Source organism: Oryzias latipes, chromosome 23, assembly GCF_002234675.1.
Source record: "Oryzias latipes chromosome 23, ASM223467v1".
In the NCBI taxonomy this organism is placed as follows: domain Eukaryota; kingdom Metazoa; phylum Chordata; class Actinopteri; order Beloniformes; family Adrianichthyidae; genus Oryzias; species Oryzias latipes.
The window spans coordinates 11429025-11501113 of record NC_019881.2 but is presented as its reverse complement, the minus strand read 5'-3'; the positions used below and the strand labels follow the sequence as shown (position 1 = coordinate 11501113).

Sequence of the window (72089 nt, the reverse complement as noted above, 5' to 3'; positions counted from 1 at the left end):
CAGAACGGTCAGTTAAGGTTCTTCTAAGCTGTTTCTTATTCACTGGGACAGAAAGATGTTCCAGTGTAAGCTGGAAGGTAATCAGAAAGTGATCAGAAATGATGGGGTTAAGAGGAAGGACACTCAGCTGGCTGATCTCTATACCATGGGTTAGAACAAGGTCCAGGGTGTGCTTATGACAGTGAGTGGGTTCATTCACACTTTGGGTGAAACCAACATCATCTAATAAAGCTGCAAAAGCCTTTCCTAGGCAGTCACTGGGGTCATCAACATGAATATTAAAATCCCCTAATATTATAGTTTGATCAGAATCTAAGACAATAGTCGATAGGAAGTCGGAAAACTCAGTTAAAAATTCTGAATATGGGCCGGGGGGGCGATAAATAATTATGAGTAAAACAGGTTTTGGAGTTTTCCTGTTTGGGTGACTTAAAGACAATATGATGTTTTCAAATGAATTATAAGCATTTTTAACTTTAGGGCTGAGAAGTAAGCTAGACTGTGATATTACTGCCAAACCACCTCCTTTACCTGAAATCCTGGATTTCTGATAGTTAGCATAAGTGGGGGGGGTTGCTTCATTCAATCTAACATAGTCATCCTGATGGAGCCAAGTTTCTGTTAAGGCTAAAAGACTAAGATTGTTATCAGTAATTAACTCGTTGACTAAGAGGGACTTGGAGGAAATGGATCTAATGTTTAATAAACCGCATTTAATTACATCATAATTCTGCTTGTGAGAACTGCTGTCTGTCACTTTAAGGTTTCTATGACGCGCTCCTTTCATTTGTCTTTCAGCACATAAGCTAAAGCTAGGACCTGCTTGACTTTCCCTGCATGGGTTTTGCACCGGCACTAACCCTAAGGGAGGCTCAGAGGAGCGTTTTACACTGCTGCTCTGCGCCCGGGTCTCGTCTCTGGATTGTCAGGTTAACAGACTAAGGCTAGCAGAAATGTTTCTAGAAAGAAGAGCGGCACCGTCCCGGGTGGGATGGACGCCGTCTCTCCGCATGAGACCGGGCTTCCCCCAAAACGCGCTCCAGTTATCCACAAAACCAACGCCGTTTTCTGGGCACCATCTAGAAAGCCAGCGGTTAAATGATGAAAAGCGGCTGTACATTTCATCACTGACTAAGTTCGGCAGGGGACCAGAGAAAATTACAGTGTCGGACATCGTCTTAGCCAGTTTACACACCGAAGTTACGTTTAACTTAACCACCTCTGACTGTCTCCGTCGGGCATCATTACCGCCTGCGTGAATCACGACTCGACGGAACCTGGACTTATTCTGAGCTAACATCCTAAGGTTCCCCTCGATGTCACCAACTCTGGCCCCCGGATAACACCTGACTGTAGCCGCTGGGAGCTCCACGTTTCTAACTTCAGAAGAGCCTATAACCAGAGTTGAGTGTTCAGCGGGTGTGTCGCCGAGGGGGGAGAACCTATTACTAAAGTGGAGTCTCGGGTGCTCTAAGTTTTTGCGTTTAGCACTATGTTTCCTCCCAACCGGTACAAACCCCTGACTGTCTCCCGGCTGTTGGGAGGGCGCTGGGGTGCTAGCTAAGTTAGCCCTGGTAGCGCGGCCCGCGCTACGAGTAACGACCTGGCTAGCCGGCTTAGCTTCCACTGTGCGGAGCCGCGCTTCTAACTGCTCCAGCCTGGCCTCCAAGTCTAACACAAGACTACACCTAACACACCTATCGCTATCTTCACTAAAGGAGGCAGGGTCATCACTAAACATATGGCACATGGGGCAGGAGAGAGGAGGAGAGACGGAAGGAGTGGTGGCCATGCCAGGTTTTAAGCTAAGGCTAGCGGTGTTTAGGTAAAGAGAAGTGGTCTATTTAGCAAAATGAGAAAGTGAACAGCAAGCGGTTTAACAGTGGTGAATTCGCTAATAAAAGGTACTAGATGTGAATATTAACCCAGATAACCCTTAGAGTAAGCAATAGTAGTAAGGCTAATGCCAAACAAGAGGACAGCAGTCACACACGACTAGCACTGGGAATAGCTCACCCGGAAATGACGTCACAGGAAAACCAAATCAATAATCAGCTGTGATCGTGGCTAACAACAACCCCCACTGATACTGCTGACCCACTGAGATCCGGTGGAAACTGGACTACTGTTGGTGGAAGAAGGAGAGGAAGGAAGGAAGTTGTGTTTGGAGACAGAATGGAAGTGTGACGTCAGAGTGAGAACTCTGAATGTTGAGACAGGAAACCTAGAGAGGTGTTTGATGTGATGGCAAAAAGAAAAGTGTGTTCAAGAGAAAGAAAGGTTTGGAAGCAGCTTCAAGATGTTTTATGTTGATGGATGAGAAGATCTAGAGTAGAGGAGAGGGGTAACTGGAGCAGACTTCAACCGGCATTTGGCTGAAGGAAACAGAAGATGAGGAAGTGATGGAGAAGTGATGGTGGTGGATTTGAATGAAAATGACGATGGTGGTGAATATATTTTTCCAGAGTGACAGGGTTGACCACATCTGTTGTAATCTGAAAGACATCAGTGACTCCAAAGTTATGGCTAATGGGAGTTTAGCCAAATAGCAGAGGATGGTGGTGGTAGAATGACTGTGGTGGGGAGGCAGATGAAAAGGAAAGGAACGGAGCAGAAAACCAAGCGGCGGAAGTTGAAAAAGGATAAGTGTGTGACTTTTAAGGAGAAGTTATAATAGACAAGATCAGGAGGTTTATCTACATGATTGGACAACTAGAAATAAATTGATGATGAAGACTGAGAGGAAGGGATTTGGTGTTTCATCTGGGATGAGGGAAGCAGATCAGGAGACTTGGAATGATGAAGTTCAGCAGTGTGATAAGAAAATGGCGTGCAGGGAGAGGCACTGCAAGGTGGAGGCAGTGAGGACTTTTTTGGAGGTGGAGCTACAGGTGAAGCAGAGAAACACAGACAGGGTTGCTGTGTGGTGGGGGGAAATTGAGCTGAGCTGGACTCCAGGACACAAGACAAAAAAAAAGAATGACTGAAACCCTAAAAATCAAAACTGACCTGCTCTGATTGTGTAATCCTCCACCCATAAACTCCTGAGACCCCTCCTCCCAAGGTCATGTCTTCACTGTTAAAATGGATGTCTTCGACTAACAGTATTGACAGTTGTAAGCACTTCCTGACGCCTCTTCCTTCCTTTCTGATTCCGTCTCATGCTCGCTGTCTGGCTCTCATCCCTAATTTGAAGCAGCTTTTAGTCTTTTAACAACACAGAAAGTGGCTTCATTGAAATGCAATGAAAACTGCACAGAGAAGGCAAAGTTAACTAATGGGCTCAAATTTTCAAACGAATGCAAGATTAAAGTCAATTGAATCTCCCATCGGGTTTTGACTGAAACCCTTTGAAAAGAAACCCCACAGTGGGTTTCAGAGATGAAAAATAGGGCTTGTTCTGAAATATTAATAACATTTTATACCCTCATTACAGAGTGCAATAACATTTGTTTGAAAACTTGGCTGTATCTTTTACCTTTAGGGTGTTTACGTGCTGCAGATTGTGGACCTTCACCTGTCAGGCCTGCAGGTCCAAATCTGGCCCACCTTCCCTTCACACTTTCAATTCAGCTATGACGCCCTCTAAATAAAGCACAGGCGATATTAGGGCATCCCGTCTGACAAAAGTCAGGCAGTTCAGTTCAGCGGCAAAGCAGAAGGAAGAAGGGGAAAAGGTGTCTGAGTCAAAACCACAGAGACGACCGCACATTCCTTAGAGAGCTCCTTTTTTTTACATCCTTTGCACCATTGTCTAAGGAGTGCACGCAGCATTTGAAGTAAGATGGCCTAGTTTTCTGACTTTACATATACCATGAATTAAATATGTTTCACTTTTAACACCAGGTTTTCTATAAATGAAGTGTTAAAGGAAAAACACAGAGCACATTAGGGAAAATCGGTTTCATTTTTCAGTGACAGATTCAGCATTTCTTTGTCTCCAGCTCGCACTGATGTGCACGCCTCCTCTCCCTGCGAACGTCTTTGGAGGATACAAAATGCGTCAAAACTCATATCCCAGCCTGAGACGAAGAGCAGTGGGCCCACAGGAGTGACAGGAGGAAGATCTGAAACTCTTCTGTCATCTGTAATGGGCAAGAAGTCATTAAAAACGTCACTGACGGCCTAATTAAGACGGGACATCTGGTCTTTCCTCACAGAATGGATCGCAGCAGAGTACAAATAACTCCTCCATGACAAGTTGAGGGGTGTCATACATCTCAGTGATCGTCAATCAACGTGGGACTTGTGGAGCTCTTTCATCATTAATGAGCGACTGCTTTGTTTTTTGCTGGATGAGAGAAACAGTTCCAGAAAATTTAAGAAATAAAGAAAACCCCCGTGCAGAGGCTGGTTTGTCAGTTTGTGCCGCTCCGTCTCCCTTTCATCTTTCTGCCAATTAGGTGCAAAAAAACCTTGAGGACACGACTCGGAAAGTGCTGCAGATGTTGGACGATGTCCTCTGAGCTGCAGTTGGACATTTTGGATTAAATGGGTCAAACACTGATTTGCAACATGAATTATATATTGGAGGATTGAAAAAAACAATTCCACAAAAATAAAACAAAGGAGAAAAACTTATGGATCATCTCTCACCAAATAAAAGCAATTCGTGATAGATGTGTGAGTCGCCCCAGCGCCACCTTCAGACCTTAAAGTCTCACTTCAATCATCTTTTGATCTATTTTCAAAGTGTTCCCAGTGGTCTTTTTCAACTATGATTATGCTGTTTTTAGCCAATTTTTTTTTTTCAACTAGTAGTTTTCTAGGACATAGTTTCTCCAGAGCGCCAGGAGTTCATTAGAAAATTCACCTCTGAGTTGTGGACGAGAACGTTGGCGCGGAGCAACCCCAACCCTCTTGGAGCATGGAGCTTGTGGCTCTCCTGTTGTATTTTCTACGTCACAAATAGCATCTTTTTCAAAAGGAAATTTTTTGTCTGCTTCTGATTCACAACGGTTTGAATAAAGAAATGCTCAGAAATGCAATTTTAAGCATACTTTTTATCATGTATGTTCTCTATCAACAGAAAAGTGCCACAAGATCATATTAAAAACACCAAAAACAAAGTTTTCATGCGGGTGGGTCTTTAAAATTTCATAAATGTTTGTATTGGCCCCCAAAAGGTTTAGCAGCGGCCTTAACTATCCTGTACAACACAAAAATTGACAAAAGGACCCAGCAGGAGAAAAGTTCTGCACGTCTCCTGCAGCCTCAACCCATCTGCCCTGAAGGGTGGGCGGGGTTTGCCAGTCTACCTGCCTGTTGGGGGGGGGGGTCTTCAAGCCTTCACCTAGCCTCACCCTGTCCTATCTAGAATGGAGTCTTGGGTTGAGACTTTCTGAATCATCTTACAGACACTCCCATCCTTGGATGGTAGTCACTACCAACTTTTACAAACAGCTTAAAGGTTTTTTTTTTTTTTTTTTTTTATCAATAGAAAGAAACACTGCAGCGTTTTAGAGCTCACACGTGACTAAAGATCTCTTTGGTCATTGGTCAGGATTATGAGGGCGGGGCAAAGCAACTAGAGGCCAAAATTATGGAAGTCCTACTCTTTGCAATCCTTGTCGGGATAGTTCATTGATTAAAACTTCATTTTTTCGCTTTAGATCATCTAGGAAAATCATCAGGAACAACACTGTTTACGTTGTTGCGGTGGAGGCATGCTGCAAGGCGGCTACTGAGGAGGCAAAGAATAAGAAGTTACTCTGGTAAGTGTTTATGAAATATAGATTGTCGGGAAAACAGTGAGATGCAATGTGGATCACGTTAAAAGTTGTTTTAGCGGACCTGCATTCACGGGTTGCTGTGTTTCATTATCATGGTTGCTTTCTTTCTACTGTGTTTACATCCCATAATGCCTGGCTACGGTGGCCGTTTTGGTCCAGTTGTTCCGCTCCCAGCACTGAGCCTGTTCAGACTGGGTTTGGGTGTATTCAGACAGAAAATTTGTCCTAGATTGTTGGGGGGAAACAAACTCCGGTTCACTTTGAGTGGACCAAATGTGTCCAGTCTGAATACATCCTATGAAATCAGAAAATGAGAAGTCACTTTGATTGTGTGATCCACTTTACTACAAAGCAGCAAAGATGCAAAAACCTTTAGGCCAAATTCAGTTAGATGTATTCACCAATAAAGATGCATTATTTAACAGGAATGTAAATGGTGTATACAGCGCTTTAACCCTTGTGCTGTCTTAGATGACCCCCCCCTACATTGACGTGTTCTCCCTACCATGACAAAGGTGGATAAAGGTGGAAAGATTTCATGTAATCCATGGACACCAGTGAAGATCACAAATCATTGAAGAAAAAAGGTTCAGAGCACTGTCTAGTGGGTCTAGATGACCCACCTCCCAATGTTAAAGTGCCTAGGATAACACAAGGGTTAATGCCTTGCTTTAAGGCCCAAAGCACTTTACAGTCACAATCCATTCACACACTGATGGCGGCTCCCTTGCCAAACACTGCCATCAACCTAAAGCCACCAGGAGCAACATGGGGCTCAGTGTTTTGCCCAAGGATACTTCAACACACGGACGGGCAAGGCAGGAACCAATCTTCTGATCAGAGGTTGACCGCTCTACATCTGCACCAGATTGTCCCTAGAGGAAGTAATGCTATTTTCTTTCAAACGTTCCAGAAACAACCGACTTCAGATTAAGAAGTGATTTAGAAAAATTACAAAATACAGCAAAGACAGTAGTTCAGATAAAGGACAGACAACCGTGTGTAAATTAAAAAAAAAACTTCCAAAAGCTGTTATTTAAAAGAATGAATTATTCATCAGAATTGGTTAGTGTGGCTACAGTGATGAAATCAGACTTTGAGATGTTCTTCTCCTCCCTTGTTAATGCTTACGCCATAAACATCCAAATCAATTATTTAGAACTCGTGATAAAGACCTAATTGAACCAGAGTCATAAAAATGATGAGCTTTGATGGAATAAAAAAAGAGAAGCTGTTATTGTGACAGGCATTGGAGTAGATGTTGAGAAGTAAACCCAACAGAGCTAAAACTGATTTCAGAACCTGATCTTTTCTTGATGATTTCCCTTTTCTTATTCAGATAAATTCTACAGAATTCATCCCATTTTTTCACCAACTGTTCCTCTTTCTTCAGGTTTCAGACCTGGTTAAAACAGGAGCTCTTCTGCTGTCTCCTGTGGCTCACGTGTTTGCTTTTCCTGTATTTTCTGTTGTCCGGTGTCTATGTTTCAGTAAACTCCAGACCTAGATTAGACATTTCAGTTTGATGTCCTGCATGGAATCCACAGCCCTGCGGGCCAACCTCCTAATCACTCGCTCAGTGTTTGTTGTTCACACTCATGATTCCAGCAGAAACAGTTTTCTTTTCATCATTTAAAATCATGTATCTTACACTGAAGCAGCCAATGCATGAAAATAATTGGAACCCAAGGGTGATATTTGTTGTCCTGACATAATTATTTTGTGGTTCTTGTGTGCTAAAACTGATCCACAGAGGGACAGCACAGTCCCACTTTCCGTTCAATCACAGACAACCTGACGGTTCTCGCGCACGTTTCCAGACAGTTTCCACCACTCAGGGATTCATAGAGCAAACATAGACCATCTCTCTGATCTGACCAGAATTTTGTTCTGTCCATTTGAAATATCACACAACCAAACCATTTCCCTGCTTCTTTGGGATTAACCAAGTTTTTTTTATTAGTCTCAAACTTGGTTTTGTTCTGGAAGCTACTAGAGGTGAAGGTACATTCATATGACTGAACTGCCTCGCCTGTCCCATCATTGGTCACTTACTGCGCTGGCATCATAATACAGTTTAGGAAATCTGGTTTCATCAAAATAATCTGAACTAAATTCATGTTTGGAATAGAGAGGAACCTCTGTTTTATAAGACGTTTGTTTCTTTTTGGGTAACACCTTGTGAGTTGGCCGCCTTAGAGAGCCTATGTGTGAGTGAAAGACTTGTAATTTTAATTGAGGATGCACAAGAAATCTGGATTTATAATTTGATAATTCCTCTTGAATATAAGTATTTGGTCACCTGTTACCTCCTCCTAAAAGGGACCTGCCGACCCTTAACCCGATCAGTTTGAAACCGCGGATTCTGACGCAGACAAAAGCGGCTTTGAGAGCCTTGGGCAAGTCATAGGGATGTCTGTTTAGTTTTGCTTTTATTAAAATTTTTGTTTATTTAATGTTATTTTTCTTCTCCGCCCAATATAACCTTAAAAAAGCCCTACCATTCCCGGATTTCTGATTGTTTTGTTCTCTTGTTGTCTGTTGTTTCATGTTTGTTCCTTCTGGATGCAAATGTTCATTGGTTGTTTTGTTGATTTGCTGCGAGTGAAGCCAGGTGTTTTGTAGAGTTCAATCTTTCAATTAAAAAACATAAATTCAGCTGATTTACGTTGATTGCTGAAACAGTTGCAGAGTTACGGTAGTGAAAAGAGCTCTGGTGTTGAAGAGTTAAACAGTCACACTCCAACCACTTTGGCCAATGACAAAGATCTGTCAAAGGACACCAGGGACAAAACTGTAGACCTGAAGAAGACTGGGTAAACTGAATCTTAGGCTGCCTTTACACTGCATTGTTCAAGTGACCCAATTCCGATTTTTTCCTCTCATGTGGCACAGATCGAATATGACCGGTGCACGTGTAAGCAGGACAAAAGCGCATGGATTCCGTTTTTCTAAGATCGGATACAGGCCTCTCTCATATGTGGAAATAAATCGGAAATAAATCGGATACGTGCATTTGCGTGTGCCATGTAAGCAGACAAATCGGATATTTCCCAGTAAATGCGAGTCGTACGTCAGTGATGTCAATTCAGGATACCACCAACTGAGATCACATGACTTGTTAAGGTGCTTTTTGTGCGCTGATTTTGCTGTCAGCGTGTTACCTTTCAGCCTCAGGCTTCAGACCGTAGTTGGAAACCGATGTTATGTCCGGTCCGGTCCCGGTCGGGACGCAAACGGTAACTAATCAAGCGGGACACCGTTGCTATGGAACAAGCTAGAAGCTGTTTATTTTTTGTATGATGGGGACAGTGTGTGTGTGTGTGCGCGCGCGCGTGCTTGCATGTGTGTGCGTGTGACTTAAGGAGAGGAGAGCGGGTGTGAGCGCGGAGCGGGGGACTGTCGGAGAACCGTAAATTAAAAATAAGGTGTCTCGCCCAAAAGTTTTGGAGTCTTTCTTAGCCCACTGGAGGCTGAGGGTTCAGAACGGAAAAGAGAACCCCGAGGAATTCTCCCGTGTGTCATTGCTCAGGAAAGGTTCAACACTTGGATCAAACTGTACTGTTAGTACAGCACAACGTCTGCAAACACTTCCTCATTCAAAACTCAGAGAGAGCACATAAGACGGCCGACCAGCCCTCCTTCTTTTCCTCCCCCGTGCATCCCGTCTGGAGCACCCAAGGCAACGCCTCCTTCCGTCGCCGCCTTGCCTCCATGACAACCGCAGTCACAAAAGTCCAAAGGATGTCCGTGGAAGGCGGAAATGCTGCTACGTAGTCCTCAGAACGTCTACGTTTGACAGTTTCAGCATTGTATAGTGTAAAAGCAAAAATCAGATACGGGTCACTTTTAAAAGATGATGTAAGCGGGTCGTCAAAAAAATTGGATATAGTCAGAAAATCGGATATGGGCATCAAGACCTGCAGTGTAAAGCCGGCCTAAGTGGCTGTATGACTTAGTTGGCTGCATGTAGGACTGGTGCTTGGGAAATCAGGGTTCAATTCCCAAGGGGCGCAATGAGCTTCATCCACTGTGGCTCCTTGGGCAAGACCTTTTGCGCTACTGGCTAAACATGCAGCCACAAGTGGGCCCAAGTCTGAGCTCTCCTGTGCCAGTCCCCAGCCCAGATAAAATATAGGGTTGTGTCAAGAAGGGCATCTGGTGTAAAAATCTTTAGCAAACCACCTGTGTGAATCAGTGAAAGCTGATTCGCTGTGATGACCCCTGAAGGGATATGTTGACAACAGCAACACGACCTCAATTAAAACCTCACACTGTGAGGTCGAAATAATCACAGCAACCGTGAACAAACATCCCAGAAGGAGGAGCTGGTGAATGACCTGCAGAGAGCTCCCTTTCTGTACCTGGAGAACCCCCCCCCCTTCTTTAACAGTGAAACCACAATCTCCGTTGTAGCAGATCACTTGCTTTAATATGGTGCTGTTATGTCCTCTCCCCAACTACCTCTTTGAGATCCTCTTCCAGCACACTCCATGGACCACCTCCACCCTAGCTCATTGATCCTGCACAGATGGTCCATTGGCTTCTTTGTTTCCGCTGTGGGAGATGCGCACTGCTGAGAAGCTCCATCCTGGACCTCTCAATCCTTGATCTCAGACTTCAGTCACCCCCATGATAGTCAGCATGGTGAACTGGAATCTTGCTCCTTTTTGGCCCTGCTGTCGTATCGTCCATTGATGAAGCTCAGGATGAAGCTCATGCCTTTCCTGCTACATAATCTTGTATATTAGATAGAAATTAATAATTTACTCTCCTGAGTTCTTCTGGCTTATCCAATATTGTGAACACACAGAAAATGGATGGGAGAAGATTTTGCTGCTTCTTCTTTTTAGTGCCTAACAGATTCCAGAGGAAAAATAGATCCAAGCAGGAAAACCACTGGCAGCAGAGCTGGGTAAATGTGTTTTAGTTCCAGTTTATTAAATGGGAAGGCCTAATCTTAATGCTAAAAATGAAGCCACATGCACAGTGCACGTACAGAGCACTCAAGCAATATCCTTTCATGGACCTTGGAAAATGCAGTGTGATAAGTCAATGAAAGAGCTTCTTATTTAGTCCAAAATAAGGCAATTTCTATGTAAATCAGCTGTAGAGCAGGACTTTCTGGAATGCATCAAATTTTCAATTGTTAATATGAGGCACTGGAAAATAGTTTAGCTTCTTAATATCAGACATATTATCTCCACAAATATTTTGTTATATTTCTATAATATTAATATTCCCTGCAGTGTTATACCATTCTGCCTGGGGATATATATCTGCTCTGTGGCCATCACTGGTGTGATAACAGTCTTTTATAGTACTGGTTGATTTCCTCACAGATGCAGCAAAGCAGGGACTTGACAAACTGCAAGAATATCAGTTTCAGTTGAATTGTTTATCTTTACAAATGTACCATTACATGAAATGACATGAACATAAATGTAAAGTTGTTTGTTTTTCAATAAAGATTGTCTAACATGTGGAACAAACACACAAACTTGTGTGTCATAGGACAGACGTTTCCGGTTCCCTGGCTTTTGCTGGTCTGTCTGTCAAACAAAGCCCCACCAAGGGGTAGAATGTCAACTGCATCACATGGACACTGCTGACGAGGTCAAGCTGGTGGCGCCATCAAGTTACAGACTCACCGGGGATGTGTGAATGCACGTCACCTCCTGAACACTCATTTAGCCCGTGTGTTCACACTTGACAAGCAAGGGGGGGCTTCTTCTTGTTTTTCTTTTTCAATTGTTAACTAGCATGTCCGCCATCTACAGAAAAAAACAGGGTTAGAGTGAAATGTCAAAGCGATCCAAACCTGTTAAATCTTGCTCCAGGCTTTTTCTTTCCCTGCTCTATACCGATATGTAAAAGACTTGGTGTCATAGAATTTCGGCCAGGCACAAACCACAATTATTAATCAATGATCAATTTTCAAACGGTTGGCTTGCACTCTTTGTCCTCCGGTGCCTCCCCGCTCTCTGCCTATGGGGTCCTCGTGGCGGTCCTGCTGGCCCTACCATGGGTGGCAGATGTGATTGTCCGGCGGGTGGTTGTTCTCTATTTGCTGCCGTGCAGATTTTGAGGGGGAGGGATCCTGGCTGCCGCTGGTGCCACGGCGGGGGTCTCGGTGTGGGGATGGCTGGGTACTCTCCCTTCTTCTTTTTCACCCACATTAGAAGCACAAATAGTTTGCGTGACTAAATGAAATATTTCATGTGTTGGTCCGAATGCATAAGTATGCGTGTGTGAACATCAGTTGTATTGTGATGTGAACATGTTGATATGTTTTGTATTTGGGATTTTTTGGAACCCACAGGTATGTTTTTGGCATTTGGGTGTGTGTGTGGACAGGCCCCACTCCCTTTTTGGATTTATATTACTTATAAACCTGACAGTACGGTGGCCGACAGGGCTCACACTACATACAAATGGAAAAACGCAACGGCATTACCCGAAGCGCGACGAAATTACCCGCAGCACGACGACATAACCGCAGCATTAGCATTAAGCTCAGCACAACGGAAATGAGGACTTTTTTTTCCTACCAAAAAAAAAAAATCAGTTTCAAATTATTCAGCGCTCTTGGGAGCTACGTGATATTTGGACAAGATTAAGGTGTTTTCTTACTAGATTACTTACAAATATACGTTTGTCTAAAAAAATAAATTTACTCAGCTCTCCACAGTGACATCTGTATCTAAAGCTCTTTGTCTTTTTTTTATTAAGACTTTTAAGTCGTAAATGTACTAGGAAAAAAACTCGTAAATTTACAACTTTTTATCTCGTGAATTTACGATTTAAAATCTCGTAAATTTACAAGAAAAAAGTCATCGATTATGTGGAGCCTTTTCTGAAGTTTTTTTTTGGATAGGTTTAAAAAAAACAATGAGATTCTGAACCTTTTGGCGACTCAAAATCAGATAATTTTCAGTGTAAACCGGTTTTCCGGGGTTCGGTGTCAGTAAAGCGGAGTTTCATAGGTAAAATAAGGAGCTCAGAGACACATTTGGGTGTAGAGGACCGCTGCAGCCTTTATTTTCCGTTTCATTCACATATCCTGAAGTTTATCTGTCACCTTACGACATGAACCTGTCATCCGAACACCAATGCAGAAGTAAACAGTTTTACATACGCCCCCTCCTCCAGATGAAACGTCCCGTTATAACATATAACAAAAGAGGAATGAAAATAGTCTGTTATATTAGCATTAGAACGTTGAAAATGCCAGAAAGTGCTCCTCCTCAGACAGAAGTGTCAGACAGACGTAGAGATATGATCTTTAATGGAGGAAGAAAGGATTCAGGTGGACAGCTGCAGGGATACTGTTGAACCTGCGCGATGACTTCTCTTTTTTTCTTTCTTACTGTGGTTGGAAACGCAGGGGAGATTTTCTCCAGGGCCGAAGACGGATCCTCGTTTGGGGTTCACTTTCCCGTTCGGATCCTCAGCCTCCAGAGCGAGTTAATAAGACAAAATACTTCTTCTGTGGAGGGACACCATCTTTTTATTAAGGTTCTCAGTCCTCGATCACACAATATAGACGCAAACTCTCCCGCTCCGCGCTCTCACCCCCCTCTTTCGCCCGTGCTCTCACACATGCACGCGGGGTCTCCAACACACACACACGCACCCACGCACGCACACACACACAGCGCGCGCACACTCCATAACTGTCGCCGTCGCCTTCATCGCCTGCAGAGATCCTGCAAACCACCCATCAAAAAATAAAACATTAATAAATCATAAATCAAGCAAATAGACTTCCAGACATTTGGAACGTTATCAATAAACATTCAGCTCACCTGTTCAACTAAGTTTAGTCGGTCTGCTCTGCTGCTTTGCAGCGTTCACTTGTTGCTGCTGCTGCCCTGTATGCTCACTTCCACTTTAATCTCGTAAAAATACAATTTTTTTCTCATAAATTTACGGTTTAAAATTTCATAATTTTACTTTTTTTGGTGGCCCTAAAATTCTGTCGTACCGAATAGTTTGAATCTGCCAGGCTTTTATTTTCCCCCCGGAAAAAAAGTCATTACTTCCGTTGTGCTGAGCTTAATGTTAATGCTGCGGTTATGTCGTCGCGCTTCGGGTAATGCCGTTGCGCTGTCTCTTAATGCCGTTGCGCTGTCTCTCAATGCCGTTGTGCTTCGGGTAATGCCGTTGCGTTTTTCCATTTGTATGTAGTGTGAGCCCTGTCGGCCACCGTATGACAGTAATGATTGTAAACATCCAGCAACTTGTTGCCTTATGCTGCTTCACAGTTCTACCCCCCCCCTCCTTTTCAATCACCCTCCTACCACCCCCACCCACCCACACACCCACCGGGCATCCCTTTCTCCTCTTCCCTTCTTTTCTTTTCTGTCCGGTCCAACAAAAGACCGTTACAGGTGTGAGTAAGATCAATAAATTTTAGCCTAAATTACAAAAGCGGTTTATTTAAATATACACCTAGTCTATCAAATATTTCATAACCCCTATTGTAACAGTAACATCTGTCCAACAAAAGGGGCTTTCAGCTCTCATCTGTCTGCTCAGCTGGTGGACAGGACAAGTTAGAAAAAAATAAAAAATTCAAACGGTTGGTTCTTCCGTGAATGTAACCCTTGTGCTATCCTCGGCACTTTAACATTGGTAGTTGGGTCATCTAAACCCACTAGACAGTGCGCTGAGCTTTTTTTTCTTCAATGATTTGTGATCTTCACTGGTGTCCATGGATTACATGAAATCTTTCAACCTTTATCCACCTTTGTCATGGTAGGGAGAACACGTCAATGTAAGGGTGGGGTCATCTAAGATAGCACAACTGTTAAAGGAACGTCATCCATACGCCATTACCAAATCAGAGTCCCTGACTGGTCAAAGTTCAACCTGGTTAAACGTTTAACAGGTGTTCAATGGCTGCGCATTTTGTACAGAGAGACAGAAATAAGTTGTAAATTCTTGAATAGCTACCAATAAATAACTGTATCGGAGAACTGGACAGACTGGCCCCCATGTCAAATGTTTGATTGACAGATTTGGGTAAAGGGGTGTGGACTTCGAACAATCATACTCCTGATTTGCGACAGTAGTTGCCATAGAAACGTGGACTTAGACTGATTCGGACCAGTCACTTTCGTGGCACATGGTGACATCTGTATCACAGTAAAATGGTGACTGAATTGGTTTCATTTCACTGGAGCCATGGCGGATGTCACCGCTGCTTAGTCTATTTCTATATGCAGTCAATAATAGTTACGCATAAAAGCCAGAATTTTGAACCCGGAGGCCCAAAACACACTTTTACGCTTGTTTAAATAGACCTTCAATTGGAAGTGGTCGCTTAAACGTGCGTTGCTGAGGGTAGGGAGAACATAGCTTCACTCATGGGTGGCAGTTCCAGCTCAAACAGTACTCCAACCCTGTTGGTTGTTCTTCCAGTGCTGTTGTTCAGGTCTCTGTTGGACAAATGAGCCTTCACAAAAGTCCTAATGCTTTACAGCCAGCCTATGAAAATTAACCCTTAGCAAACAAAACCAACTTAGTCCAGGAGACAGGAGATGTCCAGAACCAAGGAACCAACACTTACGCTGTCTCCCTAGAATGAGCAGGTTAGGAGCCTCCAAAGTGACTCCATGGCAGACAAGTTGAAGAAGACCCTTCCAGGAACCAGCTAGTGGACAAGGATCTCCTGCTGGGTTCAGAGGTTCAAGTCCTTCTGTCAGGAAAGGTGGAACCCAACTGCAGAAAACAAAACAATGTTTAATAAACTCGAACTGGACCATGACAAAGCAAAAACCTGAACTGGACAGAGCGAGTTTGACGTCACCCATAGAAAATGGGTTACTTCCGGTAAAGTAAATTAATTCCCCATTTTTCAATTATATGTCCGTCGCCATGTTGGAACCAGATGTCCTCTGTAAACCGTAATTGGTCCATGTTGATCTTACTCTACCTGTCCATGGCAGCCACTCTCTCTAATCAGTAGTGAGTATGTTAGAAGGCCACACCCCTTCCACTGAAAGAGGGCTCAGAAGAATTTGTAAATCAAGCGCTTCGAACATTCACCGTGAGGCTGCCTACTTTTATTAAGGCATCTGCTTGGTCTGTTTATAACTTGAATAACTTTCACTACAAAAAAAATTATGAAAGAAAATTAGAATTATCATGAACATGTTAAAAAAGGAATCAGAGCAAAAATGACTGAGTAACAGCTGTTTATATCTCTATAGAAGTCTAAAGAATTTTGGCTTCTTGGAGCCAGCAGGTACTTCATGTTTGGACACCAGGGGGGAGGAGTCACTCAGTCCCGTTTACATATACAGTCAATGCCAAAAACCCAAGAACTATAGACAGTTTATGAAAGTTTTGTGATGAGCTGCATTTTCCAAAAGGACACTGGTTTTCTCTCAAACAAACACATTTTGAGTTGGAGGTGGGCATTAGGGATTTTGTCGCTGGTTCGCAAACTGAACTGGGATCAGTGAGTTTGTTTAATGGGGGCGAGGTTTATATATTCACAATAGGCTATAAGTCTGCAATTTTTTTGAACTGAAATGATCTATCAGGATGTCAGTGCAGTGAGGGGGTCACGTCTCACCTTGTTGCTGCCTCCTGAACCAGCATTTGATCAGCGCGGGACTAACTGCTCTTTTATCCATCCCATTTAGAGCTCATTTTAGACAATAGCAGTCTCAAATATGCAGCTGCTGGAACTCCTGAACCAATTTCAGTTACATTTGTCTTCATCAGCTTGTCATTTTGTATTTGAGGTTCTCCGTGTCTGCCTTCCATGAGTCCATCGGAGAGCATTCGTGTTGGCTGCAGGACCTCAGAGCCCTTGAAGACCAATTCAAAGAAGTTCAATTTCCACCTCATGCTGCCTACATTATTCTGCCTCTGTCCTCAATTGTGTGAATTTTTCCTCTTGCTCCACAGGTTTGTTGAGCCTTGGAAAGCTCTATTAGCTGCTGCCATATAAATCTGTCTTGTTGTCATGGTTACTAATCAAAGCAGCTGTCAAAAAGAGCCAGAATTAAATGGAGAAATCACTTAGCATCCAAACCAGAACCTTTTTCCTTTGTTTGATGGAGACATGAACTGGATGTTGTATGGGAAAGACAGACAGAAAACCCGCGTGAAGATGCCAAGCCACAAAACTTTCTGCGTTCTTGTGACTGGCTGTTGCTAATGAGAAGCCATTCAGATCCAGTTGGGGGGGCTGTGATGCTATATCGCTGCATTCGATTAAATCATGCCCACACAACTCATTAGAACCTGGCTGTATTGTGTTAACGATTGAAAGAGACCTTGATAATAGGCCTCCTTTAAAGTGCTTTCCAGGGTTTCATGGGGGTGAAATGAAGGAACTCTGCATTTCTGGGACTGGGAAAAGAACACTGTTACCTGCATGTGCAGAAAGCTTAAAGACCTGACCAAATAAATACATAGTTAGCAGATTAAAGTTTTTAATAAAGTCTCTTTAAAATAGAGCCAAAACATCTTCAGATTACGGCATATGGTCCTGTCGCCATGATGGCCTGGTTTTTTTGTCCCCTCCAGCTCGTCTGTTCGATAAATCCAGTTATAAAGCATTGATTCATTGTTGCTGTTTCCTTGCAAAACATACATGATGTTGATCCATGAAAAATTATATTTCTGCCAAAGCAACAGTTGAGGCAATGCAAGCTGAAAGACCAAAGGAATGCCTTTAGAAAACATTTCCCCCACAACTAGATCCACTGCCACCAGTTTCAGAGCATTGATACAAAACTGTTCCCTTCATGGCATTAGATGTTTTCCTACAGTCTCACTATCATGTGACCTTTTTTGCTTTCATTCACATCAAAAGATCAAACAGATAAGAAAAAGGGGTTCCAGCTTTTTTACTTCAGAAGAAGAAACCAGTCTAGAAACGGAAAGTCAACTCTGGGTGGTTGTGTCAACTCTGATTGTGGTTTGTGTTGCTGATGTACTTTTTACAGAATCTGAACATGGAGATGGATTCTGAGTATCCTCTGGTTCTTTTCCATCAAACCCCACTGATCTCTGCTAGATCACATTTGTCCTCCAAGTCTGACATTTTCCTTTCCAGACAAACCAACCACACTTTGGGTCAGTGACCAGATAGTGACACCTAAAAGTCTCCAGGTCAAGCAGAACAGGTACAGTCAGGACCATAAATATTTGGACAGAGACACATTCTTTCTAATTTCGTTTCTGTACATTACCACAGTGAATTTTAAATAAAACAACTCAGATGCCATTGAAGTGCAGACTTCCAGCTTTTATTCTATGGGTTGAACAAAAAGATTGCATGAAAATGTGAAAAACTAAAGCATTTTTTAACACAATCCCTTCATTTCATGGGCTCGTAAGTAATTGGACAAATTAAATAACTGAAAACAAAATGGGCATTACTAATATTTGGTTGAATACCTTTGTTGGCAGTGACAGCCTGAAGTCTTGAACTCATGGACGTCACCAAATGCTGGGTTTTCTCCTTCTGAATGCTCTGCCAGGCCTTTACTGCAGAGGCTTTCAGTTGCTGTTTGTTTGTTGGCCTTTCTGTCTGAAGTTTAGTCTTCAACAAGTGAAATGCATGCTCAATTGAGTTAAGATCAGGTGACTGACTTGGCCATTCAAGAATATTCCACTTCTTTGCTTTAATAAACTCCTGAGTTGCTTTGGTTGTATGTTTTGGGTCGTTGTCTATCTGTATTATGAAACGCCGTCCAATCAGTTTGGCTGCATTCACCTGGATCTGTGCAGACAGTATGTCTCTGAAAAGCTCAGAATTCATTGTGCTGCTTCTGTCCTGTGTCACGTCATCAATAAACACTAGTGTCCCAGTGCCACTAGCATCCATGCACGCCCAGACCATCACACTGCCTCCACCGTGTTTTACTGATGATGTACTGTGCTTTGGATCATGAGCTTCTCCACGCCTTCTCCATACTTTTCTCTTGCCATCATTCTGGTAGAGGTTGATTTTGGTTCCATCTGTCCAAAGAATGTTTTTCCAGAACTGTGCTGGCTTTTTTAGATGCTTTTAGCAAAGTCCAATCTGGCCTTCCTATTCTTGAAGCTTATGAGTGGCTTGCATCTTGCAGTGTACCCTCTGGATCTACTTTCATGCAGTCTTCTTTTTATGGTAGACTTGGATATTGATACACCTACCTCCTGGAGAGTGTTGTTCACTTGGTTGGCTGTTGTGAACGGGTTCCTCTTCACCATGGAAATGATTCTGCCATCATCCACCACTGTTGTCTTCCGTGGACATCCAGGTCTTTTTGCGTTGCTGAGTTCACCAGTTTTTTTTTCTTTCTCAGGAAGTACCACACTGTTGATTTTGCCACTCCTAATACTGTAGCAATTTCTGCCATGATTTTTTTCTGTTTTCTTAGCTTAATGATAGTTCCTTTCACCTGCATGGAGAGCTCCTTTGACCACATCTTGTCTGTTCACAGAAAAATCTTTAAAATGCAAGCACGAGTCCTCTAATCAAATCCAGACCTTTTATCTGCTTCACTCATAATCACAGAACAAGGGAATTGCCCACACCTGCCCATGCAATAGCATGGAAGTCAATTGTCCAATTACTTAGGAGCCCATGAAATGAAGGGAGTGTGATTAAAAAATGCTTTAGTTTTTTTTTTAGGTCCAGACCTGATCTGTCTGTCTGCTTCTGTTTTCTCAACACAGGAATTAAACCAAAAACTCTTCCATGCAATTTGCTGGTCACCTATAAAGGCTGGTAATCTGGTATTCTGGAATAATCTGAATTTTATGGAAATATAAAAATCACCATTATTCAAGCTTGAGGTTTTTGATGGTGTATAGAGCTTTGAGACGACATTTTCCACGTAAATACTGCTCTACGGGGGGGTGCTTTCATGTGTAGAATAATGTGGAATGAAGAGGGCCACCATTAAGCAGAGTAAAAAAAACAGTCATGTTTTCTAGAAGGGTTCCTTTTCCAGTCTGATGAAGTTATTTATGAAAGTGTTACTACTGAATTAGCACTTCAGAAGCTGAAATCCTTCCCTTTGTCTTTTGGAATCCAGCTCTGAGCCCCTGATGTTCTTATAAAGTTTAACCCTTGTGCTATCTTAGATGACCCCACCCTTACATTGACGTGTTCTCCCTACGATGACAACGCTGGATAAAGGTGGAAAGATTTCATGTAATCCATGGACACCAGTGAAGATAACAAATCATTGAAGAAAAAAGGTTCAGAGCACTGTCTAATGGCTCTAGAATACCCAACTCCCAATGTTAAAGTGCCTAGGATAGCACAAGGGTTAAGGTGTTCATGGCTGTAGTAAGACGTTCCAAAGTAGTTTTTGTCATAGGTCAACATTCCTGCAGGAAGTACTGGAAAGTCTGAAGCAAAAATACCAAAAGCAGTTCAGAGGAAACCTTGTGCGGCCAAGAGTTGGCTGCTAACTGATGAACTCGTGTTTATGTGAAAAAAGAGAAAGACAGAAAAAGAGATTCCTCCTCTCCTAGATTCGCAAAGTAATGCTCCTTCTCGTAATTATCAAATATGCATCTCGCAAAAACGATTTACATAACAATTGAGTGTAAACTGCGTAATTCTCAATCCCCCAAAAATTCTTAACAACTCCAAGCCAAATTTACATAAAGATCCATCAGCTGAAACCCTCGACAGACATCTGCACACATCGATGAACGACAAACGCAAGAAACACTCATGAATGACGCATATCACACATGGATCACGAAAGACAGAAATATCCTACGTGGAAAATGCACAAAATGTACGGAGTGGCTGTGTGACACAGACACAATGGTTGCAGATGGGACTTTCGGTTTAAAGGAGTTCCTGATACAGAGGAGGCGAGTAGAGAGGTTACTGATCTGTTCCAGAAGATTTCTGTTCCTGACAAAGAAAAAGGTTTGACTCAGAATTGTCCCAAGTTTCTGAAGAACTTTTTCTTTACTTCTGGCCATCTGGGAATCTATAACAAAAGGATCTTACCCCGCCACAATGCAAATCCGGAATGAACCTGGCATATTCTGTCTTTCAGTGTTTTCTCTGATTTCATGTGGGGTTTATCATTGCCTGGTAGCTGTAGCTGTGACATTGACAGAGTTCCTGTAAAACTATCCTCCTTTCATTGCCAGGCTTTCCTATTATGGTCACTAATTTAAAAACATTTTCTGTGCACATAATCATTTCATCTGGAACATCGAGGTCATGGTATTAAGCTCAAGTCTTTAGTTCTGGAAGATTGGTTTGATTATAACATAACACTTATAGATCAGCTATTCAACAAAAATGCTAATGTCCTTTTTCATGAGTTTATAAGCTAACATGAAATCTACTCCAAAGACAATAAAAACATTTAAAGCTGCGAACATCCTTGAATGGCCCATAGGCACTACTCGCCCTCGCCACCCCTGGCTCAAACCATTTTTAGGTTAGGGGTTGCTATAGCAACTGCAAAATTTGGCAAAGCAACCCCAAATATATTATAGCCCAAATCTAATGTTTTGTTTAAAAAAAATTTTCATTCTACAAACTTGTATTACATGTCATCCCTTTCTTAACATTGAATGTATTTCATGTTTGTCTTGTTTATTTTGTTTTTAAATGTGACTTAAATTCGCACTGAAAAGACAGGTACGCAGTAGCACTGTCTGAACAGAGAGGGCGCTCGTGAGTTCACGTTCGTTACACATTTGTTACTAATTAAGTTTATTTAAAAAGGAGCTCGTATTTTATGATTAGCTTTGACTGACTTGAAAAATGGCGGATCTAATGTCATTAAAAAGGATTCAAAGGTTCAATGGATGACCAATGCTGAAATGCTGAACAACACATCTTTATTGAGATTTCTATGAGTAAAAGAAGATAAGGAAAAGGTTTTGTGAGATGAGAGATGAATGGATTTCATTTACAGGGAAAGGTTTCATCAGTGTCTGTGTATGGAGTTTCTTTCTGGTTTTCTTCTACATCTTCTTCCACTTTCGGCTTCTCCCATCAGGGGTCGCCACAGCGAACAAGTCGCATGGTAAATTTTGGCAATGTTTTACGCCGGATGCCCTTCCTGACGCAACCTATATTCATCAATAATAGGATCAATGTCTAACTAAAAGCAAAGGTTGTGGTAACGGGGTTGGGTTTGTGTTGTGGGACACATGTTCTATGGATAATTATTTGAAACTTTTGTAAATTAAAACAAATGGTAATTTGAACTTTTATTTAAAATTCAACACAAACACAGCCACAACCTGCACCGCAAATCACCGCTCTAACCCTTGTGCTATCTTGTGGGGTCCAGATGACCCCCACTCCCAACATTAACGTGCCGTTAACGTCCAGATGACGTGGGGTCATCTGGACATATTAGGAATCACATTCCTAATATGTTCATATTGTATGTTATATAGTTTTGTTGAGCTTGACCCAACGCTTCCTGTATGAAATTTTCCCAATATTTTAGTAGAAAATGTGTGAGCAACAGTGGAACGCCACTTTTGTGAGCTTGCCACACTAATAACATTAAAGGGTCTATATCATGCCCTCTAAGTGAATTATGATCTTAATTCCTCACAAAAACACCTCACAAACCCCAAAACTGTACTTTGATCCATTCAGGCATTTCTGAGTCCTGCTCTAAAAACCTGTGTAGGTTCCGTAACCATTCGGCCTGCATTAACCAGGAGGATAACGTCACACTACGGTAGCCCCACTTGGACAAACTACATAGCACTGAGATCTACTCAGGCTCTACATATTTTCATTTTCATTTCACGTTACCTTTTGTAACCTAAAGTTCTTTTCCTTCATAAGTTTTGTCAGACATTATTCTTTGTAGTGTTTATTGACAGATTTTGCTACAACCCACTTTGTAAAAAGATCTGTGGCTGTTAAAATGAACCTGGTGCTCTACAGAGTGAACCGTGTCTCTGAACAGAGCAGCTGGAGTCTCGTAGTTTCGTGTTCGCAGGCAGAGAAGGTGCTTTGTTATAGTGTGCGGTTCAGAGAAGGGCTTGGACCGTTAGACGGCAAATGCTCTTAATAATCATCATAACAATAATGAAAGCTCGTTTAGAAGATAATCTCGCTCTATGTCGGAGCTCTGTTTGTTTACAACGGACCACATAAATATTCTTCTATGGTAGTACTGTAATTTGTCCAGACCAATCACTATCTGACACGTCATCGGACCAACGGACAGCCGATCACATAATATGACGTCAAATTTAGTCGAAGGATCCCGAACTGTTGTTGCAGGCCGAATGGTTATGGCACCTACCCCTGCTCTCTGAGCACCAGCCATTCCCAACCCGCAAACCGAGCGGGTTTTCACAACGGAATCTCAGAGATCGAGTTGACTTACATCCAAATGAACAGCCAAAATAACTACTTCGTAAAAATGTTGTTCTTTAGTCTGCCAAAGGTATCATATGTATGGATATAGTTTCCTCTGGAAGTCTTAAGAAAAGCAGAACATAGGCCCTTTGAAAATCTACAAGTTTTAATTCCTACATTTTTTTCCAAGTAACTTCCTGGTGATGCACAAGGAGTTAGGAGGCGATAAATCGACATCCTTATGGAGGAGTTTAAATTTGCTCAGGAGACGATTGGCAATGTAAACAAACCCCAGAGGAGTAGCTTCGTTTAGCGGGTTAAGTCCTGTTGTTGCTGCCACGTTGGTCGGTGAGGAGATCTTGGACGAGATGTCCTTTGCTTGAAAGAGAACGACTAGAAGAAGAAACATTACAATTATACTAGAAACGTTTTTGCTGCCACTCCGCCTTTGTCTGTATAGATTCACACCGTTCATGTCTGTTTGGGCTTTTCCTTTCCTTTTCTTTGAGGCTTTTTGAACCTTTTTGAGTTTTTTTTCATTGTTGTGAAAACAAAAATGGTCTTTGCAGTCAGTGACTGCTGTGTGCCATGATAAACATTACGAATGCAATAAAGAAGATTTTGCAGCCAGTTTGTGTGTATTTTCTTCGTGCTACACACTGTTTGTGTTTGTTTGGGCTTATTCCTTTCCTTTGAGGACTTTTTGGACCTTTTTCATTTTTGTTTTTCTTTTGCTGCGAAAAAATGTGGTCCTTGCAGTTGGTGACTGCTGCAGGCCAAAATATAATAATAATAATAATTAAAGTAATAATAATAATAATAATAATAATGTGCTGATTATGCTCCTCATGCAGGTTTTAGGACTGGATTTAACCATCAGAAGTATTTTAGTGGCAACACACTTTTTTATATTAATAAAAGTATTAAACTAAAATTGTCCATATTTAGTACCAAAACTGTTTTTGTTGTGTTTCTGTAATCTTTTCTAGGTTTAGCATTTATTTGGCTGCTGTTTGTATATTTCACGCTTCTTTGTAGTTTCCTTATATTATATGTTTCTGTAAAGGATGTTCTTAACTGCAAATTAAGCTTATTGCAACCGAAAAGAACGTTTTTTTTTCTAAGAAAAAGCTTTCCATGATGGAAGTCTTTCAGATGAAAGCTGTTAGCAAAGCAGAAAGCCGCCCTGGTGGATGTGATCACCTGTGGGATGCTCTGAGAGCCGGTCTTCTCCCCTCCTGTCTCTGTTTGGGTCCCCAAAGGCGCACAGAAGACTGAGCTCCGTCGGTCTGAGTGCTGCTCAGTCTGGCTGCACTACAAAGGTTAGCAGATCCGACTGTCAATAGTATGGTGTGGGTGGGAGGAGGGAGGAGACATGGAGGTGAGACGGTGGAGGTGTAGGGGGGGAGGGGTCGCTTTGAGAGAAAGAGATACTTTGATATTTCGGAATGTTAGAAGGGTGAATGTGGAGAACAGGAGGTTGGGGATCTAATTACCGGGCCATAATTGGGGGCTGGGGAATAGGTTGCCGTCCTCTCAACTCGCTGCAGATCAATTATGTTAAGAGAACATCTGTAAGTAGTGCTTAATGAGGTCCATTAGAGCAACATGCGCTGCCTTCCCTAACGGTGCTTGTCAGCTCCTTGGATGAGCTGGAGTGTGCTGCTGCTGCTGCTGCTGCTGCTGCTGCTGCTGACTGGGGACCTTCTGCGGGGTTTAAATACAGGAGGAGCCGCTTTCCTCTGTCAGAAAACCGAGGAGACCCACAGAGGACCGCGGGAGGTGCAGAGAGGCTGCGCGGCCAGAGCCGGATCCTCCTGCCTTTACCTGCTCTCCAACTTCCGCGCGGAACTTTCCCGCGTGGGATCAGGAAAAGTTGACCAAGTCCTGCGGAACCGCTGCAGATTCCGGCTCATCTGCGCCACCGAAAGGTAGGAGTCCTGTCCCCGCGCGCGCGCGCCGTGCCCCGGTCACTGGTCTGCGGGGAGCTGTCCTCCCCTGAGGCTGAGCGCACGCGCGCGGCGGCATCCCTCCACCCGCGGCCTCCGTTTACGGCGCGGGACTCAGACACGGAGCAAGAGACGAGCAGCCCCACGCGGACCCCCAACTCGCCAAACAGGGGTCCTAACATAAGTCATTGATCACCTCAGGTGAGCCTCCCGCAGGACTAATCCCGTGCGGGGGGGGGGGGGGGGGTATGAGCCAATTCCTCCAGCTTCAACCTCCTGCCCCCATCAACCAGTAATAAGTTGGCGTCAAAGTTAGGTGCAGGTCACGGGGGTGTGGGTGCCACATCCGTCCATCACCCGTGATTGAGATGCTGCAGAACGATAACGCTCCCTACAGGTGAGTCCACGCACGAGACCTGCAGGTGTCACGCGCATGTTGGGAGCGGAATCTTCATCCCCGCGGATGGGTCGGGTCCGAGTGAAGAGATGAACCTGCAGCCGCAAGTGATTTCTGCGGAGCTCCCGGAGCCGACTCACGACCATTAAACGGGGAATAAAGGCGCAAACCGGAACTTGTGGATCCGTGGGTAAACGTGGATCCGGAGCGGAGCGGCGGAGCCCGGTGTTCGGTCGGTGCGGCAGACGCCGCGGTGATTCTGCTGCCAGTCAGTCAGATCAGATGGCCTCTGCGTCGCGGGGGGGAGGGGGAGGGGGCATCTCTTTGTCATCTTGTCATTCGCTGCCAGCGTCTCTGCGCGCATAAATACGGCTGCAGCTCGGCGCGAGGCGCGCTCTCGCCCTCAGTGACGCTGACGCCAACAACTCCGCCGCTCCGCCCGCTGATGTTCGCCGCTTCCATTCATCCGCTGGATTGTCCCCCCCTCTAACAAAGCCCGACCCCCGCTCCGTGGCTGTCGGTTGCATGGTGCTTTGGCGGCTTCAGCGGCTCAGCAAATGCAGAAAAGGGAGCAAAGTTTCGGTAAGACGCCTCATCCTCGGTGTTTTTGTGACTTAGTTCCGGCGCATTTGCGCTCTGACGCGCCGCGGTCGCGGCTCCGTGGCCGGGATGACCCGCTATGAGACGCGGAGCATTCTCATCCAGCTCGAGGGTCAGCCCCGCGCGCGTGGCTCCGAACTGCCCGAATCGGAATCGGAATCTCTTAAACCGCCGCACATAGCCGCGCGTGCTGCCATGGCAACAGTAAGTAAAGCTGCGAAATGACAGCATGTCGTCGGCGATCATCTCTGACGGAAATAGAAATTTGTACCAGCTGCACGAGGGGGGGGGGGGGGGTCAGGGGCAGAACGGTTGCGGGTTCCACTGCCGTATAGTTCTTTAAGGAACTTTAAATCTGCACCCCCACTCCTTGCCCCCCTGCGGCGGGCAGGGAGCGGAGGCTTTCTTCTTCTGGGTCGGTAATAATGAGCCGCGGGGGGACTTTGCAATGCCTTCTGGGGATGCTGGGGTACAACAAACGGGACTGTCATTTGGAGGGGGGGGGTCCACGCCTGCGCGGAGGACCTCACAAATGCTGCTTCTGACCCCAAAGTTTCCCCCCGTGGAAACACAAGCACCAGACTCCGGAACAAGTTAACAGGCAAAGCTTTAACTACAGCAGCTCCTCCAGGACTGACGCGCGCGCGCGCGTGCATACGCCGACAGGGGACAAAGGGGCGCGCGGCTCCGCGGGGAATGGAAGGAGAATACTAATTTGGGCCCGCTGCGAGGCTTATTGTCAGGCGGCTCCTCTCACCCAGAGGGCCAACAAAGGCTGCGCACGAGGAGCGCAGGCCAAACAATGTGCGCGCCCAACATGTGAAAGTGTGTCTTTGTGTCTGATCCACTGAGGACAGAGTTTGCTGCTCAACTCTGAGGAGGACCGAGAAGGTTTTCAGTCAAATGAACTTCCGGTCAGGAGTGGAGCAACGACGCTGCTTTAGGAAAAACTCTCCTCAGAAAGTCTCATCTGATCTGCTCTGTTGTTCTGCAGAGTTCTGTTGGTTCCACAGGTTCTCAGGGAAATCTTTCACATCAGAACTCATTCATTTGTTTTTAAATATCTCTTTTTTTACTGTCAGCATTTTGTTCTTGATGGGTTTAATTTGAGCCAAAAACTGAAGAACCTTCTCAAATAGAAGGAGAAGCATCTTTTAGATCTGCCTTTAGCGCAGCTGCCCTGAAGAACAGAATCGCCTGAGTTCCAGATGAATTTCCGCAGACATATATTCAGCTAAAAAATGTAACTAACAACGGCTTGATTATATCCACATATATGGCTATATGTAGCATATCCAAATAAATCTCTGTACATGTCCAGCGTCTTCCATCGAAAAGCTGCTCACCATACAATGAAGTAATTGTAACTTTTTATACACATTTGGTGTGACTTTTGTTTCATTGTATTTCATATTGAAACATATCCAAAGCAGAAAAACTTTAGCCTATTAAGTCTTTATGAATGATGTTCTCCGAGTCCAAGTTTTACATGCGGACCTCAAAGGCATCTTTTTTCTTTTTTTTGGTAATTTTTATTTCTTTTGTTAATTTTGGATTTATGTGAGCTATCATGTTTGAGGGGGCAGTCACAGCATTTGGGTGTATTGCCCCCCCCCCTTTCCCATGCCTACAATATATCTGGCCTTAAGGAAGCGTTTTCAGACTTTTTTTGCAGCCATATTTATGCGTCATTCCATTGTCCAGCCAAAGGGCCAGGTCAGGGTTGGGAACAGAACCAGCAGCTTGTTGGTTTGCTTCCCCCCGCTCTGTCTTTGCAGCTGTTGATGAAGTCTGTCTTTGCCTGTTCCAGGTATACAAATGCTTTCCGTCCAGCCGGACACCAAGCCAAAAGGCTGTGCCGGCTGCAACCGGAAGATCAAGGACCGTTACCTCCTGAAGGCCCTTGATAAGTACTGGCACGAGGACTGCCTGAAGTGTGCGTGCTGCGACTGCAGGCTGGGCGAGGTGGGCTCCACGCTCTACACCAAAGCCAACCTGATCCTCTGCCGGAGAGACTACCTACGGTAAGACCGGCGCTGGGTCTGCGTGTGGGGACAGTTTTGTTGATATGGACTCCATCCTCTTCATGAAGCTTCTTCATTTGTTCCTCACTTTGTACAAATTAAGGGCTACATTTAAAAAAATAAAAAGATGTTTGCCCTTTTTATCCATTCCTGATGTTTGTAGAAGCTACAGTCTCTGTAAGGATGCCCAGACCTTTCAGTTATTGTTTTACATTCAAAAAGTTTTTTTTTTCTAATTGTTTAGACATTTTTATACCAGTTTCCCAAAGTCTTGATCTAATTCTCAGTTTTTCTGGTTTGGATCTTAGATTTTAAGAGTGCAGTTTCACTTCAACTGCATTTAGGCTGAAAGTCTGCAGCCTTTTAGCTCCTTTTCCAATCAGAATCATTGATTTTAGATTGATCCGTGACAAGGACCAGAAGAGATAGAGGATGCTGTGATTATTGAAGAAGAGCAGAAGCAACATTTTTAAGTTTAGAGCAGCCGTGGATCCAAACGACCTGCAGACACTGATGAAGACTCTGGATGAAGAAATCCTCTTTTCCTTTTCCGACTAAGACAAATAAAGATCCAGGCAGTCAGCATATGTTTCAGTGGTAGAGTGTCCCCCTGCTGGGAAACCGGAACCTGTTTGAAATAACAGATTGGACTTTAACTTAACCAGAACTCATAGATGCTAGTTAGCTATTTGCTGCTGAGTACTGCTGGGTCTTTGTTTTCATGGTTTTCTTCATACCTCTGTTGTTTAAGTTACAGTTTATAACTGTAACTAAAATAATTAACGTATTTCCATAAGCCGCGTTTAAAAGCCTGAACCTTTTTCACAACACAACAGTTTTCCACATAACACGGCGTGCCTCATAAATGGATTCATTCTGATTTTGCTTACTGATGTCGAAGCGATTTTGAGAGAAATGGTCGTTTGGGTGTTGATGTGAATAAGCTAACGCAGCTAGCCTTTAGCGGTGTCGGACTGTGTGTTATTTTTACGTGTTTCTAACAAGGTTGGGAGTCAGCGTAGTCACGGTGACGTTTGTTTTAGCGTATCAGTCTGGTTTTTATGTGTTGCAAGCAAGGTTAGAAGTTACTCATATTGTGAATAGGCAGCTAACGTGTAGCAGTGTTATAAATTAATAATAAACATAACTGTGTTTTTTACGTATTACTAACAAGGTTGAGTGTTAGCGTAGTAAAAGTGACGTTTGTTTTGGGGTACTAGTCTGTTTTTTTACATGTTTAAAGCAAGGTTGGTTATTACAGCTGTTGTACATGTCGAGCGCCTCTAATGTGGCTAACGTGTTTCAAACAAGTTCCAGAATTACTTCTATATGACATCAGTTCAAAAATGAACCTTCATTTGTGATGCACCTTATGATCCAGTGTGCCCTACAGAGCAGAAAATATGATATTAAAGGTCCAACTAAAAGCTAAGTCATGAAATCCTCATTAATAGCACCAGAGGATGCATCCATCCATTTTTTAACCTGCTGAATCCCTTTAGGGGTCTCAGGGTACTGCTGTTGGGTGAAGGCAGGGTAAACCCTGGACTGGTGGCTAGTTTGTTCAGGATCAAACACGCTCACAGACACACCTAGGGACAATTTAGAATCATCAATGAACCTCTGAGGGATGTCTTTGGACTGTGGGAGGAAGCTGGAGAAAACCCACACATTGATGTCACGATTGAAGGAATCAAAAATATGTTTTCTGTCCGTCAGAGCTCTGAATCCATCTCATGTCAGTGAACATGAATCTGAAAATGTTCCATGACTGTCAACAAACTTAATTTCAACTTTCCTCACTAAGTGAGTTTACAAAACAGTCTAGTAGAGATAAACACTGAAAAAGCGTTATCAAAGGAAATCGCAGCATTGCTCCAAAATGAAGAAGCTTCTCATGTTTTAATGGAAAAGAGATTTTCATAAACAGTTGTGTGGGTTTTTCTCGGTTTAGGTACGTGACGTATACACACGCCTGTTCTTCATCAGTAACGTATGAAGAAAGATAAGACTCAAAGAAGAGCAGAACATTTGAGAACGATGCACTTTCTTATTTCAACAGAAAGACAAAAGCAAATGGTTTCTAATCCTTTCGGGCTGTCGATGACAAATTTAACATTCAACCTGGAACGTATGAAGTCTTCTTCCTCAAAGCGACCTGAACAGCGTCTGTTCTTGGAAGGAAACCTGGACCTGCTGCTCCTTTTATCTTGTTTTATTTTTTATTTTTTAATCCAGATTTGGGTTTATATGCTAGACTAAATTTCAATATTTCCTCTGCTCATTTATCATTTTTCTGATGTGCTAACATCCTTTTTATCAGCAGGGATTCGGTCGGCTTCCTTTCATTTGAGTCCCGCGTCAGAAATGCACATCTGTCAGTTTAACAAGTCACTCTGCAGGAAACCTGCAGGAGAAATGCTGCTGTGTTAAAGCAACATGTTTAATTCCATATAATGAAAAAGCGGTTAATATTCAGTTTGAAAGTGATCAGCGTCGGGGCCGCCATGCTGCTAAAGTGTGTGTAATTATCTTTAGAACGGCAGGAGCCGTGGGATTTTTGTGCCTCCAACCAGGATTTGACCCTGCAGAAAGTTTCTGATGAAAAACCGTGTTTGGACAAATGATCGGCGTCCAAGTATCGACTCGCTGCCAGAAACGGGAAGAGGGCGTGACGGACGCTGAAATGTTCCTGCACGACTTCTCCATGTCTTCTGCTGTACTTTTGTCAGAGCAGATGGTGGTTTGATCCTGATGCCTCTCAGGTGTTTCTCTGATGAATGCTCGCTTAAGGAGTTCAGCTGAGTTTGTGTTCAGGAAGCCTGGCGGACAGTCTAGTTCTGCTGGAGTTTTTCCATCACCGGCGTTAATCTCTACTGTAACAGGATTTTTTGAATTTCGACTGAGCAGGACTTTCCTGTGGCTTCTTTAATCTTTTTTTTATTTTTTTTTGTTATCCTGTCCAACAGCTGAGCAAACACATCGGAGCTGAAGACCTCTTGTGTTGGACAGATTTTACTGTTACAAAAGAAGGTCATCAACCTTCTGACACACAAGATGTATATTTGTATAAACCCCTTTTGTATTTGAAGCTAAACTTTCTTTTTATTATTTATGTTTGTCTACTTTTTTTGTTGGACTAGGACTTATTTTATATTCTTGTGTACCAGATTATTTTCCACAGTATAAAGAACAATCAAAGCCCTAATTTTTATCAAAAAACATCAGTGCGCCTTATAATACGTTTTCAGAGAATTAGTCACTGTTGTTTAGTTAATTTAGTAGAGGTGTGACTTACATTCAGGTGCAACTTATATGTTCCTGATATCCTAATTAATCGATGTGATATAATATGATTACATTTTGTTTTGGACATTTATCTTTATAGGAATAAAAAGATGAAAACAACTAACATCCAAATTGATTCAATGTTCATGATATTTTTGTATTCAAATTGTTGACTATATTTAAAACAAACTCAGTTTTTCTTTAAACAGAACTTCAGCTTTTCTTTTTCCTTTTTTTAATCTATGTATAACACTTGCTACTTTTACTTTGAAAATGAGAAACTTCACTGACACTTTACTTCAAAAAATGTATTTACTTTCTGTTGCATTAGTGAATTTGGTTTGTTTAATTAATGTACTTTAAGTCCAACATTACTCTACAAATTTATAGCGATAAATACATTGCCTGAAGTGTACTTTTATCATAATATTTAAATATATATAAATATAAAGATCGCAAATCGGCGATCTTGGACTCCAAAAATAGTCCTGCTCGATTTTTCTGGAAAAGATCGCGGTTATCTTAGCATTTGGATACCTGCTACGGTCCTATCCAGTATTGTGTGCGTGTGCAGGTGTGTGTGTGTGGGTTAAGGTGTGGGAGTATTCAGCTTTGTGTAGGTTTCTGAAGTTCGAGCATAAAAGTGTGTTTCCAGGAGTGTGTGTTCAGGTGTGTGTGTGTGGGTTACGGTTGTGGGAGTATTTAACTTTCTGTAGGTTTCTGAAGTTTGAGCATAAAAGTGTGTGTTCAGGTGTGTGTGAGTTTATATTTGTGTTGGTGTGTTAGTGTTGAGGCGTGTACGTGTGTGCAAATGCTTCAGATTGTGCTGTTTTCTGTGACATCAGCTTGAAGGCACTCAGCTCATTACGCTGTAGACTCTGCTGCGGAGCAGCCTTCATCGGTGCTGATGATGAACAATACCGCCCCGCAGGAGGGATCAAAGATGGAGTACAGGCGGGGTCAGGGCTCTCTGCTGTCCCAGAGCAAAGGAGGCATGTTTGAGGGAGCAGGCTGAGCACCAATGACCTGCAGGAGGTAAAGATGTAGCATCAGAGAGAAGGGAAACATAGTAAGACATAATTAATGTCAGCTTTAGTTACAAACACTAGCTCCATGGCTGCGTTAACTCATTCCAAAGAATAACAGACACGTATCAAAAATCTTTGCCTGTGGTGTTCATGATCTCCACTACACCTTCTTTTGTGGTGTCTCCGTCTCCTAGAACCACAACTGCAGACTTCTGTGGATAAAGTTGTTCCTGTTTGCATTTGCCTTTTTAAGACGTGCAAACTGTAGACACTAAACAACCTTAGATCTCAGTGTTTGTTGATTTATTTGAATCTTCTCCTCCCAGTTTTTACACGTATTGCTAGAAGCGCCAAACCGTACGATTCTGTCTGTTTCAAATGTGCAATTTGATCAGTAAAAGACAAAGGCTGTCATTGTATGAGATCATAGCCTGAATCCGCCCATCAAAGAGCTTTTTCTCTAAAGAAAAATGATGCTGCAGTCACAGGGGTGTAACAGCGACTTGATTCATATCACAAGGTGTGGTTGACGGGACGATTGTCTGACCTAAAATGAATCCAGGTGAAGTGGAAGTTAGAAAATGGATCCAGGTGAAGTTTTCCCAGAATCCTTGGATTCCTTTAAGATAATCCAGTGTAAATGAAATATGCGTACAAACAAACGAGTAGGGCTGCACGATATGAGGAAAACTCGCGATATGCGATATTGGTGATTAATATTGCGATAACGATATAATTCGCGGTATATAAACAAATAGCAAAGCAACCAAAAACATCATTTCCATTTCACTGCAACAGTTTAAAAATTATACTCCAAATGACCCCTGGCGACATAGGAGGCAAACATCAAACATAAAAGGGCTCATCTGATTCATCAACAACGTAAACGGGTCCTTCCGATTGGTTAAATGCATAAGGGGATTTATTTCATTTGTTCAATATTTCAAGCTGCCATGAGATTGTTTTAGCACATTTATCATAACCATTTATTGTGATTTTCGCCGTCTTTTGCGGTATGCATATTGCACAGCTTGATGTCGCGATAACGATAAATTTGCGGTATATTGTGCAGGCCTACAAACGAGTAAAAAAGAATGAATCCATTCACATGTTAGTTGCATAAAGTTCAGCCCTTTGTTGTCTTTCCACTAAGGATGGGTGATAAAAATGAGTTGTCAATTGAGAATTGCATATTAGTTTGAATAATGACTCAAAAAAACGTCCATACTGCAGGATTTAGTTTGTAAATCTGACTGATGATGTCACTGCCTCACCTCTGACCACAGTTTAGTGGGTGTGTCTTTTGTTCTACATCAATTTCTAAACGACCTTAAACCTGAAGCAAACCGAGGCACAGCATCCCTGTCTTTGAGAGTCCATATCTTTGTAGCGGTCGATCAGTTTGGCAACATTTCAGACAGACTTTGGTTTCCAATTTTACATACTTGTAAGTTTAGTTACTTCTGACTGATTCTATTTTTCAAGTGCAGGTAAAGACATGATTGGTTTCTTGGTTTGTTTACTTGTTCTTTTAGGGTCTCCTTAACAGTTTCAGGCACCTTCATTGCTGCTCATCAGGACAGCCTTTCAAATCCAGCATTAACAGAAAATCTCTGGGTCTGCTGGGTCGTGATCCCGCACGAGAAAAAGCTCCGAATATGCGTGACAGGAGGAAGCATTAGTCTGCAGATCCCTCAAGAAACCTGCAGCTGCAAACATAATTACGGCTTTTCTTTTGTTTGTGCTCTGCTCTTTCTCAACACAGAGGAATGAAGTGTGAGCATTTCATCAATAAATGATCCCCTCGAAGCCCCCCAGTGATGATGCTAATAGAGCTGTTCCACAGTTTATGCTGATGTGAGCTTTTCAGTGCAGAGCCATAATGTCTGAAGACCTGCAGGAGGGCTGGGAGCAGCCAGACTGGTACACACACGCGCACGCACACTTGCACACACATGCAGCAGGGCCGGCCTCGAGGCCGAGGCGATGGAGACGGGACTCTTTTACAGGCAGAAGAGAAGAGCTTCGTTCTACATTCATCTTATGGTTAACAATGGTAAAGCTCAGGCATTGGCTCAGATGCCGACAGTAGCCAGGAGCCAAGTTTTAAAGTCACCTCCCCTGGGTTTTACAGTGTTGCACACACATCACAAAGTTATGCAGTTTTTATCGCAACTGGATGCTGACAGAAAAATACGACATAATTACTTTAAAGTCCCTCTCCGATTATCTTTTGATCTATTTTCAAAGCCTTCCCAGTGCTTCCAACCCGGAAGTAAGACGACTTGATCTCTGAGGCTCCGCCTCCTTTCACTCCTTGTGGGTGCCGCCCATTTCATGACATCAAGCTAGAGCCGGCCTCTGCATCTGTCTGCATCTCACCCACAAAAAAAACAACCAACATCCGGACAAAAATAGATGTGCAGATTGTACATATAACATAAAAGAGTTTAGCCGATCACAGCTAGCTCCACGGAGAAAGTGGGTTTGTCTATTTGCCTGGGGGCGGAGCTGGCAGTGCAGACTCTTCCTGGAAGGGGCTGTTCCTCACTTTGTGATGTCACAATGTGAGGACCCACTTGTTTTTGTGGATTGGCAGAAGCTTGTGCTCAGAGAGCCAGTTTTTAGAGGAAAACTCAAAAATGCGTTCAGGTTGTTTTACCAAATTGTTCAGCCGCTTTAACAGCTGATATGTGAATGAAAACAGCTGTGTGCACTCTCACGTGCACTCCTGCCCTCACACGTGTTTCTTCTCTGAACTTTGGATCTCAGCTCAGCAGATGTTGTCATGGTCTCTGTTTTACTGATGCTAGGTCTCTTCAGCAAACAAAGCAATCCTAATACTGTCATCCCCTCCTGTGAGGGAGAGGAGCAGTGATGTGGGGAGGAAAGGGGGAAGAAAACAACGATTCAAACTAACAACCAAAGTTATTCTGATTAAGCCTAGCTTTCCTAACATCAGAAGTTCATCCCTCCTCATCATTGGGGCGTGGAACCAGCACACATGCTCAGTGTGTGCACTGCTCCAGCTGGACTTGGAACATGCAGTCTTGACAATTGGCCCCAGTTCTTTCAGCGTTGACTCATCATGGATTTGGCAGCATTGGAAGAGCTTAAGGGCTGAAATGCTGCTGACCTGTGAGCCTCTGAGCAGCTTTCAGAGCTCCATCTCGCTCAGCTGTGGTCAGACTGCTCGGGTCCCGGTGCCGGTTCTGGTCAGGGACCACATGACCCACATTCTGTCTGATTTCTGAGTGCAGATTTTGGAATCATCTCTCTGCACTGTTTTGTTCTTAGCCTAGAATGCAGTTTTGATCCAACCATTTGATCCAGAAAGAGACTCTGTTTTTGTTCATTTATCATTTTCCTCTTTTTTAACGATCTTTTTCTTTTGCTGTTTTTTAATACTGAAACATAAAGTGAACAGAACTTTGTTTGTTAGTTTTGTGTAAACAAAAGTGAGTCTGAGCTTCAGGTAAAATCCCAGAGGTCTGACACCAATCCCCATAGCTTCAATTCTAAGAAACAGAGCCAGGAAGTATTTTGCATTCTGAAATTTGTCAGCGAGGCTCTCGGGGAACGGCGGTATCGGAGCCCCACATGCTCCTGTTTCTTTTAGATATGCCTCTGCAATTTCTTCCCTGTAACCTTTCATCGTTCAGGCCTTCCTGCGTGTGCATCAGCAATCCTGCTTTAAAATTCTCGGCGCCGCGGCACGAGTCACTCCTGCAATCTCCCAGAATGAAATTGGTTTTAGTGGGGTCATGGTTCACAGAGTGGCCCGTGTTATGATTTGATCTGATCTGTGGCGAGGAATCGAACAGGGTAATCCTCCCCGTGCAGACATCACTCCTACAGCTTCATATTTCCTGAGTCAGTTTGAAGGGCAGAAACGGCCGCCGCGCGTCTTTATTGGCTGTGGTGGGGACGTTGGAGGGGAGCTGAGGTGTAGCCGGTTATTCCCGCTGTGACGAGCGCCGGCTCAGAGACTGTGTGATGAGGAAAAGCGTCGCCTTCATTCGGTTAACTCTTTGATCCTGTTGGGGAATGTCAGCTGATCCTGCATGGAGTCACGTTTTCTTCAGCTAATGCAGGTCCAGAACCCAGCGAGCCGTGAACAGCCCGGTTGCTGTGGGCAGTCAAGCTAAAAACCCTTTTTTGGCGCTTCAGGTCCTCATCACACTCAAGCCGGTTTGAGCTGTTGTGTGTTCACTAAAGACATTTAGCATCTTTAGATTTCAGTTCAGGATTTGACAACTTTTTAACCTCAGCTGGGGTTTTTGAAGAATTCCTGAGGACCTCTGTTCAGTTGCAGATGAACTTTGGTGTGGTTCACTGCAGTGGAAATAGAGTCAAAGAAGACGTTTTTAATTGTGACCAGTGGTTGAGCTGAATCATCTGTCGGGGGCTGAAAACTTTGGAAGGGTGGCAAAAGAGAACAGCAGGGTGAAAGGATAAAAAATACATAAGCAAATAAAAGAAAGGGCTCAGGATTTTATTTAAAAATATTGCCTTTGTGACATATTTGAAGGCTTAAAGAATCTTGCATTGGTGATTTCTTAATCTTTGGCAATAATGATGCTATTATGGACTCAAAAAGTGGGGGGACAAAGCTTTTTGGTCGGGGGGCAGAAGCCCCAACCCTGCTCTCCTTTAGCTCCGCCCCTGATTGTGGCAAATGTTTCTAATCTTAAAGCGACAGGGCAGTGACCAAAATATGACCCAAGCAAATGCTGTTTGGAGACTAGTGGTGGGCGATTCTGGGAATCTGATACCAGGGCCAGTTTTACTGATACTTTTCCCATAAACTGTTGTTTTTTGTTAATTCGGCAATGAAAATATTCCCTAATTACAACAATCCTAACTGAACATCCATCAGATATAGAACATGTATGAAGAAGAAAACGGTAACTAGTGCAATATTTTAAAAATAGCTATGTGTAACAAAAATGGAAGTATAGCAGCGGCACGAGCGTATAGTTTTTTTTTTTTTCAGTTAAGGTTGTAATGTTTTCTGTTGTGTGAAAAGAAAACAAAGGCAACAATATAATTAATTTATGAATATAAACAATACAACAAAGAATCCTGCCATTGGGTCAAATATGTCCTTAATGACTCTCTCCACTCTCCACTCTCCAATAAAGCAGGGAGGGGAGGGGCGGGGCAAGGTGCGCTGTTTAATCAGACAGCGTTGCCAGATTGGGCAGTTTTCTGCCCAAATTTGGTGGGTTTTTTATTTTAATTTCTGTCTTCATTCAACTTTTTGTTAAGAATTGTAAAGCTCGTGCATTGCCTCAGATGCCGACATCAGAAAATCAAACAGTAAAGAGATGAGTCAAACTTTATTGTCTGTCTGCAGCGTTGCAGACAGACGCCCGGCTTGCATGAACTCAAACCAAGCTCTTTGCCGTACGTATTGAAGAAAAACTGCGACCCAAGTATCGATCTCATCATGCTAGAATCAATACTTCACCTTGGTATTGATAATATCAATGTGTGTGTGTTTTCTAACAGGATATTGTGCCTGTGCAGTGACGTGCGGTGAGGTTAATGGCTGGTGAGGCACTGACGTCATCAGTCAGATTTACAAACATATGAACCATGAGTATAAATAACTGAGTAGCTTATTCACCATTTGATTGACAACAGTTAACGTTTTGTTTAAAATATAATTTCAACATGTTTTTTTTCATATACAAACTGCAGCATAGAAAAAAGCACAAACGTTATTATCGTCTTACCTTTAGTTGTAAATAAAGTCCATACGCCGCTCCTTCTGAAGAAAATGAGTTGCCGCTTCCTATCACTTCTTCTAGTATTTTTTAGCGTCATAATCTCAGGGCTCACCGGCGCCCCCTAACATGAGGCACGAGAACTGCAACATGAGGCACGAGAACTGCTGGCCTCACCCAGCGGCTTTTTCGCCGTCGTTTAGCGCTCAGCACAAGAAACACGTCCCTCACATACAGTTATTTATAAAAACAAGCACTGTGCATCATATACATCTGCTAAATTATTTAAACTCAGCTCATATAGTACAAGTGATTGAACCGACATACAGAGAGACAGCAGTACCGTCTGACTGCATAGGTATTGCGCAATCCAAGGTGAGGCTCAGCGGGCTGGTGCCTCATCGCACGTCACTTAGTATCTGAACGGCAAATGCGGAAATTCAGCGATTTTGAAAAGAAAAAACACCCAAAAATGGTACATTTAAATGGAAAATGACCGCAAAGCACAACTTACTGATTAAATATAATAATTGAATTTATTTGTTCTCTTTTCTTCCCATAATGACAGGTGAGGCTGTGCCTCACCTGCCTCTCCTGACTGCACGTCACTGTGCCTGTGTGTTTAATGGATGCCACACGCAGCATTAAATGTGTTATTTGCTCGACTCTTTACAAAAGCATTCACTCAGTTGATTTAGCATCATTCCTTAACTTCATACCTGTGTCAGTGTTGTTCGTTTTTTTGTTTCAAGAATTGATTCGATTCCGGTTGTAGCTGCAAGAAATGACAGATATTTAAACACCAAAGGGTCTGTGCTTTTCTTTTTGTGGTAGCAATCCCCAAATTACCATCCCTCTCTCTCTGTGTGCTTTACAGTTAACGATGTGAAATTTGTGAGTAAAATGTCAAAGCTTTTTATTAAAACAAAGGCTGTGCTTTGCATGATGACCAAGCAGCTTTGGAGTCGTCTTCTCAAGAACATTCCATCAGGATTTTAATTTATTTTGTAAAGATTTTAACACTTGGAAAAAAAAACATTTACCTGGAAACATTTATGTGGAAACAGTCTAAAAGCAGAGAAGGTAGAAGCTTGTTCTGACACGTTCTTCTCCTCAGATAAACACATTTTTTTCCAATTTTGGCCAAAATGAACTCCGAATCCTATAATCCTGGTTCAAGTTTAAAAGATCAAGACAACTAAGAATTCCCTTATAGTTTTGAATTCCTTTAACCCTTGTGCCATCTTAGATGACCCCCCCTTACATTGACATGTTCTCCCTACCATGACAAAGGTGGATAAAGGTGGAAAGATTTCATGTAATCCATGGACACCAGTGAGGTTCACAAATCATTGAAGAAAAAAGGTTCAGAGCACTGTCTAGTGGGTCTAGATGACCCAACTCCCAATGTTAAAGTGCCTAGGATAGCACAAGGGTTAATGCATCATCTTCTTTACTGCTGAAAGGGGTGAGTCTAAGGAACATCTCTTTCTGAACATTTAACAGGATTTTTGCCTTAAATTCCAGCGTGCCACAGGAGGTCGTGTCAAACCAAACTCTGAAGACAAACCACGCCTTTACCTCCTCTTAGGTCCTTCATCTGCCTCACCAGGTGCCATAAGCCCAAATCTTTGTGAGCACAGATGAAAGTGGGGATGCTGAGGAGAGCACGGCAAATCTCTGCTCACCAGAAAGTAATTGTACCTGTCCACTCTGAAGCCACGCCGTTCAGGGCTTTTAATTACATTCACGTGCATTTTGCCGGTTCTTTAACCTTTGCTGCCCGCTCCTTATTGGGTGTGCTGCAGGTCATTTCCATGCATACATTAACAGCTTACCCTCCTCCTCATCTTCAACGCCATTTATTCATGAGGCTTTAAAGATTATGGTTTTTAATCTAACCCAGGAAGGTTCTTTGATAGCGAAGAGGAGAAATGTCGGCTGTATGGAGACATTCAGGATGTCTCTGTTTGCGCTAGAACGTCGTGATGACTGAGGTTCTTCTCCAGCAGTTTATAGTTTGTGGGTTCCTGTTGCAGGTTCATGCTGACTCCAGAACGCCTGTCCGCTAACGGATGAAGGTTTTTCTGAGAAACAGATGGAAATCGGAACATTCCCCCTGAAAGTTTTCTGTTGGAACCCCCTCTGGCTGTGCGCGCTGCGCCCATGGAAACCTGCCAATGCAGTTTCACGCAGCGACGGAGTTTAGCCCAGTGTGGATGCCCTTCATGCATCACTACGAGGACTCGGGATGCTGGTGTGAGAGCTGCAGCTGATGAGCTGTGTGCGCGCTGAGCGGCCTGCCGCTGCCTTCTTTGGCTCTTTTGATGTAATTTCAACCTTTATTGAATTTGCTGGGCGCAGTGTGATGATCACGAGCGCCGCACCCACAGCATCTTCAGCATCAGCATGCAGACCAGCAGCTCTCTGCTTTTGGAGCTGCTCACGGGCATTTTCAGGATGAGAGGAATTTCATTTGTGATCGCACTGGACAGGAGGATCATCTTTCAGTTCAGAAGAAAGCTGTTGGGAGTCCATTCAAATGTCCCGGTCTGATGCAGGTCTGGCTTCCTCTGATGGCCCTCCTGATTGGTCAGGCATCAACTCTCACCTGAACTCTGGTCAACGTTAAGCTCTAGAAACCCACTTTCAGCTGCAGAAGACTTTTTTTTTTTTTTCGTGGAAGATAAATTGATAAAAAAAAGGGCATGCAGCTCCTTCTCTGTGTAGGAAGGAGGGGGGCATTAAGGCCCGGATGGTTCAGATTAAAAGAACCATTCAATTCTATGGGGATGAGGATGAGGATGTGAGGTGGACTTTGTGTAGTCTATGTAAACGCCGTAAAGCTGTTCTAAACTCTCACCCTCAGGTATCACTACGCACTTTTTGATGACCGTTTTCGTACAAAAGGCGCCGCCGTTGAACGTGTGTTAAACGTTAAACCAGGTACAAATTTGACCAATCAGGGACTGATTTAGTAGTGATGTATGGATGACGTCCCCTTTTATTCACAGAAGGACCAACCGTTTGAAACGGTTTAGGAGAAAGTAATAAGTGTCCGGCTGGAATTATATGACCCCAAGGCAGAGAAGAAATTTCCCACTCAGGTGGGTGACAGCTGATGGGAGCGTGTCCAGACGCCTGTCACACGCCTGATCCAGGAAATCATCCGTGAGGATCTGACAGAGCAGCAGGATGGTGGCCCTCAGGCTCTGGGTGATGTTTGATGAGTCAGACGTCCTAAACTACGTCCTGTTCACCACCTTCACAGCTGGGGGGGGGGGGGGGGGGGGGGGGGGGGCAGAGCTGCAGAGTCACATGATGTCTTGAGCATTTTATTATTAGAGAAAGGAAAATCTTCAGCTTGATTTGATTTTCATTTAGATGATCAACAAGCACAGATAGTTTCCAACGTTCTTCTGTCACTCAACCCCCCACATAGTTCAGCTTCAAAGAAGCTCACCTCCTGATTGGAGAGAGCGGTTGCCGTAGAAACGTAGACCGACTCAGATCAATCACTGCTTACTGATGTCTGCTGGTTCCAACGTCCGTATCGCAAAAAAATGGCGACTAAATTGACTTCATTTATTGGAGCCGGATGCAAACCATTCAAATCAAATCAAATCAAGCTTTATTTATATAGCACTTTTACAACATTCTTTGGATGACGTCACACCGACTCAGTCCAGTTCTCTGATACAGTCAATGGTCTGTAAAGAACAGATCAGCTGCTGGAGCCCCCCACCGTTCGGGCAATTTTGCTCAGCTTAAGAGAAACAAACGAGGAAATGGGTGCAGAGCATTGGGGGGTGTACCTGCCTATGTGGTTGTGTTTGGGGGGCCGCTGTCATAATTTGACTGAATTTAGATTGTCTCATGCTGGCTGGGATCATCAGATGCCTCTGTTCTTGATGGAAGGTGGGGGCACCTCCAGGACCTGCAGCCAAACGAGATCTGGATGGAGAAGACAGCCGTGATCTGACAAACCTTCAAACCCTTTTCCATTGTTCTGCAGAGAGGGAAGGGCTGTGGTCAGCGCTGTCGTGTCACAGCAGAGAAGGTTCCTGGTTTGAATCCCGTCTGGGTCCTAAGTGGAGTCTGCATGTGCTGCTGTGTGTGTGGTTTCCTCCCTGTCCATGAGCACGTTTAACAGGTTTACTGGTGTGTGTTTATGTGTGTATGTGGGCACATGTTTCCACGTGCCAAACATGAGCCAGGCCATCTGTGAGCTCCTGGCTGAAGAATCCCCTATTGGAGATGAAAGGATGTGGGGCCTGCAAAGCACAGACCTGGTGGAGTAAAGAGGAAAACAGAGGAACAAGGAGGATCTTAACCCTTGTGGTATCCTATGGGGTCAAGATGACCATTGACGTGTTCTCCCTACCATGACAAAGGTGGATAAAGGGGGAGAGGATTTCATGTAATCCATGGACACCAGTGAGGATCACAAATCATTGAAGAAAAAAGGTTCAGAGCACTGTCTAGTGGGTCTAGATGACCCAACTCCCAATGTCAAAGTGCCTAGGATAGCACAAGGCGTGCGGATGGGTGTTTTTACTATTAAAGAATTTAGATTAAACTATGTTTTAGTGCCTGGAATAGCACAAGGGATAAAGGAGCAGACAGGAATGCAGAAGAGCAGAGATGAACATAAAGGAGCATAGAGGAGCATGGAGGAGGACGACATCTCTGTGTAAAATGGAGTTCAGACGGATCAGCATCAGTGTCTCTTAGGGGTGTTTTACGAGGGGGGGGGGCTGTGAGGAGCGACTTCTCAATTAACGGGCAGCGTAGTGGAACCACCAGACACTATTGTGTAGCCCCTCCCCCCAGTTAGAACGCTGCTGACTCCAGAAGGAGACACCTCTACGGGGAGACTACGAGGCTCTGAGGTGTTTTCTTCAAGACTCTGAACCACAAAGCAGCTCTGTGCTGGTCAGAAGGTCCAGCAGAGGTTTGACCCACTGCTGGTGTCAGGTTCACCTCAGTGTGAACGCTCAGGAGCAAAGAAAGGAAATGACGTAAACAGGGCAACACTTCCAGAGTTTCTATTCATCCTCAAGGATTAAATGGATTGTTTGTTTTTATTTGTGTAAATTTTGAGCTGCTCTCACTCACAACTTAATAGAGAGCCCGGCGTCTGCTCAAAACAAAAGAGTTTTATTTTTTTTAAGAAAGACGATCCTCCAGTCCTACAAAGTCCAATGAAGAAAAAGTGTGAAAATATTTGCTGATCCGAACATGCATCGACAGAGAAAGGAAGCATCGGGTTCTGCCGTTTCCTCTCATGCAGATCTACTTTCAGCCAGTGTGTGGAGGGATCTTTCTGCCATTATTCCAAGCTCAACACTCACTGTTTTGAGCTCAAAAAAATCTTCATAGGAGTGCTGTCTACGGAGGCCCTTAAGTTCAAATCACATCAACAAATCTGTTGAAGCAAAAACGTGTTAAAGATCGCAACAGCAAACCTAATAATAAAAACTAACATTTTAGAAATCAAAACAAAATTCCAAAAACCAAAACTTAAAACAACAAACAAACAATTCCACAAACAAAATAAACAAACAAAATAAAAAAGGAAATATTTCAGAAAACAGGGAGGAACAACAAAGGAATTTACAGAAATCTAAACGAATTTTTAAAAAAAGAGACAAAACAAGAAACTGAAAAAGATTCAATCAGTGACATCCCATAATACCTACTTTTTCGGGTTTCTTATTTTGTTTCATTGAACATTTTATATTAATTTTTCTAAACTTTTTTTTCCAATTTTTCTGTTTCTGAAATTTTCCTTTTTAATTTTAAAGTGGAATGTTTTTTAGTTTTTGCTTTGCTTTTTTAAATTTTGGGCTGTGATCAAATGTATTTGTGTTGAGTGATTTGCACCTCAAGGCCACCGTAGCTGCCCCCCAAAGGGCAGCTGTCGTTCCTGCACGATGTGTTCATGACTTTTGCTTTTCTGGGAGATCAGAACTAAAGAGCGTGAGGGGAAGATTTATTTTCACTGTAAAACCGCAAAGACGAAGGGTTTGCTTCTTTCAATAAAATAATTTTCAAAATAAAACGCTCTTAAGTTTATGAATTCTGCAGGACAAAGGAGTAACACCAACATCTTCTATTTCTCACTGGCTCCAGCATCAGTTTGCAGACTTCTGCTTCTGGATTTGGGCTCTGTGTTGACAGTAATGATGATCAACGTGTATATTTCTAAATGACCATCAACACCAGTTTTGGAGCGCTAAAACCACAGGACTAAACTTCCGCGTGGAGCAAACGGTACAAAGATCTTCCTTTACTTTAAACCTTCAGATATTCCAGTTCTGTACATTTTACAGGGAGCCGCTGAAAAGTGGAATCTTGAGTTATTTTGACTAAACTGGCTATTCCAAACACATTTGCAAATATTCCAAGAATATTTGGGGGTAAAAATGATTGAAAATAACATTTTAACTACAGGAAATGATTCTTTTATACATTTGGGAATATTTGGAAAATTCCTTTGAGGAGGGGGATGAAAAGTTTTTTTTTTTTTCTATTGCACATGTAAGGAGTTTCTTGGGAATCCTTTATTCAGAGTGCGGTGCACATGTAAATGTAATCATTGGTGCAGCAGACGGGGGAACCGTCGGTAGCGGCCAGTGAAGCCACCACTCTGAAGCCGCTTTGTCCTGTGAGTTTCCACAACCAGGCGTTTGCAGAAAACATCACGGCTCGGCTCGGCTCGGCTCGGCTAAGGGTGCGGCTTAAACAGGTTTGAAGACATCATCCCAGGACGTTTCCTCCAGCCGAGCTCCTGGAATCTGGAACAAATCAGTCGGGCCAAATCCATACAAAGGCTCATTATTAGCGGGACATGCAATCCATACAACTAGCTGTGGGAATACAAAAGAATCAATGCGGCGCAGAGGTCAAACCTTTCTCTTGTGTTTCTGATGCTGATGTCAATCTGAGCCGGGCTGCTGCAGATGCAGCAGAGACTGCTGAGCGGCTGAATTGATTGCATCCTCCAGCAGGCCGATGCCTTTTAATCTGTGAAATGCTAAGCAGGTAATTAAAGTGATTTTAAAGCGTGCTGTCAGAGCGGCGTCCATGTGCAGGCCTGGTGATTTTTCAGCTACTTCGCTTGGATTAGGAAGGCTGGATCACGGGGGAGGGAGACGTTCTGCACACAGATTTAGGCAGGAGTTTCCATCGTCAGACATCCATGGGCTGATCATTGTCAGGGAGCAAACCCCGGTAAAAAAATGTTGCTAAATATTAACCTGGAGGAGTTATACCCGTTTAAAGTTTGAACTGTTTACGAGTGGAAAAGCAAAGGAAAAAAGTGGATTTCCATGAAATCTTTGGGCCTGAGGAGCTGAGACGAATCCCCTGAGTGACAGCTGTAACTACAGGAAGGTTGTAGAACTGTGGATGCTAAACCAATGAACAGAGTGCATGCTGCCTCCTGCTGTATGGGGTGACAGTGTGGCCTCTCTGACATACTTGATCATCCTTCTTGAAGAAAGATTGCAGTAAAAAAACACCACCATGTGTTTGTTTGTTTGATTGACTGATGCTAAAAGTCCTACTCCAACTAATTTCTTCTCCTCTAATTTTCAGTGTTCCTGGTGGTCTTTTAACTGTGATCACACCGTTTTTAGTCAAAAATGAACAAAAAAAAAAAAAAAACCTGTATTGGTTTTAGGACATAGTTTCTGCAGAGCGCCAGGAGTTCATTAGAAAGTTGAGTTTTGGGCTGAAGAAGCCCTACGTTGAAATCCCAGCATGCCTGCGTTTACACTCTCCCTTGTTATCTTATAGCTCCTTACTCCAAGCTAACATTAGCGTAGCAAATAAAAATAATCGCGCAATATCGCAGCTATCCAGCCATACAGTTTAGAGCCAGATGGCAGTTCAGACGAGGAAAATGAAGGCGTTAATGGATCTAGTTTTCTGCAAGCAGAGGATTTAGAACTGAAGTGGAGCAGGGAGACTTTGGCCCATCCTAGACAGCTGCTGCAAACCAGAGGGTTATTAAACCACTACAAAAACATTTCTTTAAAGTTTGAGGAAGGACCAGTTTCTGGGACTTAGTTTCTGCAGAGTTTCTGCATGACCTCTGAGTTGTTGGCGGGACTGCTGGCACGGAGCAAGCCCGCCCCTCTTCCCCTCCCCATTGCTGAGAGCTCAGAGCAGTGAGCTAGCATATTTTCTACGTCACTAATTAGCTTTTTCAAGAGGCATTTTTTCATCTGCTCACAATTTGAATAAATTTATGAAATTGCAAGCTAAATTGTCTTTATACATGTCTTCTATAGTCAGGAAAAACGTCACAAGAAACCGTAAAAAAAAGAAATTAAACATCATAGTTATCGGAATGAGTCTTTAGGATTTTAAGTTCTGTTTTTTTTCTTTACAATAAATATAGTTTCTATTTCTAATTCAATGTCATGATGCTCTCTGTCAGTCATGTCCCTTCATGAAGTCTTTAGCTTTTCAGGTGCTTTGCCTGAAAAACCCTTTAACAATATGGGAAAACTCAATTCGTGCATATATGTGTGTGTTTGTGAAATAAAGTCAATTAATACTTAAAAACAGTTAAACAAGTTATGACTATGTATCAGGTACTATAGTATAAATCTCAAGACAATTTTTGTAATACACTGATAGTCCTGTAATAGGGCTGAGCTGTGGTGTAGTGGTTAACCCAGCGGTCTGCCACCTGAGGTTGCAAAGGCACATGCAGCTCTTTTATTCCTCCATGGTGGCTCTTTGGCGTTAAAGCAAAACGCTCATGATTTGAATAAATAATGGGTTTGTCAGTTACATTTTGTCATATTTTTCTTTTAAATGAGGTGATCCTATAATAGTATAATAAACTTTTTTTAACTTCTCCTGTCATGTCACTAAATAAAGAGCCCTTGTGTTCTTTATAAATTCTCCAAAATGCGCACCAAACCAAGCAAAATGATGGTTAAATCTATTGTCACAACTGTTTATTAGTAGAGTAAATTTAAAGCCCATGTTCTGCTGCAAATCAGTGTCTAGTTTGTGTTTAGAAGCACAGGTATTATTTAATTTAATTTAATGTAATTATAGAATTGTATTATAATGAAAGCAAGTCAATCTGCTGTAGCAGGAGGATCTCTTTTGTGTGTGTTTTATTTTGAAAGGAATTTGTGCGTGCTGCTGACTGAGTAAAATAAATAGAAACTGTACTTAAATAATTATAATTCATTTGTTGTAAATATTTGAAAAGCTATATTTTACAAATAAATGGCTTAAAGGCAAAAAAAACATGAATAAAGTGTATTGTTAGAAGCAGTGCGGTGCGACTTTGTGGTCGTCTCTGGGTTTTGGTCATTAAGGCTCTGACCTAAATTGTTCATGTCGTGTTTTGTCATTCGTCGATGTGCGCAGATGCCCGTCGAGGGTTTCAGCCGACAGGTCTTTCAGTGAAAAGGGAATTCTGAGCTGTTCAAAATTTTTGGTTGAGATTTATGCAATTTATGCGTATTTTACAAAGTTTATACACATTTATTACGCAAATATAACGCAATTCTGCTTGATTTTTGTGAGATGCATATGGAAATTTGTGGCTTTCCACGATGGTTCCACGTATGTCTAACAGACCTTTTACGCATGTACCACCGATGTATAACTTTTATATCGCATAAATATTACGTTTAACTTACGTAATTGACGCGTGAATCATTAATGAACTGCATATCAACAGTGCAATAATCACGCACGGTTCATGTTCTACATTGATTTATGTAACTTTTTGCTTAAGTCTGAATCCGTTGGAAACCTGCAAGAAAAGTTCAGTCACTGAGTCAGAAATATCTAAATCTATATTACTATAATAGTCTAGTATGCTGTATACAGGTTTAGCAAAATAAAATGTACATTTATGTCGACAGCAAATTATACGTACATCATGCAGCATGTTGATAATAGCACTGCAGAATCATGCATGTCAACATGTGTTCTTTTAATGAAGCCCCTGCAGCATTAAAAGGAAAAAATTAAAGTACTTACCTGTGATTATGCCTTCCTCCTTCATGGACTCATTTCTCCGATTTTGGCAGTTGAAACCTGCACAATGAAATGGTGTTATGCAAAAAATGTGTTCACATGCATTCACTGCAGTAGTAACTTGACCTCACCAAGAGGGCGGCGCTCTACTCCCATGAGGAATCACGTGATGTCTCCTCTAGCGATAGAACTCATTGGGACAGACCCCTGGGTTCACCTGTCTCCGCACACATAAAAGACTGGTTCAAATCTTGGCTAGGACCTTCCTTAGTGGAGTTTGCATGTTCTCCCTACACACGTGTGTGTGGGTTTCCTCCTATAATCTAGAAACATGCTTATTTTGATTGCAGTATTTTGTCTCCATCTTTAGTGATATATCCATACACTGAAAAAAACACCAAATCTCATCAAGTATTTTTGTCCGGTTGCTAGTTTAAGTATTGGACTATTGAAATATTGCAAAAACTAGCGGCTTGTTTTAAGACAATAATATGTTGTTGAGTCATTTGATCTTAAAAACATCTTGTTGATGAGAGCTTATAGTTAATTTTAAGATTTCATTTTGTCTTAAAGGGGCAAGGCGCTAAAGTATTAACTAGGGAAAAACATCTTGTATTCTAGATTCTTAAACTTATTTTACTTTAAAACACTGACTAAAAACACGGCTTCTGCTGTAAACCTTTGTCAAATGTGAAAATGTTTGATGTCCTGCAGTGAAACAGGAGCTCAGCATGTCACCAGGATGCTAACATGCCCCCCCCCCCCTCCCCAAGGATGATTGTGACTGTGGAGCAGTTTATCTTTGAAGATGGATCACATGGAACAGCAAGTGTTTTCCAGCCTTTTGGAGGAGTTTCTGTAGGTGTAATTAGATGGCAGTGGGGGGGGGGAGTGTGTTCGTCCATATGGTCGGCCGCTCCTCAGAAAGCACGCCATAATTCATCATTAGGACATCAGAGTCCAGGTGCAGATTAAAGCTGATAGAAGTGGCAGGCGGTGAAGTGAGGGCACTCAAGGAGGAAAATCTTATCCCAGTCTCAATTCCCGGGTCATGGCTGCCGTAATTGAAATCATTTTGGCCCTGGAGTTGTTTAATCACTGACAATCTCACATGCAGGGGGGGCTAAATTGAAAAAAGCATGAATCTGATTACATCTGCCACCCATAACTGTCTCCCCGCCTCCACTCCTCACTCTGGTACTCCACCCCCCCGCCCCCAATGCAGACTCCGTGGCAATAATGAACATATCTGTTCTCCTTCTGTCCTCCCGCCGCTCCAGACCCGAACTGAGGTCCGATCATCATGGGGACAAAAGCAGGTGGAGCTGGGAAGCGTCATTTGTCTGTTATTAACCCCCAGCCCGTGATTATGCAGATGACCATAGATTTTCCCCAGATCCAGGGGTTGTTCTCCGTGTGGCAGGCGGACGAGGAACGGTCATGCATTACTGGACCTGCCACATTCATCATGTTGACTGATGGCGCAGGAGCCGCTCCCCGGGTCCCGCTGGTTAATGTAGTGGGTAATTAACTGTCATTTGCCTAGTAATAGGCCGATGATCAATGGTTTGTGGGGAAACAAATTCTAATCCCGAAGCTGATGAATGCAGGCTGAAGCCGGAGCCTCTGACGTGTGGGGGGAGGGGACAGCTGGAATGGGGGGGGGCACCAACAGAATCTGTCTGTTCTGCCCCCCTCCCAACATGTAGTTTCACTCCGCAGATTTCCCTGAAAGTAAAAGCGCCGATAATTCATTTAGTTTTTAAAAAAAGCTTTGCGTTTCCGAGCAAATCTCAATCCTGCAGTTTCAGCTCCGCTGCTGAAGACGGATCACATGTCCATGCAGACCAACCAGTTTAGCCAATCAGAACCACTCGTAAGAAATGAAGGAGGTTCTTCAGATTAGAAGAAAACTGGGATTTAAACTTCAAACAACAGACTCCAGTTAATCCAGATCCAGGTTATTATGATGGTAAAGAAGATCAGGATAACAAAGAAGACAATATCTTTTAACAAAACCCTAACACTTTAAAGTCCATCATCTTTTGATCTATATTCAAAGTGGTCTTTTAAATGTGGTGAGGCTGTTTTATGATATTGTAGTTTCGATCCAGGTTCCAGCTCAGACGGGGAAAACAGAGACGTCATGGATCTTTTTGTCTGCAGGTGATGCATCAGAACGGAGCTTGTGGTCTGCTGCTTGTAGCATCCACGGCACATTCGACATCAATTTTCAAACAGCCTTTTTTCATCTGCTCTTGATTCACAACAATTTGAATAAAGAAATACCCGGAAAGGCAATTTTCAGCTTAATTTTCTTTATATATGTGCTCCATCATCAGAAAAATGCCACAACAGCGTTCAAAATAAGGAGCTGTTTCATCAGATTTCACGGAGGACAACCAAAAATGAACCTGATGGTTGTCCGTGTGACTACCTGGTCTTTTATTCAACATTTTGGCATTTTTCGACTATTTTTCAAAGTTTTTGGTCAACTGACGTCCGACTCTTCAAGATAAAACTGAGTGTACACGAACGATGTCACGTGACTTCTGAACGAACCGAGTACGCCCGAAGACGTGAGCGGCTTCAGCCTCAGCAGACTGAGTCGGACGTTGATGATGATGACATACCCCTAGAGGAACTTGTCTGAAATGACTTGTCAAAAATGACAACATTGCACCTGCATGTCTTGTTTAAAAGATCAGGGATATTAGTTTTTACTGCTGCTGCAGCCACGTGCAGTTTACTGCAATGTAAACATGGTATCATTTACACATGTGTTTATTTGAAATAGATGTTATATTATAACTTTTCATCACATATAAATATTACTTTATATTTGGAATGCTGTACTAGTCCCAGTCCATACAAGTATTCTAAATTTTAAAAATACTCATTAGGCTACAGTGTTGGTTAATGTAATTAATTTTCTGATATATTATAGGGTAAGATAAAGTATTTTTATTTGACCGTAACAGTATTTGATTTACATGGGAATACTTTGTGTAACCAGATGCTTCAATATTCAGTAAAATGTTTGTTTTTATATTTAAAGAGTTTTTTAAATGTCCATCATAAGAGGCAGTTGATATTAGATGTATAGAAGAAATAAAGATGTAAGTACTGACATCTGAGTAGGTTTCGTTGCTGTTGAATATTGGTATCAAAGGACAACCAAAAATTGAGGAGGACAACCATGTTTACTTGCCAGGTTGTCCAGAGGACAACCATTTTCTTTTCCTTATTTTTAACCCTGCACAAGAACATGTTACAAACACCATTTTCATTGGTTTGCGTCTTAAAAGACAAAAATCTATACCTATCATCAAACCACAAACCAGGTTTTAGGGCTTCTATGGCTTCAATAACAGAAGTTTCTAAAATTTTAGCACCTTTTAGCTGTGAACTGAGGAAGTAGTTTGTTTTAATGAAAAAGATCTTCTACTGTTTTTACCTTGGGTCCTCCCAGGTCAAAGCTTGGACTAAAACAGTCAATTATCAGTGTGTTCCCTCTTGATGGTTGTGAATTCTTTCTGCTTTGCTTTCTATGGAGGGAATAAAGGAGAACACAGAAAATGTCAAGAAGCCTAATTTCAGATACATCTAACTAATTGCAAGAGTTGTAACCCTGATAGATCAGCGGTGGATTTATCCACAGCAGTTCTGTCAAATCTTCTGTTTATCAGAAAAAATCTTTTTGAGACCCAAATCCCCCAATGAGGAAAACACCCAATAATTCCCTTACATCCAAACTAAATTTGACAGTTTAAATTTCAGCAAAAACCTGGCACTCATTACTCCCCTAACCCATAAAGGACTGCAGGACTATCCAGTATCCTGAATTTGAACGTAATTCAAACACGTTAACTACTTTATTTTAAATATGTCACGTCACCCATTTGTCAAAGTAAAAACCTAATAAACGCAAAAGTTTTTTCAAAAACTATGTTCTGATGATGAAAACTTTGATAAATTCTAAAAAATAAATGTCCGTACATATTTTTCAGATGCCAAATACCTCAAATGCAATGCATTGTGGTCTATATAAGCGAGTGGACTGATCGAGTGAGTGGGACGGCCTGCATAAAAAATGGTTTACTTATGTCTTCAACCAAATGAATTCAGTTTAGGCGCTATTTAATCCCGACACGGCTGTCGCCATGTTGGAACCAGAAATTGTCATTAAGCGGTCCAAGTTGTTCATTGTTTCTATGGAAACCAATCTTGCAAATTTGCAACCTTGCCCTTCTGTAGCTCTGCCCCTGCCTACTGCATACATTGGAAAGTGGCTAACATTTGCTGTTACCCACTATATTTAATATTGTTTTCTGACATTACAGCAGGCTTTGTGTGAGCCGACTGAAAGGTTTTTCTTCATTGTTACTTGTTTATTGGAAAATTAATAAAAGGATTTTTCGGAATTGTTTAGTTTTTTTGTGAAAAAACATTACCTAAAAATCAAGGTTTGAATCAAATCGTGGGAAAGAGAATTGTTGCGTCGCTAGTGTCGCCTAGCTGAGTCCTAAAAGATAATCAGGTTAACGGCACAAAAGCCTCTCAGCGTCGCCCCCTGCTGGCCTCACCCACATTAACAGTTAGTGGAGAGTAAGGCAACCTGCTGGGTCTACGTTTGTTACAGGCATTTTAACATTTTTTACAGCCCACTTGTGGCAGCTGGATGGAAATAATCCTGAAAGGAACCCCTCCTGGAGGACAGCCTTTTGTGTGTCAGGAACCCCCCCCCACTCCGTCGTCTTAGGAGGGTCCTGGTTTTAAAAAGGGTCACTGCAGCGTGGGACAGAGACTTAGCCGGAAAGGAGTACCTGTGTTACCATGGCAACATACCTGTGGTCAGAGCTGTGTCCTCACAGTCAGAAATGATCACGAGAGTTCATGGATTTCAATTGAAGGTCTGGCAGAAGCTGTTCTCTCCTGTCGTTGAATTCATTACTAACAAATCAGGCTCTGCTTGCCTCTCCTCTGGAGAGCTATTATCATGTGTGGCATCAAACCGGCAGTGAGGAGTGAGGAGACAGGCATGTGGACTGCAGCCATCCTACCCCCAGAAGGGAGGGCAGTGGGCAAGGCAGCACTGACTGCGGCTTCCTTAGCGAAGGCAAAGTTTCACACACCTGCTGAGAACTGCTGTATTCGTCAAAAGACACGAAGTAAAGCTGCAGAAAAACCAGCACGTCCTGTTTGGTTCTGCTCTTCATCCATCGCCAGTGTGAAGCTGCGTTTACACTTGAGTTCAAGCGGCCGCTTTCAATGAAAAGTCTACGCAAACGCGCTTGCACCAGAATTTCCATATTCAGAAAGCTCGCGTTCACGCGTCGCTATTGAGGGACTCAGATTTGGCAGTTCAGGTAGACTCCTTTTCAATACACGGAAGTGCTCACCGTTGTGAACATGATCACTGAGGAGAAATGAAACCTTGTGGTTTGTGCTCGGCAGGCAGTGGCGGTTTTTGATATGTGCAAGGTGGGCGGTGGCCCAGGGCGGCAATCATAGGGGGCGGCATTTTCCGTGCCCGTTGAGTTACACTCAATGTATTATTAAATTCAAAGAGGCAACTTTGAGCTTTTATTTTAACATACCTGCAGCTGCCGACACTTTGCACTCTTATTTTGACGCATCACACCCATGTCTTCATCCTCTCCCCTCCACACTTATGGTATAAAAAATAAATTTAAAAAAAGGAAGAAATAACTCAGAGTGAAACAACGTAAAACAGGCACATGAAAAGGAATTAAGCAGAAGAAACACCCGTGCTCAACCCAATTTCGACCAAAGCAGGCAATGGGGATTATTTCCCACAATTCCCTGCTCCGACACAGCAGACCCAACGCGCACGTGACCACCGCCCTCTGCTGGAGCCAGGGGTAGTTGCTCTGCTGCAAGACACTTGCACCCACACCTCTTTGCGGTAGTCTTTGGAACATAACAAGTCAAAAAAATCACACTAACAGGTGATTGGGAGTCTTTTTCTATCTGACAATCAACTCTGGGCGACAGCTGCGCCTCCCGTCATAAAGGCAGAGCCGCGTGTGTCAGAGGGAAGGGGAGGGGTGGTGGGCGCAGACCATTTTTTATGGATTGAGGTTTTTTGGAGGATTTCTACTGTTGGTGTTGCACAAAAATAGGGAAATGCCAAATATTTTTGGAATAATCCCACTGATGAGTTCTATGATTTAGTTTTTAATTGTTTTATTAGACTTAAAAATAGTATTCACAATAAGTATCTATTTAGATCTAATCTGTCTGATATGTTTCACAAAGACACACACAGGACGTCACACACCAAGAAATTATTGCTAAAAATGAAGCAGGAGTCCAGCTCTAAAAATGATAAAAGAGCAAAGAAAACGGAATTATTTGATTTGTTATTTCTTATTATTAATATTTACAGGCTTTCTTTGTTTTGTTCTGCAGCATGTTGATATTTGTATAATTTTGACAGAATATATTTTTATGGAGAGCAAAATCTTATAAGTTATTTAAGGTTTAACTTGAGTTACCCTGGAACAATGTTCCGGTTTTTATTCATATTTATGTTCAAAAAGTTCAGTTTAAAAGGTTCAAAAGTTTAGCTTTAGTGTGTTCAGTAAATGTTTATCTTCTTCTGCCCAAAACCTTAAGCGTGTTTTTAATTTAGGCCCCTGTGTGACTGAATTGACCCCCCTGTAATAGGAGTCTAGAAAATTCATGCATTTTTTGTGTAAAATGGCTAAATAGAAGATAGGGAACACAACAGGATGTTGTCAAATTTATTATGTGTTGGGCGCTGGTGGGGTTACTCAGGGAGTAAGTTAGTGCAGAACCGCCACTGTCAGCAGGAATAATATGACGGACATTTATAGAGATCGGAGCAAGATTTGCAGGATTTGTACCGCTTTGACATTTCACATCAAGGCTCTACCAGTTGTAGGTGTCGGACACTCTGGTAAAAAGTAAAAAAGAAATAAAATTAAAGAAGAAGCCCTTGCCCTAAGTGTGCTCACGGAACCGTGGATAGCATGTTGTTGAATGCACCGCACGTGGCATAAAGCTACGTTCACACCGACCACGGCAACTGGTGTTGGAGCTGTCACTTTCAATGAAAAGTCTACGTGAACGCAGGTAAAACTATGTGTAACCCTTGTGCTATCCTAGGCACTTTACCATTGGGAGTTGGGTCATCTAGACCCACTAGACAGTGCTCTGAACCTTTTTTCTTCAACTATTTGTGATCTTCAAAAGATTCCATGGATTACATGGAATCTTTTCACCTTTATCCATGGTAGGGAGAACACGTCAAAGTAAGGGTGGGGTCATCTAAGATAGCACAAGGGTTAAGCTTCCGCTTTCAGAATTCTCGCATTCATGCGTCGCTTTGCAAGTTTTTATGTCCGTTCTCGGGTGTTCATTGATCGATCATGCACTCAAAGTTTAACCAGTTGAACTTTTAACAGCTAAAATGCAACACAGCTGAACTTTGACAAATCAGGAACTCAGATTTGGTAGTACCGTATGGATGGCATTCCTTTTTTTTTCTAACTTTATTGAACAGGGCACATGGGAGCCGGGTTAGCTCTAGCTGGTTTGCAGCGCCTTCCGTCCGTGAAACCAGGGTTCGACTCCGGGCTGCTCCCTGTTCCCTTCTCTGCTTCTGTGCCGGTCCCAAGCCCAGATAAAATTGAAAGAGTTGCAGCAGGAAGGGAATCCGGCGTAAAACATTGCCAAGTTAACCACGCAACTCATCCTCAAAGGAGAGGTTGTTTCGCTGTGGCGACCCCTGATGGGAAAAGCCACAAAAGGCAGATCAAACAGAGCACATACAACAATGTAAAATGGATTTTACATAAAAATGTACATTTTTATCCCTTGTGCTTGTGATGACCCCACCCTTACATTGACGTGTTCTTCCTACCATGACAAAGGTGGATAAAGGTGGAAAGATTTCATGTAATCCATGGACACCAGTGAGGTTCACGAATCATTGAAGAAAAAAGGTTCAGCACACTGTCTAGCGGGTCTAGATGACCCACCTCCCAATGTTAAAGTGCCTAGGATAGCACAAGGGTAAAGGAATTGAAGAAAATATGGTGTTGTATGATTATATTTACAATTCTGATTACAGAATTTTGCAAGAAGACTTAATTAGTTAATAACTCTTTAAAACTCTTATTGTGCTTTTTGTGTTTCTTAATCCAACAGTTTACTTCAGGGCTCTAGAAGTTAAATAAACAAATTTTGTTTTTCTTTTTTCTTTTTCAGAAGCAGCAATTAACACCAGCCAAAATCATGCAAATAAAAACCTAATTTTTTTTTGAGACAAACAAGGACCAAATTTGACCCCGTGGGTTTTCCAGCATTAAATAACATAAAGTACATCCTCCCATTGGGTGTCCTTTTTAATTTACAAATATGAGAACAGAGCTGTGAAGGAAAAATGCTGGAATAGGGTTCACCAGATGTGCACCGCTTCAACATTTCACACCAAACCTCTTCAGCTGCAGGTGGTAGCTGCTAGCAAACATTAAAAAAGAAGAAAAAACTGTTGTGGGGCTCCCTGCTTGTACAGTGTCAACACCACCAGCTGAATGAATGAAATACAATTTAAAAAAGGTGTTCCTTAAACAACTAGATGAGTATGTTATTCCCGAAAAAATTCCAAAAAGGGAATTTTGAAAGAACAACTCATTAGTACTTTTGTGTACTAATATTTGATGATGTTTTAGTATCTGATATAAAGTTTTATGAGTTGATTTTAATGTGGAAAATATACATTTAAAAATAAAAAAAACATCTAAATAAATTTCCAGAATGTGTGTATTGTCATCCTGAGAGCTTTTATCTCAGAGTTTAACAAAATTCCTGATCGCACAAAAAACCCCACAGTATGAACAAACCAGACTACAAAACTACAAACAAAAAAAATAATTATTATATGTCTGTTTGACTCTATCTTTTTCCTCATTTGGTTAGTCCCAAGGAGAAAAGTGGTAAACTTGTATTTGGTTGTGTAAAGGGGGGTGATTCTCTGGAAATGTGCAGCCTTTGTCCATCTGGAACCTCGTCTTAAAGATTCCTGAAGTGAATACTCTGCACCGAAGCAAATCCTGATCTGATGGAGTGTAGTCACTCTGTTTTACAATGTCAATCTGATCTAAAAGATTGCACAGTGCACAGTCGAATAGCTGGTACTCATTGGATCAGCTGGAAATGAGAAACGTTTTGTTGTCAGGCTCAGTGTTGTTTCTCAAACATATAACCTGCAGCGTTTAGAATCTGTGACTTCAGGTTCAAATGATCAAACCCAGAAGCACCTTCTGTAGATCATTCACTCAGCTGTAGGAGTGACCTCCTGGTTTCATCCGATGATGGTTCCTTAAATATACAGGAAATCCTTCAGTGTCTTCAGGTGGGGCCAGTTGAGGTGGCTTGGGCATCTGGTCCCAAAGTCTCCCTGAGAAGGTGTTCTGGGTATGGCCCAATGGGTGGAGGCCCAGGGAAAGAACCAGGACATACTGGAGAGACTATGCCTCTCAGCTGGCCTGGGAACATCTTGGGGTCCCCCCAGAGGAGCTGGAGGAAGTGGCCGGGGCATCTTTGCTGAAACTGCTGCCCCTATGAGCAGAAGACGGATGCATGGATGGATAAATGGGTGGATAAATGGGTGGGTGAGTGGATGGATGGAAGGATAGGTGGGTGGATGGATGGGTGGATGGATGGATAAATGGGTGGGTGAGTGGATGGGTGGATGGATAGATAGATGGATGGATGGATGGATGGATGAATGGATGGTGGTTTTACTATTAAAGAATTTAGATTCATCTATGTGAAAAATTGACATTTGAAAGCACATGAAAATCATTGTTGAACTAAAGAGTTTCTGTGATTAGGAGACGCTGAAAGCTTTTTCCTTCAGATTTCTACTTATAGGTTAATGAAACACACAGGTTATATTTCAGTCAAAGCTGGACTTAGAGTCAAGCAAGTCCAGGTGGACTTTAACTTTTCATTTTAAGAAACATCCAGGTCAAGCAAGAAAAGAGAATATTCTAACTCATTGATGGTTTTTGATTGAATATCAAAAAAAGAATTGAGGAACCTGGAAGGAGCGAGTTCTGCTAAAAGTCAGGATCTAGAAATCCCCAATCAGAGTTGTAGAGAAGATCAGCTGTGAGGGTGTTTATAGGATAGTCTTTGCTCCTCTGGACGTCTGTGGCATTTCTGAAAGATTCTCTCTGCCTCTCAGGTTGTTTGGAGTCACAGGAAACTGTGCCGCCTGCAGCAAACTCATCCCGGCCTTTGAGATGGTCATGAGGGCAAAAGACAACGTCTACCACTTGGACTGCTTCGCATGCCAGCTGTGCAACCAGAGGTGAGTCCCTGAACGCAGCGGGGAAGTGAAAATGCAGAACTCTTGATGGAAGTCAGGACTTCCTCTACAGGAGGCCTTTAGGCTGCTGCTCAGACACACAGCAGTAAACCTGCTGCACCTGACAGACTGAGACTCCAGTGCTGCGCATTCATGCAGCTACGCTTTCAGGCTCCTCCCTCTGCTCAGCTTCATATTCAAGCCCAGTCCAAAACCCCCGACCGGATCCCCACACCCAGGAGACATGCCAGAAGATTCTCTGAATCACACCTGGATTTTTGTGATAGAAGCCTGAAGCCTTCTGGGTCATTCTTAAATGCGGGTGTACCACTTTGTCTCAGCCACTTCTACAGGAGGGCCCAGTTCAAATCCTGGTGGAATTCTAAAGTGTTACAGTTCTTTTTGTTCCTCTAAACGTTTAGAAAAATGACGCTTCTGCAAAGAAAGTTCCATGAGCAGGTCCAGTTTAGGCGGAAACTGTCTGAAAACGTCCTCCTGGTGTCGATGAGAATCTCATCCTTCTTTCCTGATAGAGAACTTGGAGCTCAAATGCTAAAAGAAGTAATATTACATTTCGTTCATTCATTCATTCATCTTCTAAACCGTTTGTTCCCTTTTTGGGCACGGGGCTGCTGGAGCCTATCTTATGCTGGCAAAGGCAGGGGACATCCTGGACAGGTCGCCAGTCTGTCACAGAATATTAAATTAAAAATAATACATTAAAATGATCTGCTAAATGACTAAATGTAAATAAGTCTGAATTGAATTATTACTAAAATGAGGCTAAACTGTATTGTCGGAATGGTCAGCAGATGCAATTGAAGGGAGTAATCATCCTAACTCCTAGACTGAGGAGAGAAAAACTCCAGCAGAAGCAGACTCACTTAAAGGGGGGTCTGATGTGAGCAATTGGGGTCAAAGAGGACCCCCGTCCTCGTCATATTTTATTGAACTGCCATCAGTCTGCCCTTTCAAAGTACATAAAGCCTTTAGAAGGAAGCCAGCCTCAGAAACAAGAAGACGGCACATCTGTGAGAAGTGATGAAGGCTGGTTATCATCTGTCTTGATCTGAAATGGAATCAGACTGGGGGAGTAGCTCATCTCCACATGTGTGATCATGGATTTGGGTCTGTCTGCCCCCACTGTGGCCTCACTCTGTTCAAATGGCCATAAATCTGATGTTGTGACCTTCCCACTAGTCAGATGTGTTATTTCCTTTCCTGAGCTCAAAGGCAGAGCGGCTGTGTGGTTGGAGCGGAAGGCGGCGGACTCTGGGGACAGCCGCCGAGGGTGGGGGTGCTGGAAAATAAGGAAGGGGGGTATGAGGCTTCATCCCGGGAGCAGTTAGCCACAGATCAGCCCTGGGGGACAGCTAATCGATGAGGCTGTCGTCCAGCCTCATCGTCTCGCTGGTACCAGCCCAATTTCCCCAGAAAAGCTGCAAGCCAAAGTCCACGGAGACTGGAGGAAGGTCGGAGCGGGGAGGGCAGGACGGGGTGACAGTGCGAGCGGGGGGGGGGCAGGACCAATAGAGGAGGAGGAGGACTCCATGCCGAACCTGTGAAGGAGAGACGGACATCAGATCCATGGACAAAAGGTCAAACCAGTTTCTGTTTAGAGGCCCAGGATGTGAGGCTGTGCAGATCACAAGGATTAACGAAACAAACAGCAGAAATATGATCATATTTCTGCACATAGAACAATATTTGGTAGGAAAAAAAGCCATTTTGACTGTTTCCTAAACTGATATGTACACAAAAGAAAAAGATCAGATATTATAACAATAAACAAAACGTCTTCACTAAACAGTTCTCACTACGTAAACAGAACATATCCTCCATTCTTTTTTAGGTAGCTCGATGTTCTCCTGAAATTAAATTTAAGCCTTTTCTTTGTTGATGATTATTATTCAAACAATTAAAAGAAAACCAGGAAATGAATCTAAGGCCTTAGACACATCCGCCCGGTGACCTGAACGGGTGTTGGGGATTTTTGGGATTATCTAAAAAACAAGCTATGAAATCTTTGCAGTAAGTGGTTTTCGGTGTACATTTCTGCTGACAGGTGTATGTGATCAGTAGGATGAACATTTGCTATAGTTACAATCTATTAGAAAACAAATTTAGGATTCTTGCTAAACAGAAACCTTTTCTGCAAAATTCAAAGAAAATACTGTTAGGGTGGACAACTCGCTGCGGTCTGAGGGATCCTGGAGTTCTTGGCCTCCACAGCATCTTTTATTAGTTGCAGGGAAAGCCGTCAGCCCCCCCCCCCAACACAGCCTGTTCTTCCCAGATCTTAGGCTTTGTTTTCACAGACACCCCATTCACGTAGTATTTGCTGGTTAGTGTCAGCCCCTGCGGTGTAGTTGAATCTCTCTAATTGGTCCCAAATGATGCAACAAATCATGGTCTCCACCTGCCCTGCAGGCCTGATTAAAAGCTGTGAGCACACAGACTGCAGGCTCATCAGGCGCCTCTTTGTGTGCAGCTCCTGCCTAGCAACACCCATGGAAGTCAAACAGGGGCAGCACTCGCTGCCAAGCTGCCCACCCACCCCCAGGTGCACATGGGTACTGCTGCCGTGTCTCACCTACCAAAAAAAAAAAAACAATAAGACAAGGTATGCTGAAGTAGAAAGGTCAGAGGTGGAGCTGCAGGTGGAGAGGAGCTACCTGCATCGCCTAAACAACAGATTTAGGAGCAGACACCACTCAAAATATAAGGCATATTTAAGCCCCACCGCCACATGCCCTGTCACCCCACTGAGGCCCGACAGTCACTCCACCGACACACAGATGAACCTGAGAACAAGAACAGCTGCTGGGGGGCCGGGGTTGACCCACGTGACTGGATTGTCGTCACAACACTAAATGTTGTAGGTTTCCTTGGCAACCATTTTAAAATAACCACGCCCACCTCACTGAGATAGTCACATGACATGTTTCAACATATGCAGCCTCACCGAACATCGCACGGATGTTTAGATCACTGTAGTTGTATCCAGGTTGCTATGGTAACAACCGTTTTTTGGTTTGTTTTTTAACTCAAAAGTCCAGAACACCACAGAGAAAGCAGCAGCTTTACCGCTGTACTGCGACTCCTGTGAATGCTCACCTCCTTTGCCTTTGTAAAGGCTTTGTAAGGTCAAGTCAAATGTTGGGGTTTTTTGTGTGATATTCGTGTGTCGACAGAAACCGTGTTCACCAAAACCCCCGTTTTGAGGACATCATCCGTCAACAACATCCTACAGTACATTTTTAGAAAGTATGTTTTCGTTCCGATTTGGGGGAATTATTCTGAAAAACTAGAGTAAAATTGTAGAATGACGTTTCTAGATAGAAGCTCTCTGCTCTTTTATGCAGTATTTTTGCTTTGGTTCACCTTTTAACCCCTCAAGGCCTTAATCCAGAAGAGCTGGATTGATGGGACTGTCGAAATAAATCACAACTTTTTCGGTCAGGCAGTCATTTTTCCAGTCATTCCAACAGCACACGAACGCAGCATTTCCCTGAGGAACATGAAACAAAAAATTCCACTAAAATCCATAAAATTCCCAAAATGTTCTGCTTTAAAATGTAAACTTTCTTTAATCAAAATTAAAGCACCTTTTGATCCAGATTCCATGGTATTTGGTTTCTCATATGAGAGGGATTACTGAGACCCGCCACTGATCTGCCCCTGGTCCGGCCCTTTTGTCAAATTTTAGAACCTTTTGTGGCCCGGGAGTCAGAAAGTTTGCCCACCTCTGCAAAAATATTATCTTAAGTATATTTAAACTGAAAAACATGTTATCATTTTTATGATAAGCATCTTGAAAGTCTTAAAAAGCTGTCATATGAACGCATGTCTTTACGCTTACATGGCGTGCTTCGCCCTCTTTCTGCGGCTTGGACCCATCCATTTCCCTGCTGAAGCTGACATGCTCTCTGATGCCGGCAGATCCTCATGGAGGGAAACGGAATGGAGGTGATTGTATTTCAGGGGGTTTCCAGAACCGCCTATAACTGTTCTAGCTTGGACTGCCCTGCTGCATCCAGCTGAATGGAGATTAGGACCAAAGTTGAAGCAGCTCAGAGAGGCTTTGCATCCAGTGAGGAGGCTCGCCCACAGAGCAGCATTAATGAGGAGGTTCCTGCTTTTGTGCTCATGTAACCCCCCCTCTTTGTGTTCTCCAGGTTCTGTGTGGGAGACAAGTTTTTCCTGAAGAACAACATGATTCTTTGCCAGACGGACTATGAGGAGGGGCTGATGAAGGACGGCTATGCACCCCAGGTTCGCTGAACCTTTCAATCCAAGAGGAGGAGGAGGCCAGGGAGAAAGAGACAGCCTGAAGGAGAGCATGCAATCACACAGCAAAATGCACTATTGCCTCCCGCGCTGCTCCTGTACCCCCACATGTACATAACCGAACAGGCCTCCTCCTTTGGGGGCCGCTGCTGTACAGAATAGCCGTAGAGACGATGAGGCGGGGGGGGGGGGGGGGGGGGGCGGTAGAGCCCACAAGTTTCCTCGTGTAAAGAAAGGTGTTTGTATATTCTGTCCTTTGCTGGTTTCCTCTTTTCTCCAGGTCTTCACGCTGTGTCTGAGAGCTCGTTCTCAGTCCTGAAGCGGCTCTGTTCTGCCTGGATTCAAAAGAAAAATGATGTTTCAGAAAGTCAGCCGCAGAGGCTCCTCATACAAGATTCACATTTCAGAAAATATAAATGATCAGTCTGTGAGTTAAGGGACAATTCTTACAGGAAAATGTTGAAAAACTGATACTATGTCCTGTCACATGACTGTAGTCCCCCCATAAATACACCTGTCTGTCAGGTACTGTAGGTCTGTCCTGCTCTGCTCTAAACACAAAGGCCGTGTCACACAGCCACTACGTACGTTTTGGGCATTTTCCACTGTGAATTATAATTTGTAAATGTTTCTTGCGTTTGTCATTCGTCAATGTGCACAGAGGTCCATCGAGGGTTTCAGCCGACGGGACTTTACGTAAATACGGTTTGGAGCTGTTCAGAATTTTTGGTTGGTTGTGAATTATGCAGTTTACACGATTTTACACACAATTATTAAGTAAAGCTTACGCATGCGTGCGTGATTTTTGCCAGATGCGTACACAAATTTCTGGCTTTCCACAACTGTTCCACGAATGTTTAACAGACTTTTCACCCTTGTGCCACCGATGTATAACTTTTTAATTGCACATACGGCGCACATATCATGTTACCATGACTTAATTGACGCACAAATCACTAATGAATCTCACATGAACAGCGCAATAATCACGCACGGTTCATGTTCTATGTTGATATACGTGTTCTTTGCGTGGTTTATTCGTACTTCTTCCGTGTTCTTAACGTGGTTCATTCATGATACGTCAGTGAAAATTTCATGTAAAGACCATCACTTTTCTCACTTTTTCCACATATATTCAAGTATGACCAATTTTCATCCACGCAAGTGGCTTTGTGACACGGCCTGACGAGCCCCGCTCTTAGTTTTTATCATTCTACTGCAGGTATAGTCCCACTGCAATGGCTCTTTATCAAGCAGAACAATATGGGAAAAGCATAGCAAAGTCTGGGTCACGTTAGTTTACGTCAAAGAGGGGCAAATCCACTGTGCAGCTTTTCAGCAGGGCAACTCATTCTCTTTAGTTTTGGCACCTTAAACTTTGCCAGGACGCCGTTCACATAGAACATGTTCATTTTCTTCATGTTCAATGCTGAACTGCAGCTATATGAGGGACTCCGTGTGCATTAAGTTTGCCATGTCAGATCCTGTGCTCCGCCTCTCTGATGGTAAAGTGCCATCTCACAGTTCATTGGAGGCGTTTTCAGTTGTGTTCCTGGCATTCACAGGTCGTCTCCTCTGTTTCGGGCAGTTTGGTTGGTTTAAAAAGTGACTAAAACACAAAATCAAGTGTTCTTTTGTTTAAATTAACAGTAGGACTGCTGGGACGAGCCCTTCCCAGTGGAAGGAGGCTGGTTGCTCAGTTGGCACTGTCTAAGTTCTGCTGCTTGCCGAGCGATCACAGAACCAGCTGGTCTTTGCAGGGAAGCAGGCGTGGATATGGATTGTCTGGTGTGAGTGAAGCAGGTTCACTTCCTGCAGCCGCACAAACAGGGTTCTACCGCATCCTGGGAATCGGTCATCTCCCACAAAATCCTTCAGTTCAGATAGACGCCCGACCAAAGGCAGTCCAGCCTCAACTCTTCACGTTATCAAACAGATCATTGGTGTGACTGCATTTGTAAAGAGAATAATGGATTTGTTTGTAACCTCATAAAAGTCCTCAGTGTCATCTCAGTTTTGAAGGAATTCTGTCTCCATGGGAAGCTTCAGCTCATCGGGAGGATTTGAACCAGCAGCTTTAGTCTCGGCCCAAATCACACCTCAGAACATTTGTAATTACTGTGCACTCCTTCAAACAGCTGGTGGCTCCGCCCCTGAACCGGACAGCCTGGACCTTTTCTAAGACAGTCCTCCTCTTCAGCCAGGATGGTGCTGTTTCAGCAGAACTTTGAGTCCACTTGGCTGCTTCATCCAGCATCAGAGGACCACCCTCCATCCCCCGAGGAGCAGCATCTCTGCGTTCATTTGTGACATGTACAAAGACGGACCTTGGGCTTGCATTTCTCTTAGTGTGTCATCCAGCATGAGATGTTTATTTTTAGGACAACCTGTAAATACAACAATTGTAACAATTTTAAGCACAAATGTAATACAGTTTTATTGTGTTACTAACTTGTACGTTGTCTCATCAAACTGTTTCTTCAGTTGTTAAAATTGATATCTCTGAAAGCCTTTGGTAAAATGTGGCTGTGTTTGCTGACACAACAGCTGGAGCTCCAGACTGACGGCCTGAAGCCGAAGATGCAGAGGTGGAGATGCTTTCAGACTCCAAAAAGCTTCAAGAGGACTAAAATGAACGCCTTTGGGTCGTCCAAGCAAACATTCTGTTTAGAATCTTCTCATAAACTCAGAAAAAGTCTGATGTTTGTACATAAGTTAAAGCCGCAGTGAATTTTAAAGGAGCCCAGTATTTGCAGCAAAGACGAGGTTTTGAAGGACTTTTTCAGATGAAAGTTTTTTAAGAGTTTTATCCGTTTATTCCAAGTGATCAGAAAACATCGTAAAGTCCCACTCCTATCATCTTCTGATCCATTTTCAAAGTTTTTCCAGTGATATTTTAATTATTCTGATGCCATTTTTAAAACCCCAAATCAAAAAAGCTGTTGTTTTTCTAGGCAGAGTTTCTGCAGAGCAGCAGGAGTTCACTCATTGTGGGAGGGACTTTTAGCGTGGAGCAACCCCCCCCCAATCCCATCACCCATAACTGAGAGATCTCTGTTTACACGCTCTCCCACTAGCTTACAGGCCCTCACACCCCAACCTAACATTATCAGTGCAACAAAAAAGGATGAGCAATAGAGTTATCCAGCCGTACAATTTAGATCCAGATTCCAGCTAAGACGAGGAAAACAAAGACGTTTATCAATCTGTTTGTCTGCAACTGGATACATCAGAAAAGATGCAGCTTGTGGCTCGCCTATTGTAGTTTGTATGCAACAACTACAGGCTCTTTCAAATGGCATCTTTTTTAATCCACTCCTGATTCACAACAATTTGAATATGTACTCAGAAATGCAATTTTAAGCTAAATTGAGTGGGTCTTTTACTTTCCCTAAAACCATAAACGAGCTCAAGATACAATCAGGAATTTCCAGAAGGAGCTGAAACATCTGAAAGCTTTCTGTAGATCCTGTGGCATCATTATGTGCGACTGAAATCCTCTTTTTTCTGGTTTTGGTCTGGAAAACACAGAGGCAACGGGAGGATGAAGAGCACTGAGTGAAATCCTCTTCAGGTCTAAAACAAACAGCTGCCTGTCAGAGGAAAAGGAGTTTTTCTCTAATGAGTTAAAACCAGGGAGGAGAAGCACATTTGTAGCATCAGCGGCTGCATTTACTGTATCCTTTCAAACGAAAACCTGCAAGTTTCAATTAAGAATCTTCACAGGGAATGAAACAAAACCTTTGGCTTAAACGTATGAGTCCAATTAGCCGCGAGTTTCTGAAGAGCTGTGTGAAGTTTGTCCGCACTGATGCCGACACCACATTACCCAGCATCATACCCCGGCCAATTACGCTGATTGAATTTCTTCATCCACAGACAAAGCAGAGGGAGGTCTGTGAGTCTCCCAGGCTGCTGGAAGTCCTGCTGACATCAACACAAACAGCAGATCTGACTAAAGGAAAGGAATTTTCACTGATAGGAAAACAGCTCTTTAGTTACTAAAAAAAAACATTTGTAATTAGGTCCATTTTGGAGCCAAATAAGGAGCATTTCTGTTTGAAGCAAATAAGGAAAAAAAAGGTTAGATCAGCTCTGGATTACAAACACTTCCTGTTCAGTTCAAGGGGAACCACTTTTAGCTCTGAGGAAATAGGAATGAAAAGCTTCTTACTTCTTTTTTGAAGTATTATGTTTTCTTTTGGATACATTGAAAGTAAGATTTTAAAGAAATCGTTTTTAAAAAACTGTTACTATTTTCTTTTTACGGTCATTATTTCCTGTCACTTCTACATGCCACTACAGAAGCTCTGCCCCCTAGTGTAACAGGGAGGAGCATCAAATGGCATCCAGTTGTTACGATCCAAACACGGATCGTAACAACATAAAATGTCATGTTTAAGATACAGCTCCCTCCTGGAATGATTAAAGCATCTCTAACCAGCGGTTTAGGAGTGTGGAACCAGAGAGGAACCGACGTTCTGCTCAAGACCTCCATGTGCCACTAATCCATTCTGGAAACCCCGTAGAGACATTGACTAACACAGGCTTTGGTCACATGCAACAGTACAACAGGGCTGACCCGTATGGGTACTCCAAATTCTTGAAGGGAGTACAGGTGCGTCTTGAGGCTTGTGCGACTACCTTAAAAAACATCATGAAAATGGAACGTACCATTGTCATGCGTGTAAGTGTATTGTGAAGTAGTTGTAAGGGTAATTTAAGTTACACACACTTATGACGTGCAGGTGATGCTGTTGTACGGTGTTCATACGCTGCACTCTAGTCATTAGGGAGTTGCGAGTACTGGCTCCTTTCTGACCGCACGCAAATGCTGCACGCACTGGGATCTGTGAATGGCCCTAGGACAACCATAGAATGTCCACACAAACTATACTGTCTATTTTCCCATATTCCAACAATCAAGCTGCATGCAAGGAGCACGGACTCTGCATCTCACCTGTTTCACCCTTACTTGCCCTAATGTGTTATATAAGTGTTCACTACAACCCACAGCATGCCTATAGAAAAAAATGTGCATGCACATTTTCTTTCTACAAGATGCAGTGCGTGCTCCATACAGTTGTACCCATTTTTCACCCGCAGACACCCCTTCTCCATCTTTAAGGAGAAGACTAAGGCTTAAGTCCTGGAAAGGGGGAATTGTGCTGACACACATTTAACATGAAGGCTTTTTCCACCCCTGTGGTAGAAGATCTCTGCTCCATTAGACAGTAAGAATCTACGATCCAACACAGGTCTGTAGAAACCTGACAGTCATTAACCTCTGTTTTATCTGTGTGGACTCAGCTCCTCCAGCAGAAACATCCTGCAATGTCAGAAAAGACTGGTGACCACCGTCAGGTATCTGCTAAATGAAAGGTCTCTAATGACCAGCATCTCTCACTTCTTGAACTTTGATGCACCATCCATCCATCCATCCATCCATCCAGATAAACAACAGTCTGCAGCAGGATCCACTGTTCAGCACTGAAAAGCAGGTACAACTTTTTATGAAAGATCTTTTTGCTGCTCATTTCTAAAACTCACAAAACCATTTTTGTTGATGGACATCAAACCGCAGACAGAATCCAGGACCTCTGGTTACCAGGGGTCATCAACATCAGTGGATAAACTTGTCCTGTTGATGAACTGGAGATTGGACCACAGGTTCTCAGTGCTTAAAGGGGACAGAGGTTGTGGAAGTCAATGGCAAACACAGCTGCTAAGAAGGTTGCATATGATTGGCGGTTGTGTTATTGTGCAGCAGCTAACTTACGTCTCTGCCTCCATGTTGGTTATTCCCCTATAACTGCTCCTGCTGCCAAGCTTGGTTTGGTTGATTCTTGGCATGAAGTTGATATGCTTTGGGGAGGGTATCATCACTGAAGCTGAGGTCAAACAGACCTCACTGTAACGAAGAGCTCCTTTGTTACATTGGTAGAGGTGTGGGTGTGTTGAATTGGCACACAACATTTTAAAAAGAAACATTTTTTTTGGGATTTTTTTTTATTTTGAAATGGTTTATTTCAAGCAATTAAGTAGAAATAATACACAACAGCAATATAATCATCAGTTATACATTCATACAGTAACTAATCAAACTTAAGATAATTAGACATATTAATAAATATTGCTTGAAAGGGAGTGGAAGGAAGCGAATTTATATAATCCCACCCCGTTATATTGTAACCATTTTATTACATGAATTATCAATATCCGGTTCCCAGTTTTTATCAGACAGAATTAAAAATCATAAGATATCAATAAAGCACATGACAAAGATGAATTACTTAAGTATTACGTCAAAAATAACAATTTTAGAAATCAACATGGCAAATGCAGATCAGTCATCTGAAATATATGCAGATTATGTTACTTATAAAAGCCATTCCTATGAATAAAACATAATACTATATCAGTAAAGTAGACACAACACTGTTTCAGGAATTTTCATAGCAAAATTTCATCAAGTATCAAAAGTTAAAAACATGTGCAAAATTATGCTACATTAGGAAAGATTTTTGAATCAATTTATCAATTTTTGGAGAAAGTGAAGTAATATCATTAAAAGTCAATCAATTTAACAAATTTCAATAAGTGATTAATCATTTGTTTTGATTTCAGCATTCCTTCTGGTCAGATGGTCGTTCAGATAAGCAGCCGAACCTTTCAGGTGTTTCCTTTGGGTCATCAAAGCTAGCTTGTGTTTGTGATTCACAAACCTGATGAGGATCGCTGCTTTATCCGTCTCCTTTCTCCTGGGGAGCAGGTGGCAGGTCTCGATGGTATTGAGATCCAGGGAAATCCCTTTAGATGTGAGAAATGAATGTATTTGCTGCTTCAAAGGCTCTGCACCGATCTCCGTATTAGCACTGCCAGCTACGCTAGCGCTAGCATTAGCAGTGCTAGCTCCTGCTGCATTCAGCTTCGCTCGAGGCTTGATTGATACTCCAGTGAGAATGACATTATTCATCCTTACTTGCTGTTCCACATCGTCCAGTCTTTTCTCCAGAATCTCGACCCGGTTTTCTCGCTGCTCGTTTTGAGCCCGAAATCTTCGGAACTCTTCCATCATTTCCCAAAGTGGCGTTAGCTTAGTGTGTGTTTTGCTGTGTCAAGCATGTCTCACAGAAAACATAACTCGTTGCATTGTTTACGTTGTTGTTTTTTAATCATCATTAACAACATTGTTATGTTTTACGTTTTTTCATTATGATTTCCACATTGAAGTGTTACAAGGAGCTTAGTTTAGGCGTATAATATACGTCAAGTCCGCCACCAGATGCCGCTGTTCTGTGTGGTTTCAAAGCCCTGAATGATTGTTTCAGTTTTCTGGCACAATTACATGAAACCCTAGGAAAAGCTTCGTGGGGCTTCTATTTCCATCCCTAGTTTTAAGCATAATTAGATTAAGGTGCGACTGCAATTTGTACTCACCTGTGTTTGTCTTCCCCAGCGTGCTCCGGCAAAACCCTTCCCCTAGGAACAGAGCTATATTTAAGGTTCAGGGAGAATCTATTCAGAGGCCTGGGGGGTATTCCAGAAAGCAGGTTATGCTAGCTCCCACGATAAGTTTGAGGCTAAGGAAGTTGATAACCTCAGCTTTTGGTTCCAGAAATGGAGGTATGTTTCAGGGTAGGTCAAGTTACCATGGCAACTCATGCTCTGAACATAAGCTTAGTTTGTTTACAGAGAGGTGAAGTAGCATGGCGTGTCCATTTGAAGAGGATTTAGTGGATGAAGAAGCTCAGATAATACTTTTTCCAACATGAGAGGATGATAAGACCATGTATGGATGTTGGAAAAATAAACTTTTTTACTTTGATCTAACTTAATTATTTGCTTCAGTTAAGATAAATCATTTTTTTAGGTCACCTTAAAAATACCACGTAGTTTTCAGACAGTTATTTTGCTTTCATTCAAATTAATTCAATTAAGTAGGTGTAACTTTGGTGCTGCAGTTAGATAGGCACCGCAAGGGATTCTGGGATATAATTCCCTTTGCCTGTCTGGACGGATTTGGGTTTAAGTGTGGGTTTTTGACATAATGTGTTTAGTTGTATAGCTATTTTACTGTGTTTTGCCATGTTTTGCCGAGTTATTTTGTCCTACTATAATTATGTCTCTGCACCATGAGTGAGAGTGAAGGAGAGGATGATGAGTTTATGTACCACCCCTACCTCAATAGATTGTAATGACAATGTTGGAATATTCTTTAATGAATTTTTGCACTCCATTTTTTCCCGTCCTTTTTATTGTTATAAAAATGAGAATATCTGCCGGCTCAAACTTAGACATATGACAATTCAAGAAATATAATTAATTAAGATGGAAAAAAGATTAATGGAGTAAGGTGACATTTAGTTAGATTAATACGTAAATTTGAGTTGTATAAACAATTATTGAGTTTTATAGACGTAAGAAATTAGGTTGAATAAATTTAACTAAATTATTTGTTACTAATAGAAGAAATTATATTAAGTTAATTAATATATATATATATATATATATATATATATATATATATATATATATATATATATATATATATATATATATATATATATATATATATATATATATATATATATATATATATATATATATATATATATATATATATATATATATATAATATATATATATATATATATATATATATATATATATATATGGAAACTGGAGACTGGAAAACAAAGGCTCCTAGCCTTGAGCAGCCGCCTAAAGAGGTACACAAGAGACAATGAAGCCAGACGAATAAACAGGCTCTTCGCAACTCAACCTGCAAAAGTGTACGCTCAGTGGCAGGCTCAAAACAGCTGAGCAGACCCACCAAGGCTGGAAACTGAACAGTACTGGAAAAGTATATGGGAGAAAGAGACAGCACATAACAGCAATGCCCAGTGGCTGGTCTCTCTGAGAAAAGAACATAGCAACCTCCCTGAACAGAATCCAGTAACCATCACAGTGGCTGACATCCAAGAAAGAGTCTCAGGTATGAAGAACTGGACAGCACCGGGCCCTGACATGATACATGCCTACTGGCTAAAGAAGCTTACCGCACTCCACGAGCGCCTGGCAGCACAAATGAACCAGCTGCTTAGAGATGGGACTCACCCCGAATGGCTAACGGAAGGGCGAACGATCCTGATCCAGAAGGATCCCTCAAAGGGTGCAATCCCATCCAACTACCGGCCAATAACCTGTCTGTCCACAACATGGAAGCTCATGTCAGGCATCATTGCAACCAAGATAAACAGGCACATGGATCAATTCATGAGTAACACACAGAAGGGCATTGGTAGAGACTCCAGAGGAGCCAAACACCAAC

General features: G+C 42.7%; 1 protein-coding gene and 1 long non-coding RNA gene across 4 annotated transcripts; one reads left to right on the top strand and one right to left on the bottom strand.

Annotated features, from left to right (window-relative positions):
- Positions 1 to 10662: 10662 nt before the first annotated feature.
- Positions 10663 to 24361, bottom strand: LOC111946936. Its single transcript, XR_002872766.1, has 3 exons — positions 24265 to 24361; positions 15307 to 15458; positions 10663 to 11506 (listed from the first exon to the last, which is right to left on the bottom strand). It is a non-coding gene; the product is annotated as an uncharacterized LOC111946936 (long non-coding RNA).
- A 1410-nt stretch (positions 24362 to 25771) lies between these two features.
- lmo3 (LIM domain only 3) lies at positions 25772 to 63714 on the top strand. Of its 3 annotated transcripts, XM_004082995.3 has the most exons (4): positions 25810 to 25989; positions 27818 to 28031; positions 58343 to 58468; positions 62644 to 63714. In XM_004082995.3, the coding sequence occupies exons 1-4, from the start codon at positions 25965 to 25967 to the stop codon at positions 62747 to 62749; spliced, it is 471 nt and encodes a 156-aa protein (XP_004083043.1). In that variant the 5' UTR covers positions 25810 to 25964; the 3' UTR covers positions 62750 to 63714. The 3 variants fall into 3 exon arrangements, with proteins under 3 accessions (XP_020569792.1, XP_004083043.1, XP_020569793.1); XM_020714133.2 differs by lacking the exons at positions 58343 to 58468; positions 62644 to 63714 and adding an exon at positions 33883 to 34439 and having other exon boundaries at positions 25772 to 25989; XM_020714134.2 differs by lacking the exons at positions 25810 to 25989; positions 58343 to 58468; positions 62644 to 63714 and adding exons at positions 26038 to 26211; positions 33883 to 34442.
- Positions 63715 to 72089: the final 8375 nt, after the last annotated feature.

Coding starts and splice junctions, on each gene's coding strand:
- lmo3 (XM_020714133.2), top strand. CDS start 25,965: ATGCAGAAAAGGGAGCAAAGTTTCG. Junction 25,990..27,817: donor GAAAAGGGAGCAAAGTTTCG/GTAAGACGCCTC, acceptor TGCCTGTTCCAG/GTATACAAATGCTTTCCGTC. Junction 28,032..33,882: donor TGCCGGAGAGACTACCTACG/GTAAGACCGGCG, acceptor TTGTTCTTTTAG/GGTCTCCTTAACAGTTTCAG.